This window comes from Beta vulgaris, chromosome 1 (genome assembly GCF_026745355.1).
Source record: "Beta vulgaris subsp. vulgaris cultivar EL10 chromosome 1, EL10.2, whole genome shotgun sequence".
NCBI classification, from domain to species: Eukaryota; Viridiplantae; Streptophyta; class Magnoliopsida; order Caryophyllales; family Amaranthaceae; genus Beta; species Beta vulgaris.
In genome coordinates this window covers 22,905,472-22,977,560 of record NC_079202.1, presented here as the reverse complement: position 1 = coordinate 22,977,560, position 72,089 = coordinate 22,905,472, and the positions used below count along the sequence as shown (strand labels likewise).

At 37.8% G+C, this 72,089-nt stretch overlaps 2 long non-coding RNA genes across 3 annotated transcripts; both read right to left on the bottom strand.

The window, feature by feature from the left end:
- Positions 1-34,623: 34,623 nt before the first annotated feature.
- On the bottom strand, positions 34,624-37,158 carry LOC130590411 (uncharacterized). 2 transcript variants are annotated; one of them, XR_008968324.1, is made up of 3 exons: positions 36,432-37,158; positions 35,445-35,509; positions 34,624-34,810 (listed from the first exon to the last, which is right to left on the bottom strand). It is a non-coding gene; the product is annotated as an uncharacterized LOC130590411 (long non-coding RNA). The 2 variants fall into 2 exon arrangements; XR_008968323.1 differs by lacking the exon at positions 35,445-35,509.
- Positions 37,159-46,615: 9,457 nt separating this feature from the next.
- Positions 46,616-47,870, bottom strand: LOC125491798 (uncharacterized). Its single transcript, XR_007268443.2, has 2 exons — positions 47,463-47,870; positions 46,616-47,278 (listed from the first exon to the last, which is right to left on the bottom strand). It is a non-coding gene; the product is annotated as an uncharacterized LOC125491798 (long non-coding RNA).
- Between the last annotated feature and the right edge of the window lie 24,219 nt (positions 47,871-72,089).

The following is a 72,089-nucleotide window of genomic DNA, read 5'->3' as shown; positions in this document are numbered from 1 at the left end:
TGTCATTATTGCTAAAAGAAGGGGCATAAAGAGTTTGAGTGCTTTACCAAGCAAAGGAAAGAGCAAAAGAGTAGTGGGAGTGTTAATCAGGGAAGGTCTGGGTTCAACCAATCAGTCAACCAAGGGTCAAAGCCTATAAGGTCGTAGACCAATTAAGGAAGCTACAATAAGCCTGCTAGTGAGAGCAGCAACAATAACCAAAATAAAGCTCCGGGTAAGCTGTTTCTGACGAGTCACAATCAAGCTGAGAGATCTGTCTACGTAGTTTCTGGTACTTTCTCTATTAACTCTGTTCTTGTTAAAGTGTTATTTTCATTCCGGGGCGACCAATTTGTTTATTTTGTCGTGTGTTATTAAGAGTTTGGGGTTGGTAGACTTTGAAGTAATTGACCTGCCTATAAGTTTACCTACTGGAGAAATCATAAGGAGTACCAAGTTGTATAGAGACTTAACTCTGAAGATAGGAGACTGTGTTTTCCCTTCTAATTTGATAGAGTTCAAGACCTAGACGTTATTCTTGGGATGAATTGGTTAGGTTTCTATAAGGCCAAGATAGACTGTGAGGCTCAGAAGGTAGTGTTGAGAAGCTTTTTAGGGAAGTTAGATTCATATCGACATTTTGGGAAGCCTAAGAACTTTGGGGACATTTCTACAATGCAAGTTAAGAAGTTGGTGAAGAAGGGATATGAGTTGTTTTTCTGTAACGTGAAGGATGTAAGTAAATACGTAGAATTGAAGATTGAGGATGTACCAATTGTGAATGAGTTTATGGATGTGTTTCCAAGCGAGATATTTGTTATGTCGCCTAAAAGAGCCGTTGATTTCACCATAAACTTAGTTACTGGTACTTCACTTATTTCTAAGGCAACATAAAGAATGGCACCTCCTGAGATGAGCGAGTTGAAGACGCAGTTGCAAGAACTGTTGGATAAAGGTTATATTAGGACTAGTGCGTCACCTTGGGGAGCTCCTGTGTTGTTTGTGAAGAAGAAAGATGGAAGTATGATGTTGTGCATTTACTATAGGGAGTTAAACAATGTGACCATTAAGAACAAGTATCCTTTGTCTAGGATAAATGGCATGTTCGACCAGTTGAATGGACGAGTATGTTCTCAAAGATTAATTTGCGTTCGGGGAAACATCAGTTAAAGGTAGTTGATAAGGATATACCTAAGACTGTGTTTAGGATAGATCATGGTCATTATGAATTTACTGTGATGAAGTTTGGAGTTTGGACTGACCCAATCTCCGGCTATATTTATGGACTTGATGAATAGGATATTCTATGACTTTATGTGGTGTTCATTAATGATGTATTGATTTATTCAAAGAGTGAAGAAAAGCATAATGAGCATTTGAGGATAATATTGGAGACGCTTAGTAAGATTCAATTGTATGCCAAGTTCTCTAAGTGTGAGTTTCGTTTGGAGAAAGTAGTATTTTTGGGTCGTTATGTGCCTAAAGGAGTTTTTGTGGATCCTTTAAAGATTCAAGCTGTTAGTGAGTGGCCTACTCCGAATAATGTGTCAAAAACTAGGAGTTTTCTAGGATTAACTAGCTATTATACGAGATTTATAAGAGATTTGTCTAAGATAGCAAGGCAATGACCAATTCGATGAATAATGAGTTAAAATTTGAGTGGAGTGAGAAGTGCGAGGAAGCTTTTCATATTTTGAAGGTGCGTTTGACGTTTGACCTTGTTTTAACCTTGCCTGACAAAAATGAAGGATTTGAGGTGTATAGTGATCCTTCAAAGAATAGTTTGGGATGTGTCCTACAGCAGAATGGGAAGGTGATCACGTATATCTCGCGTCAGTTGAAACCATATGAGTAACTCATCCTACCCATGACCTAGAGTTAGTTGCCATTGTGTTTGCCTCGAAATTTTGGAGACATTACCTATATGGGGCAACTTACAAGATCTTTAGTTCTTTACCGACTATAAGAGTTAAAAGTACATTTTCACCTAGAAGGATCTCAATATGAGGCAGAGAAGATGGCTAGAACTGATTAAAGCTTATGACCTAGATATCTAGTATCATGAAGGAAAGACAAATGTAGTTGCCGATGCTTTGAGTAGGAAATCGAGCCATAGCATGAATGCTTTGGTAGTTCTCGAGGAATTGTGCCGATATATGTAAAGGCTTAGCCTAGAAATTTTAAATCCTGGGAGATCGAGGCAAGAAGGAGTGCTTTGTCATTGCGGTTATCAGTTTTCGATGAGATTAAAGAGTGTCAAGTTGAAGACGAGCACCTAGATAATATTAAGGAGAAGATGAAGCAAGGCAAGGAAGTTGACTTTAAGATTCATGATGATGGAAGCTTGAGGTTCAAGGGAAGGTGGTGTGTACCGCAAAAGTGTGAAGAGATTAAGAGAAGGCTTATGGATGAGGGGCATGATACTCCATATTTTGTGCACTCTGGGGGTGACAAGTTGTATAAGGATCTCAATTAGATTTATTGGTGGCTGAATATGAAACGTGAAGTCGTCGAGTTCGTATCAAAGTGCCTGACCTTTCAGAAAGTAAAGATCGGCCATAAGAGACCAATGGGGAAGATTCAATCCTTAGAGGTTCCTGGATGGAAGTGGGATTCTATATCAATGGATTTTGTGACTGCTTTGCTGAAGACGAGAAACGACAATGATACTATTTGGGTTATCGTGGAGTGCATGGTGGTAGCCCATGACTTTTCTTGGGACCGTATTGATCACCATGTTCTATTTTATTTAATTAGTACCTTGATATTGTTGGTCATGGGTGTACAGAGTCGCGCTCGTACTTCGTCTTCTAAATTGAAGACTAGTTTGGTTGTGGAGTCAAGTTCAGTATAGTTAGTCTGTCATATTATTATATTATTTATCTCTGCTTTAATGTTTATTAGTATCATATTAGGTTTTATGTTATTTATTATGTAGTACTCAACTTTGCTGATTATGTGCTCTTTGTGTATATCAATCATGGTTGTGCCTTATTAATATTGTGAAGACCCATTTGGTGAGCAATCTCTTAGGATCAATAATGCATCTTCCATTCCAGGTTTGAAAATGATGCATCATGGGTCCAGGATTCGTTGAAAGCTTGTGTTTAGCTTAATAATTTTATAGTTGATTTTATTTATGGTTTGAGTATTTAAATTTTAAGTTGCTTTGACTTTTGATTTGAAGTTAACTTTGTGGTTGACTAAATAAATTATTTTTTCAAAGTTATTCATTATTCCGCTGCAAAATTATAAATAAGTCGATAAGTTAACACACGGGCGATAATACCTTGATAATTCTATAAGTTTTATATTAAAAAGGTATTTTTAGAAAATAGAGAATTTTCATGGTGTTACATTCTTTGTTGTCTAGCCTGCTTTTAGTCTAATTTGCTTATTGTAAGTTCAAAGTCTAATACTCGACAAAGTCCGATCATTCCGTCAAGTCTGCTTGCATAGTCCAGTCCATGTCTGCATTAGCATATAGTTAGCCACATGTCTCCATCACGGTCAAGCACATACTAGTCCAAAAACAATACCCATTTCTAATCATTTCTCATTTTCATTCTTCCATTTCCCATTCCCCTTTCTCATTTCCATTTCTCATTTCGAAAATATTACTTCTTAAAATTTATGAGGTCCATTCGATTTCCGTTCAGGACAAGTAGTGAGATTATAACTTGGGAACGTCCAACAGAGAGGTAATAACGCGACCTACTCCAGACTTGTCATACACATCCTCACCTTTTCTGACGAATCTTCCGAGACTTCTGAATAATCATCTGAAATTGGAGACACTAATGAATAACTCAGTGCCATCATGACTCACTTTAATTGATGAACTCTCCTCTTGAGGAACAAGACAAAGAGATCAAGGTACGGCGAGAGAAGCTGTCAACTAAGGGAAGTGAACAGGAATACACTTCACCAGCCCCACCCTCAATCAAGTCCAAGACAGATTTGAGGTTCGAAAAACTTGAGCAGTTAATCCAGTCAATTCCTGCACTTGACGGTCGGGCTCATGGCCATAATACCATTGAACCTGTACTTAGGGAAAAGCTCCCAAAAAAGTAGCATTGAGAGCCTTTTCCATCTCTATGACTCTCAAAGGCATGAGCGAAGCCCTATTTGCTTATATCTTTCCCTTGACCTTGGATGCACATCCATCCAAGTGGTTCTAATCACTGAACAAGAACAAGCTGAATGACTGGGACTACATCAAAGAAGAGTTTATCAAATAATACATATATAACACTCAGCTTCCCATTGGTCTTCGTGAGTTGGAGTCAACTAAACAAAACTCCAATGAAGACATCATCACCTTCCTTAACACATCGATGGAAAAGGCCTCACAAACAACGAATTAATAGGCCAACTAAAGAGAACCAAATCCGAATAGTGATCTGTAACTTGCAACCCAAGTATGGAGATCATATTAAATTCCAACCCATAGAGTCTTTCACGAAACTCTATAAGGTAGGCCTACTGATGAAAGAAAAGACAACTCAAGATGATTATATTTGTTGATCTATTTAATTATTGGATTTGGACCATCTTACAATTCAAAGTTGTAAGTAGTGTTTTAGAGTTGGATTCGGTGATCGTTCGATTCAAATGTATGATATTGTGGATTGGATTGAAGAAGAAGCTACATAGCATTTTAATTAAGTGTCATCGTCATTAGTTACAATGTTAGTTAAAGTAGACAATTTATTTTTAGTTGATATCTGTGATTAAGAGTCTAGTTGTCATGGCTTTCATGAGTTGTAAGTGGCGTGCAAGGAGGGAGCCTTGATGCCATGTGGTTTTTATGTATTTAAGGAAACATTGGCACATTTTTCCTTAAGCTAGTCTTTCCTTAAGTTTATGTTTCCTTAGTTCTAGCTAGATTCTAGGCTAGAATTAAGGGAAAAGCTTTCATAATTTACTAAGCGTAAACGGTAGCATATGATAGTGTTTGGAGGACAAGTCAGTTTTGTCATGAATAATATAAATAGTCATATAATGCTACCATAAAAGAGTATGCATGAATGATTAAGACAAAAACCTTTTGTGCTTTCAATTATTTTCGTCCATTAAGTTAATTTTCTGAAAAGGGAGGTTATCAAAAGTCTCAAAGAACCTTTATTCCCTTGGGCATGACTTTAGAAGAATCTTTCAATAGGCTTCATCAAAGAGAAGCAATACAACCTATCTGTCCTACTTTAGACCTTAGCCTGAAAACAGACCCAAGAAGTGGAACCCTAATACTTACTGCAAGTACCACCAAGGGAATGGACACCCAATATTTGTGTGTTGGGCCGTAAAGAATGCTCTAGAGGGTATGGTTGATAATGACAAATTTCTAATCCGCTTGCAGCAAAAGTCAACAACAACAACAACCCCTTAGGCATCGTCTCAACAGTTCAGGGGGATTAGTTAGTTAACGCCAGGTTTCTAGGTTGGGTAGGAGAGTCCCTCATGTAGCTCCTTTATTTCCTTTCTTGTCAACTTTGTTTTTAATAAGCCTTAATCTCTTTATTTATAAATAATAAAAATCTCATTTTCATTGGTCTTCCATCATTTTATTTATGTTTCTAATTCAATGATCAAACTTAAATCACCTAATGATATTGAGTAATAAAGAAAATCTAAAAATTGAAAATAAATAAAAATGAACATACTTTGGATTATGAGTTATTTCCCTCTTCCTCCATCATCCATAAGTCATCCTTCATGCAACCCAAAATAAAAAAAAATCCGTTGAAAATCAAAGCTCCATAAATATCCTGCAAACCTTGAAATACCCAATGACTTTTGTGCAAGCCTCACTACAAAAAATAAATAAATTTAATGCCAAGCAATAAAATGAAAAAAATTCAAAGTCCAAAAAAAAAGCAAAAGCAAAAAAAATGCACAAGGCAAAAAGAAATAAAAAAGCAAAAAAGATAAAGCCAAAGGCAAAGAGATAAAAAAATCAAGCTAGGGGCCATGCACACAAGTTCTAGCCCTAATTTAAATCATTCGACCTCTCCAAACCTTAACCCATATAACCCAAATTCATGACCCTACCTTAGCCTAACCAATTAAACCTTATCATAAACCTCAAGCCTTAAACCTTTCAACCTTTCATCAACCATAACTCCTTTTGCAAGAAATGTCCAAGCCCTCTAGGTTGAAAACCCAAAAGGACGACCTAGGCAAAAGTTAGGGCACAACAAAAAAGGATATAATATAAAATAAGAAATCAGATCCGGGACTACGAATGGTCAGATTTCGCAAGGATACGTAGAAATTCTCATCTTGAGGTCCGACCGCCTCAATAAATTAAATTAATCAAGTTCTAGTGATTTGAATTTCTAGAATACAACAATATACTCTTTCTAGATCTCGACATTGACTCGAGTTTGAAACTAGCCTCGTCAAAGCCTTTTACGACCTACATTTATTTAATTCATAAATCTAAACTTAACTTTTTTTAAATCCAAACTCCCCTTTTCCACTACTGACTCTTCGACAATTCCATGATCTCTGGTGATATTTGACTTTGCCTAAATAATCCCCAGTGAAAACTCTAAACCCTCAAGACAGATCAAACGCATTTCAATCGAGGCTCATAGCGCGTAATTCATGACAAGCTTACCCGAAGTGGGGCTTCATATATATGTGGTGGTTCCTCCAAATCAAATCAAACATCGAAAGGTTGTAATCTGCATACCTTGTTTACGAACCCCGATTATTTACTAAAAAAATAGTTTTCGAAAATTTTCAATCTATTTCTCATCATTCTATCATTTTATGTATCTAGATCTCCTAGCTTTGCAAAACCCTGGCCTTGCATTGCATACATCATAGTCTTGCATAACCATGATTTTGCATGACGTGTCATCTTCCTTAGTTTTGCATAACCTTAATCCTTGCACAACGTCTCATGCATCCTTAAAGAGTCTAAGCTTGCATTTTTACATCATTATGTGCTTTATCTGGGTTGTTTGCACTTATTTGCTAACATCTTATTCTACAGTTAATCAAATTGCTTGTAGTTATTGCTCTGCATACTAACTTTGTTTTGCAGCGACCGACGTATATAGATCAGTTATAAACTGCAGAGCATTTAGAATTGTTCTCCGTCCCGATACCGTATAATTTGACTTTCGGTTTCCTGAACCTCAATCAAAGTGGGGGCTTTTGTAAACACATAACCGTGTCTCCCCATTTAAGGATATAATGATAAAACATACCGCGATCTTAATTGGTCCGACCCAAGGGTAGAGTAGTCCGTAAATCCATCCCAAAACTATTTTTAAAGTGTTAAAATACTATTTTAAAGCCCAATTTATTACTCCCGCTAATTAATTGCATTTTGACCCCATAAATAAAGTTTTGAGCCTAATCCTCTGAAAAAGCCGAATAATTAATTATTCATGATAATTAATTATTTTAGTTTAATAAATAAATATTTTCAAATATCTTTTTATAATTCAAATCGGATATTCAGAGTTAAAAGATAAAACAAAATCGTTAAAACATATTTTATAAAAAGTGTACCAACGTGTAACAAGTGCACATGCCAAGCTAGCGCACCAATGTGCATCTGACACATGGCCATGTGTGTCACCTAGAGTCGTGCGCCTACCACACTCCTCTTTCCGCCATGTGGCTGTCAATTCTATCATTCCTAAAGCGCATGCCATGTGCGCGCAATTGATTGGGCATGTTGCATCAGGCGTACCTTGGGGCACCTGACACGTGAAATTGTGTGTTACATAGAGACGTGCGCCTGGCGTACTCTCTATATGAGCGCAAATTTTGTTTTCCTATAAATAGGCCTTGATTTCTTGAATCAAGGACAGTTTTTTTATACGGTTTTTCAATACACTTCAACCCTTTGACTTTTTACATTACAACTCTACACTTCGACATACCTACACAACTAATCCATATGAGAAACGATCAATTCCTATAAATCCTAGTTCTATTAGGATTTGTATCGTTTTCCTGATTCTAGTAGGAATAGGGCTCTTAAAATCCTAATCCTAGTAGGATTAGAACTTCTAGTTGTGTTAGGAGTCTAAAAGTTTTAGTTGGGTTATAATTTTAGTTGAGTTAGAAGTCCAAATCCTAGTTGAATTAGGATTCCTAATTGGAGTAAGATTATAGTAGCATTAGAAGTCTAATAATAATACGAGAATAAGCATAGTAGGCGTGTAGTAGTTTGCTTGCCGCCCAAGTTGGAGTTTGTTCCACTTAGGTTAGGAGTTTGTTATTTGATTGTTTTTAGTTTCCTATTTCTAGTATGATTGCGGTTTATATTTGTCACGCCTATACAAGGATTTTATGTTTTTTAATAAAACCGGTTTTGAATTTAAGAATTAAAGTGTTAAGCGTTGTGCTTGCATTGAATTGAGTATTCAACTACACAAATCGAGACTTTGTGTTATCTTGGAGTCGAGAGTCTCGAGACTTACAAGAGAACCTCTTAAACTGAGATTTAAGAACACTATCCTTTTATTTTAATTGTTTTTCGTTCTTAATATCATAAAACACAAAAAGAGTTTGAATTTGCCAACAAAAATCACATTAAGTGGTATCAGAGTGGGGTTCATCACGATGGCAGGTTAGGGGGTGTGCGGTGTCCAAATCATAACTTTTTTGGTTTTTCTGAAAAGTTAACATACAGGAATACGTTGTGTCAAAATTTCAGCTTAATCCAATTAGTAAAGAAGTCACAACCATCAAAAACTTTTGACAAAAATTTCTGGCAGATGTTATGGGATCAGATATGAAAAAGTTGGATGCTTTGCTTCAAAGGTTTGAAAAGAACGAGGCTAGGAGTGATAATTATGAAAAACACATGCAACAACTTCATAGGTAGATTGAGAAACTCAACTTGAGAGGGGGAACGCCCCGATAAGAGTGAATTGTTCAAGATTGGAGATGTTTTAGAGTTTAATAGATTGAAAGATCCCTAAGCCTATTTTGATTGGAAGAGGAGGATAGAAAGGATGTTTGATCATAAGGACATGGATGAGTTGCAGAGTTTTTCTCATGATATTCTAAGGCATACAAATTATGCCTCAGATTGGTACGATTCGTTCCAAATACATAGAGTGCGAGAGGGGAAAGAAAATATCAAAACTTGGGCTGAATTAAAACTGAAGATGAGGAAACAATTTGTTCCCAAATCTTATAAACAAAACTCTATCTTATCAGACTCAATTCCTTTCAGAGGACTACCATTCCATTGAAGAGTATGTGACTAGGTTTGAGAAGCTTTACTTGGCGCGTGGTTGCAAGAAGGAGGAAGAGAAAAAGATGGCGAAGCTACTTAGTGGTATGCTAAACCTATAGCTTTGCGTGTAACTACAAGCCTACAACACTTTTGATGAGTTATATCAGTTAGCTACTCCCTTCGTCCCATAATACTTTTGACACTTATCAAGGCACGTAGTTTTAGATGATGAGATGAAAAAAGACAAAGTGAGAGGAGAGAAGGCTTTGGTGGCAGTGATGATTTGTAAGCGCCATGGAAATGGAAGCAAGACAGAGGGATAAACAGAGAGGATGATGGTCTTGGGGGTTTCTAGTGGAGGGGTAGAATAGTAAATAAGGGTCCAAAGGTAACAAATTAATAAAGAAAAAATCATAATAACTAGCAATTCTAGTCAATCAACCTCCTATTATGGGTAAAACTTGAATTGGGTCTAAAATGAGAAGATAGTGTTAAAAGTGGGATTGTTTTGAAATAACTAAAACGTTGGATTATTTTGATTAGATTGTTTAAAGGTGGGATTTTTTTTTCCATTTTTCCTTTATTTCAAGGAGAGAGAATGTGGTCCATAGTTAGAGTTGATAGGTAATAAGAGTGGTATTATTTTATTTGGAGGAGAGAGAGAGAGTATGGGCCAATAGTTAAAAGGTAGAATGATTAAAATAGTAGACTCATATCCCAAAATAGAAATGTAAAGAGACAACTAAAAAAAAGTGTAAAGAGTATTCTAGGACGGAGGGAGTAAGAAGGAAGCAACAAAAGGAGGCTAAAGGAAAGTTTTTTTTTGTTTATAAAGCTGAAACTTCCTTTAGTTTCGTAAAACTGAAACTTTGGATAAGGCGAAACGAGGGGAAGAAGAATTTAGAACTCTCAAAATCTCACGGCTGATCAAAAGGGGATGAAGGAAAGGGTGTGTTTCAAGTGTCGAGGCCAAGGGCATATCGCAAAATAATGTCCTAATAGGATGTTGATCTTGGAGGAACGTTTTGCCTTGTTGACAAAACAGATGGAGGAGGCGTCAAGGGAGAAATCTAAGAAGGATTAGACGAGTCCTGAAGCGACGCTGCATGACATGTCACACCCATCTTTTTGGGCCAAGACTCCTATCTATGAACCGGAGGAAGAAAAGAGGGGATAGATTGTGTGAAGAACTTTAGTGGCAGCACAATGGGGGGAAGCAATACACGAGCAACGAGAGACAATATTCGAGTCTAGGTGTTTGATCAATGGTAAGACCTATCCTTTCATCATAGATTTGGGTTCTTGTACTAATGTTGTAGCTAGTTCCTTAGTGGATTCATTGAAGTTACCTACACAAGATCATACGAGGCCGTATAAGTTGAGTTGGTTGAGTGATGTGGGTTAAAACCTCTCTACAAAACACAGATTTTCTGACAACACACAAACAAACAAACACATTCAGACATTCCTATATACGTTTAGATTTGCAGGGTTCACGATTGCTCCTCCCGAAGGTTGTCAATCTCTCAAACCCAAGCCACCATATGATGTTGAGGGTCCTTGAATAAATTCTTTATATTTATATTGAAGTTACTAACGATTTCTTTTATGATTTAGATCTTTAATATAAAAATCATTCCTTTGTACATTCTAACCCTTTTATTTATTTTCAATTTATTTTACGTACATATATATGCATGCTACTAGAGGTGTCAAAAGCTGGGCCAACCCACAGGTGAACTCGCATGCGACCTAGACCCAACCTGTTATGAGCCGAGAGTGGTCGGTTGGAAAGTCGACCCATTCCGACCCAACGTTCACCCGTGCCTAGTTTAACCTATGGAATTGGTAACCCAACTTGAATTGGGCCAACCCAGGTTAACCCGTGCCTAGTTGCACCCATGAACAACAATCCAGACCCAACCTGTTTCCGACCCAAAACAACTCGCACCCAACTTCATCCGCCAATGACCCAGTTAAACCCACTCAATTATCACCCAACCCTATTGTGACCCAACCCAGTTATCACCCAATCCAGTTAGCGGCCGACCCAGTTGTGACCCAACCAGCTATCACCGACTCAGTTTTGACCCGACCCAGTTTTGACCCAACCCAATTATCACCCGACCCAACACCGTTCCGACCCAATACAATTCGATCCAACTTCACTAATGAGTAATTGAGTACTAGTTCAACATATATTGTTCAGTTGGTCAATTTTGTTTTTTGAACAGGAAATATTCGTCACTTTTTTTGGTCAAAGTAATTAACAAATATTATTTGTCAAGACATAATTAAGAACTCTATCATTTGTTCGGACGTAATTCATTCAACCACCTCATTTAAATTTGAAACCCCCAATGTTCAACCCCGCATGCGGTTGTTAAATTGTCCATTATACGGTATTGTAACAATAACAACTTTGTAACAATAAAAACCAAGTGATATTATTAAGTTTTGATGTTTTAGTATATATGACATAAAAAGTATGAAAGAATTTGCCAAAAAAAAGTAAGTTTTAATGTTAATAAAAGAAATATCAAATATGTAATAAGTATTGGACATGTACTATTTTTATCCTCCAAAACATCACTTGCTTACTTATACAACATAAATAAAATATAAATTGGACAAAAATAGATAAAATAAAATCAGAATTGGCAAAAGAAGATAAATTAAATCAGAATTGGACAAAAGAAATCTCGAAAAATTTCATTTCATTCCAAGTTTCCAACATTCATTACAAAGTTAAATAAAAAGTCAAACCCTTACTTAGATAGTTAGATTAGCATAAAAAAAAATTTCATAAGTTTACTGTTTACATAGTCTAGCAAGCAAAAAATTACGTCCTTCACTATTCACAACCATCAACAATAAGCTACTCGATTCCTTTGCGGATGATAAGAAAACAGTGCTTTTCAGGGTCCAACTCCCCACTGACGCAAGGACTCATGGGTATGTCATGGCCATTCTCAATCAGATTGTAATCCCATTCTTCTGCAAGCCCAAAATGAGTGAAGGCCCCATCACTAGTAGAATAATTGCTTATTGTTGCGGTGATATTGTTGCGGTGATATTGTTGCGGTTTTACCCATACGCATCAATATATCACGTAAAAGAAAAGGAAAAATATAAAAAGAACATATTGTTGCAGTTTCGGCCGAAAATCGCAGCAATATGGTTTCGATATATTGCAGCGGTTTCTGACAAGAACCGCATTAATATATTAAAATAATATAAAAAACATATTATTTGAACCTATTGCTGCGGTTCCTAATAAAAATCGCAACAATAGGCGTTTAAAATTAATAATAAAATGGTCCACCTCACTTTTCACGCCTAAACCACAAACCTCACTGTTCTCACACTCTCTCCTCCTCTATCAATTTCACGTCTCTCCTCCTCTCCATCATCTTCTCTTTATTCATCTCATCGTGCATATCCTCCCTCATCTCCTCTCTTTTTTCCCTCCTCGTTTCCGCCCAGATTCCGCCGAAAAACGCCCACTTCTCCACTTAACCTAACGTCTCGCTGTTCTTCGTTGGCCGTTCTTCGTCGGCTATTCTTCCTTCTTCGTCGGCTGTTCGTTTTGTCGAAGATCGAGTCTTGAAGATTAACTCGAAGATTGAAGATTTTGTTTGTTTTTCAGATTTTTTTTTCGTTTTTCAATTGTTACATATATGTTTATTTCGTTTTTCAATTGTTACATATATGTTTATTTCGTTTTTCAATTGAAGATTGACTCGAAGATTGAAGATTTTGTTTGTTTTTCGAACTCGAAGATCCGTTTTTTTTTTCTTTTTTTTTCAAATCTGTTTGTTTTCATTTTGTTCTGATGTAATATAAGTTGGTCTTTTATTTTATTTTTTGTTTATGTATTAGAATCAATGTTAAGCTTTTACGATGTAATGTTAAGTTTGTTTTCATTTTTTTTTCAATTTTTATGTTTTGTAGTCAGATTTTGATGAAAGTTTATGAATTTTTGCTATTTTTCTGAATTTCGTTCATCTTTCGAATTTAATGGCAAAATGCAAATTTTTTTTGACGTACACCTCTACCTATTGCTGCGGTTTTGGCTAGGAACCGCATCAATATGCTTATTATTTATTATAAAATAGAGTATATTGTTGCGGTTTTCCTGAGAAACCGCAGCAATATACTCAATTTTGCTGATATAAAATAAATATATTGCTGCGGTTTTACCTGAAACCCGCAACAATATGTTCAAATATTGATGCGGTTTAAAATCACAGCAATATATTAATTACCTATTGCTGCCCTTAATTGCTGTGCGGCCAAAACTGCCGCAATAGGCCACTTTATGACCGCAGCAATAAGCATTTATTCTACTAGTGCATCCTGACCCTCCACAAAAATCTCCTTAGTAATCCCATCATGTTGAACATCACCACAAGCCTTTATTTCACCACCACCAGCAGCAACCCAACCTTCCATTGACAGTTGACACCACCACCCTTCCATTGACTTTGGCCAGCACACGATAGCCCACACACAATCACCTTCTTAAACACACAAACATCCATCTTTCTACCCCCCTTCTTCACTAACTTTGTCAAGAATTTTAACACCACCTCCTCTACATCTAAGTGATCTCCTACTACCAACTCTCTCATAAATCACCTTACCCTTTCCTTTATCTATTTTTGCAGTTGATGAACCTGAAATTACCAACTCAAAAGATTCTAAATAAAGAGAAATATTAAAAACTAAAGAAATATTTTCAAATAAAATAAGACAACCAACAAATAAATTATCTAAAATAATCTATAAATTAGGGCAAATGGTAGCAAACACCAAAAGAAAAAACTCCCAAAAATAAAACATAAAGTAGTTTATAAGTGTCAAAATAAATTTTCTTTAAAAATCAATAATGGCTCTCAGTTTCACAAGTTAACCTCATCATTGAGCATTCGACTGTAATTCACAACACAACTTCACAACACAAAGTGACACGAGCATCCACAATTCTTTGTCTTTTAAACAATACCAAAACCAATTTTACCAATCAAGTGCATATCATGTCCAATACTCAAATAAAGACAAAATAAAGGTAGCTCCACATCGTGACACTTAAGGCTAAACATGTGTGTAAAGTAAAATGTAGCCAAAAATAGTCGCAAACAACCAATCACCTTTTGCACAAGGGACATTTTATACACCAAACTAAACAATCATAATTAGCCATCGATCCCACCATTTTCTTCCAACCTCTACTCTCAACCAAATTTCATTATTACAAAACATAATTAAATTAATTTAGTCAAGGGAAATGTGAAAGACAAGAGAAAGAACAACTACGACTCTCAGGTAAAAACTTCACCTCATCATTGAGCACTCGACTCCAATTGACAACACAACTTAACAACACAAGAAAGCCAACAAAAGTGACACAAGCATCAACAATACCAAAGCCAATCTTATCAATCAAGTACGTATCACGTTCAATCAAGCCAATAAAAGAAATGTAGAGATGCATCGTGACACTAAGGGCAAAACATGTGTGTGAAGTAAAATGTAGCCAAGAACAGTCGCAAAGAAGTCAAAACACAATGATTTTTGCGCAAGGGACATTCATTTATTAAGTAAAACGACATAGAACAACTAAACCGAGCCTAATAATTCTGTTTAGGGTTTATAATTTTAGGGTTAGGGCTAGAATTTGGGTTTATGGTTAGGGTTTTGGGTTATAAATTAGGGTTTAGGGTAAAACCCTTATCTCTGATGATTGATCCTAAACAGTAAACCCTAAACAAGTAACTTAAAACACAAACCCACAACAAATCAAACCCAACTCATAACACATCAAACTTAACCCAGAACATAAACAAACCCGAGAATACAACCAATCCACCAACAAACAGAAACCCAGAAATAAGCACAAACCCAAAACACAACACAAACCCATAACACAACCATCAACCATTTTCAATTGGCCAGAACAAAAACCATCAAACAACAACAACAACACAGTTTAAGGAATTACATCATAATCAATATTAGTAGGCTCAACGCCTTTAACAACTTCAAGAGACTCATCATCCTCAATCTTAGAATAACCAAAGATCCAATTTTGGCAAGTCACAAGAACCTCAATATTTTTGTGCAGCAAACGCGTGCGATACTTTGTTAAAATTCTGCCGCCATACTAAATGAAGACTCAGAAGCCACATATGTAATGGGGATAGGCAACACATCTCTAACCATCCAAGACAAAATAGATAAACGCCTACATGGGTTTTCCAATATCAAAGTGGTCATCTTGGTCAATAGAAGCATGAGGGGCATTGAAATATGATTCCATATCATTTTCAATACCCCTACTAGAGGCAACATTGGCACCAAAATTCTAAAAAATAGCAAATAAAAAAGTATCACTAAACTATTAACAAATAACAATCACTAACTGTAAATTAATCAAATGAATCAAATGTTACACATAGTAGCCAACCTTTCCAATGCTGGCCTTCTTAAACGGAGGGACAAGCGACCTTGCAAAACTTGGAGTGGAGGAATAAGAACTAGTAGTCATAGAAGATGTAATGGAACAAGGTTGGAATTGTAAGTGATAATAAACACTAGCATAGTACATATACAACTCAGTAAAGGCATCAACAACCCCTTTAACCTTACGATTAAGATCTTGGGCCAAATAAACAGTAGCATATAACTTATGAACAAAGATTTTTTTTGTAATGGGGATCAAGCATCTAGCAATAGTAAAAATCAAAGAATAATTATCCTAATACTTGTTAAATTTTGCATACATAGGAGCAGCCATAAGACGAATAAAATCAGTTGCGTTTTCTTTAGCATAAACAAAAGAATCAAAACAATGTTCTCGACATATAGGTTGGCGGTGGGGTAATCAGAACTAAAAAAAAGACAAGTGCTATCATAAAAAGGTTCGGAAAAATCACAAACATTTTGGACATTTTCCCATTCAGAATCAGTTAGAGAAACATCTAAACCATGCTCAAGTAAACAATACCTATCTACAACCTCCCTAGCTTCCAAACACCTACAGAGCATAAGAAAATTAGAATTTCAACGAGTACGAACATCACCAATCAATGAACCAGAAAAACCAGTATTCACATACTTAACACAATCATCAACCTCTCTTTCCTAGTGTTTGAATAAGAAACATATGAAACAACTTGTTGCAACTTCAAATCCATAACTTAAAACCAGCTTGGACAATCAGATTCAATATATGGGCAGAACATCTAATATGAAAAAACTTACCGGAACAAGGCAACAAATTAGTTCTATACAAGTCCCTAACCATCTCTTGAATCATAACATCATTGGTGGTAGCATTATCACAAGCCAAAGAAAACACTTTATCTCTAATATTCCACTCATCAAACAAATCAAGAGTAAACAAATTTCATAAGGCAACACCCATGAGTTATCAACATAATGAGCAGTCAAAACAGTAAAACTAACATTATTAAGTGAAGACCACAAATCACAAGTACACCACACTTTTCCTTCTAAATTACCTATAGTTTTCTTTAATTAAGCTTTAAGAGCAGCGAATTGATTAGTGCAATGATTAAGCATAGTTGTTGTAGCCTGAAAATCAACGGCTACCCTTATGACACGTGGCACTATTTCAGCCCTACATGTGGCATTCACTTATGCAAAGAAAAGTACAAAGGCCTGTAGGTTCTTTGGGCTAAAGTACACTTTTTTGAAGAAAAGGTGTACTGAAAAGCTCCCTTGTGGCCCTGAAATTCTACTTAGGCCCAATAAAGTAAGCCTGATCAGCTAAAAGGTAAAATGTGTTGGCCAATCAGCACTTGCCATGTGTCCTGATATTATTGCTCAGCTAATCAGATGCTCCCAAATTAGGGTGACATCAAGGTACATCAGTCATTTCAAACAATATAAATAGTCCTTGAAATCAGGGGACAGGTACATTTTTCAGAGCATAGTACTGTTATTCTGCCATAAATTCTCTCCCTCTCTCTCTACTTTCTCTCTCTAAATGTTCCTTCATATCCCTGATATCTGACTTAAGCATCGGAGGGGGAAATACCACCCAAACCTCCAGGGTGGGTCCCTTTTTGCAAGTTGTTGGTCAGAAGTTTGTACCGGGATTCGAGCCAATCATTGTTGCACAAGTCTCCAAATTAAGAATTCGAAGTTGGGAGTTGTTTTATTATTACATATTTCATACTACGTAACATTTGGCGCCGTCTGTGGGGAGACGCAACAATGACGGATTGTCATTCATCGAATGTCGCAAGGAACTGAAGTTTTAGAGTTCAAGTGGAAGACACAGTGGATGACGAGAGGCCATCCCGTGGACGGGACAGGGCCATGCTGCCGTCCATCTGAGGGTAGGACTGTGACTCCAGTCATCCAGGAAAACCTTGATCGTCCAGTGACAGCTGGTCACTTGGAGAATGTCTTAAATGATTTCCAGGCCAGAATGGCCGTGTCATGGAAAGCAGATTAAGAACAATATGTTGTTCTTTCAGATAAGTCCAGGAGGAGAGGCAGCAGAGCCACTCAAAGGGAGGTCCCAAGAGGGTCGTCCAGGGACTAGCGGCCACCTCGGCCAGAGTTGACAGGCCGCTTTCCAAGGGAAAGCAGCCAGCTGTTAGTGACTCCAGGAGGAAGATGGACTGGAGGCTGGTAGTCCGTCCAGGAGACAATATTCCCCTACTGGCCACAAATGGAAACTGATGCTAGGGAGTATCTGGAAGCCAGAGAGGCGGCAGCCCAGCAGCGTTCAGCCTCTGGTTCCACTCCTTATATGAAGGATCCGTCATTGAGGCTCCCGTCCAGAACAGTAGGACGAAGCCATGGACCTTCAGCTTTTCAGCCAAGGCAAGAGAAAACAGTTTTGCAGCCAATGGTGTATAGGCGTCAAGCCTTAGCTAACACCTCTTCTAATCCGGTACTAAAGGAGTATCGTCGGGAGCACATACCCATTGAGGGTCAGGTAGGGGCACTCCAGATCAATTGGCGAACTCCTTTCTCGGTCAGAATTATGGAGTCCCTCCTTTCCCAAAGGTTAAGCTCCCGACCATTAAGCCTTTCGATGGAACAACAGATCCAGACGATCATCTATCAGCCTATAAGCATCAGATGTATGTCCAAGGGGTGGACGATGCTACTTGGTGTAAGAATTTCCCAGCTACGTTGAAGGGAGTAGCTCAGAAATGGTTTAACAATTTGCCGCCTAACTCAGTGAACAATTTCACTGAGCTCAGTATCCTGTTCACTAGTCACTTTGTGGCTAATCGTCAAGAACAAAAAACAAGCATGCACTTGGGTAAGGTGGTCGGGTCCTAAAGAGGCCTTGAGAGGTTATGTGAAGAGATTCAACCTAGAAGCATGCAGATCCAGGATCTGAATGCGGAGTGGCGTTTGACGCCTTCATCAGAGGTTTAAGACCAGGAAGCTTTAAGTTTGATTTGGTCAAGAAGAAAATCACCACATTGACGAAGCTTTGAAGGAAGCTGAAGCATTCATTCATGCCACGGAGGTTTGTGCTGAGGCAAAACAGCCGGAGGTAAAGAAGGTAGAAGAGGCTATTCAGCCAAAAAAGAATTCGCCCAAAAAAGCTGAAACTTGGGCAATGACTTCTCTGACCACCTCGTCCAAGAGGAGTAGGCGGTCTGAGCCGGCGGCCTCAGTTGAACCTATAGAGTTCAACAAAGATCAGTATTCCATTCTGATGGAAATTAAGGATCAGCATGAGCTAAAGGCACCGGCTGAAATGAAGGCAAACAGACGGATGATGATGTTGTAATGGTCATTTCAGGAGGATTTACGGCCGGAGGTCCAACAAATCGCGGCCACAAAAACTATTTAAGGGAACTCAGTCAGGTTATGCTCACTAACCAGGCCGAGTCTGATCCTTTCCCTAAAATAGTAGTCAACGAGCTTGACCGAGGAAAGATAAGAACACCGCATAATGACCCCCTAGTAGTGGAAATGAAGATTGCCAACCTCAGGGTTAGGCGTATTATAATCAGTGCTGATTGTTTGTCTCGGTTGAAGTTTGATAAAAATGACTTGGTGCCTGTAAATCACCCTATAATCGGTTTCGGCGGAGGGATCATCCATCCCATGGGGACCGTCACTCTACCCGTGGGGAGAAAGATGCTGCCCGGACGCTTTTTGTGAAATTTTTGGTAGTACGAGACTTGACTGCTTATAATGTCATTCTCGGACGACCTACCTGATACATACGGGATATGGTCATTTTCTACAAATCCTAATCTGTTAGGATTTGTGTATTTCCTAGCTCTAGTAGGATTAGTTTTCCTAATTCTAGTAGGATTAGAACTCCTAGTTATAGTAGGAGTCTTTTTAATGTTTTATTTTGTTTGAAATTCTAGTTGAGTTAGAAATCCAAATCCTAGTTGGATTAGGATTCTAATTGGAGTAGAGTTATTTAATAGGATTAGAAGTCTAGTTAGTAGTATCCAAGTTGAGCTTGTTCTACTTGGATTAGGAGTGTGTTTATTTCTTATCTTGTTTAGTCTTTCTTATCTTAGTAGGATTAGGGTTATGTTTGCACGCCTATATAAGGCTATTTCGTTCATTAATAAAAATCAGTTTTTGGAGAGTTTTAAAAGATTGTCAAGTGCATGTTTGCATTGATTTTGGTCGTCGTACCAAGAACACATAGATCGTGGTTTATGTGAATCTCCTAATTGAGGTTAGGTAGAGATCTTCTAGTTCTTGAGGGAACATATAGAGTTATCCATTCAAAGTTTCGATCTTTTAGATTAGTCGCATTAGTTTGGTTCGAAGCATCCGTAGAATCACACCAGGTGGTATCAGAGCAAGGGTCACTGCGGTGGCGCGTGACGGCGCGTGTCACATCAGATTTTTGATTTTTTTAGTTCTGTAATTAGCTAACATACAGGGCTACATTGTGTCAAAATTTCATCCCATTCCGATTAGTAACGAAGTCGCAGTGAACGCAAACATTTGAAGCAGAATTCTGTTTTTCTGACGGATTACATACTGTGAGTAAAATAAAAACTGCATTCGATTGGCTTATTAGTTTTTGATGAAATTTGGGTCGAGTGTTCAGGAGACATAGGGGTATGTTGTGACAAAATTTCTTGAAATTTCGAGGTGTTTTACTTATGTTTAAGATCTCAAACTCTGAGTGAAATTTTAGGGTTATTTTACTAAAAAGATTTCAGTTGGTTGTTGTTGTTTGGTTCGTATGGATGAACTTGATTTACCATTGAGTGTCAAGCAAGCTCTTGTATGTATGCAAGAAGCCACTACAAGGGTTAATTCTTTGATGCAACAACAATACTTAACAAAAAAAGATGAAGATGTTCCTTGCAACGTAGAGGAAGTAATTTCAGATTCAATTTTTGTTGTGGAGGTTAAAGATGAATTAAAAACTAATCTTTGGATTGTGCAAGTGACAAAGATCTAATCTTGGACGTTAAATATGCAACACAATCTACATCCGAGCATTGGGTACAAGATGTTTGTACACTTTTTGAATATTATTTCTTTCAAGATTGAGGTTTTACACATCCAGAAAACACAAAGGTTAAACAACATGCTTGTGAAGGAAGTGTGGATGTTCATGGCAACCTTATTACTCTAGTTCGTGGGTTTCGCATATGGCTGGTTGCATGGTTACCTTGGAACTTGATACAAGTTGGATTCTAAGGGGGAGAGGATGATACATATGGGATATGGTCATTTTCTACAAATCCTAGTTCTGTTAGGATTTGTGTATTTCCTAGCTCTAGTAGGATTAGTTTTCCTAATTCTAGTAGGATTAGAACTCCTAGTTATATTAGGAGTCTTTTTAATGTTTTATTTTGTTTGAAATTCTAGTTGAGTTAGAAATCCAAATCCTAGTTGGATTAGGATTCTAATTGGAGTAGAGTTATTTAATAGGATTAGAAGTCTAGTTAGTAGTATCCAAGTTGAGCTTGTTCTACTTGGATTAGGAGTGTGTTTATTTCTTATCTTGTTTATTCTTTCTTATCTTAGTAGGATTAGGGTTATGTTTGCACGCCTATATAAGGCTATTTTGTTCATTAATAAAAATCAATTTTTGGAGAGTTTTAAAAGATTGTCAAGTGCATGTTTGCATTGATTTTGGTCGTCGTACCAAGAACACATAGATCGTGGTTTATGTGAATCTCCTAATTGAGGTTAGGTAGAGATCCTCTAGTTCTTGAGGGAACATATAGAGTTATCCATTCAAAGTTTCGATCTTTTAGATTAGTCGCATTAGTTTGGTTCGAAGCATTCGTAGAATCACATCACTACCTTAAATCACATCAAGGCTGTTATTGTGACCCATCTAATGCTAATGAAGTTTGAGTGTGATGGGGGGAAGATTGGATCTCTCTATGGAGATCAGCAAGCTGCGAGGAATGCTACCTTACCACTCTCAAACCATCATCATGGAAAGAAAAGGCAGAGCATCCAAAGGTCCGGGAAGATGACTCGGCCGAGAAGGTAAAGGGTCAGATTGTTGAGCTAAAGCAAGAGGTGGAGAAGGTTCAAGTGCTACCTCTTCCTGAGAGCAAGTCGTCAATGCTCTTGCCCAACAAAAAAAGAAAGTGTTTGGCTATTAAAGAAGAAAAGAATTCATCTGAGGAGGTTATGGCAATAATGAGTCTGGGACTAGAACGTCTGAGCCGGTAGAAAGTCCGGTAGAAATCTGTTTAAGACCAGATCGTCCAGAAAGGACATTGAAGATTGGGCCCGTCCTGAATTCTGAAATCAAGGACGCCTTGATCAAGCTGCTAAGAGAATTTGAAGATGTCTTCGCCTATACCGTAGAGGAAATGCCTGGGATAGATCCTGAGGTGGCGGTGCATAGGCTAAATATTGAGCCGGGGCAGAAGCCCATCCGGCAGAAGAAGAGGCATCTTGGGCCGGCCAGGAATCAGGCCGTTGACCAAGAGGTTCAAAAGCTGCTCAAATCTAAGTTTATACGTGAAACTTATTATCCAGATTGGGTAGCAAATGTTGTGATGGTTCCGAAGCCGAATGGCACATGGAGGATGTGCGTTGATTACACGGATTTAAACAAGGCTTGTCCTAAGGACAGCTTTCTGTTGCCCATGATTGATCGGCTGGTTGATTCTACAGCAGGTCATGCACTGCTGAGTTTCATGGACGCTTACTCAGGCTTCCACCAGATTCCCATGTGGCCAGACGACCAAGATAAAACCTCCTTCATCACAGAGAAAGGGCTGTATGGGTGGCTCCGGATGCACTTCGGCCTGAGAAATGTGCCGGCCGCCTTTCAAAGGCTTATCAACACTGTGTTTCAGCCACAACTTGGGAGAAATATGGAAGCTTATATCGACGATATGATCGTCAAGAGTCAGAGAAAAGAAAAGGATCATCTGGATGATTTAACAGAAACTTTCCTCACTTTGAGGAAGTACAAGTTAAAGCTCAATCCGCAGAAATGCGTATTCGGCGTAGTAGCTGGAAAATTTCTTGGGTTTTTGGTCGATCAGTGAGGGATTGAGGCCAACCCCGACAAAATTCAAGTAATCATGAATATGACCTCGCCGTCTAAAGTCAAAGAAGTTCAGCGTCTGACGGGATGTTTGGCTGCTCTTGGACGGTTTCTTTCAAAATCAGGGGACAAATGTCACCATTTCATTGCAACCATTAAAAAGAATGCCAAGTTTGAATGGACAGAAGAAGTTGAGGCTGCGTTTGAACAAGTTAAAGATCATCTTCGGCAGTTGCCTAGGCTGATCAGTCCGGCCGAGGGAGAAAAACTGTACGTTTACCTGTCCGTGTCTCCATTCGCGGTAAGTGCTGTTCTCTTGGCTGAGAGACTCAGTACAAATACCCGTCTATTTTGTTAGCCATGTCTTGAAAGACGCGGAGGGCAGGTATTCGTCCATTGAGAAGTTCGGCCTGGCGTTGTTGATGGCCAGCCGGAAGTTAAGGCCTTACTTTCTAGCACATAGCATTCTTGTTTATACACATCAGCCACTGAGGCAAGTGTTGCATAAGATGGACGCATCTGGCCGAATGTTGAAATGGGCCGTTGAGCTCAATATGTTTGACTTAACATTCGAGCCTCGAAAGACAATCAAGGGGCAAGCTTTAGCTGATTTTATTGTAGAGCTTACCCGACCTATAGTAGAAAGCGTCCAAGACCCAGCAGAGGGAAAGCGACATTGGACCCTAATGGTGGACGGATCCTCCACTGCGAATGGATGTGGGGCTGGGATCATTTTCCAATCACCAGAAGGGGATAAATTTGAGTATGCAATGAAGTTCCAATTCCAGGTTTCAAACAATGAGGCAAAGTATGAAGCTCTCTTAGCCGACATAAAAATGTGCAAAGCGGCTGGGGCCCTGGAGATTGAGGCTAAAACTGACTCTCTGCTGGTGGTTAGTCAAGTGAACGGGGATTTTGAGTGTAAAGAGGCATCCATGAGTAAATATATGAACTTGATCAAAGAAGAGATCAAGTCTTTGAAGCGATTCGTCCTAGATCAAGTGCCTAGATCTGAAAATCATCAGGCTGATGCTCTTTCTAAGCTAGCCAGTTCGGCTGAAGGGGATATCCCTAGAACAGTCTTCTGGGAGGTCAAGGCGGCCAAGAGCATTCAGGCCGACGAAGTTCTGATTCTCAGTCGGGAAGATGAGTGGATGAGCCCCATCATTGAGTTCAAGAAGACTGGCCGGTTGCCTCTTGATCCTTTAGAAGCTAAGTACGTGAAAGCTAGGGACAAGTGGTTCGAGTTGTGGAATGAGACTTTATACAAAAAATCCTTCAACCGGCCTCTTCTTAAGTGTATCAGCAGAAAGGAGGGATTGGACGTTTTAAAAGAACTGCATGAAGGAGCTTGTGCTTCCCACATTGGAGGGAGAGCGTTAGGAGAAAAGGCTATGAGGACTGGCTATTTTTGGCCAACCTTGAAAAAGGACGCATTGCTCTATGCCAAGAAATGTGATATGTGCAAAAAGCACGACAACATCTATCAGAAGCCGTCCAATTACTTAACTCCAATCCTCTTCCCTCTTCCCTTTGCTAAATGGGGAATGGACATTCTTGGCCCCTTTCCTATTGCTGCCGGCCAGAAAAAGTTTGTAATAGTAGCCGTTGACTACTTTACAAAATGGGTTAAAGCCGAAGCATTAAGAGACATTACCACTAATGACGTCAAAGGGTTCATCTGGAAGAATCTCATCACAAGGTTTGGTATGCCCCAGTCGATCGTCTTTGACAATGGACCGCAGTTTCAAACACCCAAGCTTCGCCAATGGTTGGCCGATCAAGGAATCAAAGCTCACTTTGCTGCAGTGGCTCATGCACAGGCCAATGGGCAAGTCGAGGCTTTTAACAAGATCTTGTCGGCCGGGATAAAAAAGAAGTTAGATAATGCAAGGGGACTTTGAGTAGAAGAATTGCAGCTGGTCTCATCGTCAATAAGGACAACAGCCAAGAACTCCATGGGAGAAACTCCATTCATGCTGGTATATGACTCTGAGGCCGTCCTTCCTATAGAGACTGAAGAACCAACTCTGAGGGTGATGATGTACTCAGAAGATGCTAACTGGACAGCTCTTCGGACGGCTTTGGGCTTAGTTCCCGAAGTCAGGGGCAATGCATTGCTGAGAATGCAACTATACAAGTTGAGAATGGCAAGGGAGTTTAACAAAAGAGTTGCAAGGCGTCCATTGAAGCTTGGAGACCTCGTCTTGAGGAAAATGGAAGTAGTCGGCCGAGCTAAGGAGCTAGGAAAGCTCACCCCTAATTGGGAAGGACCCTACAAAATAATCGAAGTAGTTCAGAATGGCACCTTTCGTTTGGAAGGCATGGACGAACGTTCTATTCCTAGGACGTGGAATTCTGATACTTTGAAGAAATACTTTGTTTAGGGCATCTTGACAAATTGTAATCTTCTCTCAATGCATTACAATGAAAAAAGTAGAATGTATACATGTACCTTGACTATCCCTCAAGCAAAATTCATATAATACAGCTCTACTTCTCTATGACTCTCTCTTTGATTTATTTGCCTAAGTTATATACTATCGTCCAAAGCTAACTAACACAACAGAGCAGCAAATAAACACACCTTCCATTAGGAGATCGGCTGAACATGTTATCATCCTAAAATGGATAATTACATAAAATTGACCGCTTGTTTACTTAAAGAGTTAAACATCTCCTAAACAAGGTCGGCTGGAATTAGGACGCCTTAGCAAAGGTATCCTACCTTCTGTCCCAAAAGCCAAAAACTTAGAAATAACAACCTTAGTAAAGGAACAAGTTATTTTATAATTTAACAAAGATGGACGGGTTGCAATCACCCCCATAAAAACGTCAAAGTTACTTAGAAATTATGGCCTTTTCTCCTTCTTGAACAAAGGAAGGTTATCAAAACCTCCTCGTCCAAGAAGGGGGGCATATAGGGGCATAATTTAAAGATGACTAAGTCTTTGTCCAATGACGAATGATTATCTAGCTTCAGGCCGAACTAGTTATTAACTTAGGATTTTTTAAACTCACAAGTTTTTGCACGTCCTGACTCCTACTCGTCCAGAAAAGAGCTATTGGTTCAGACGAAGTAGGTTATGACGGAGCTAATGGTTCAGTTGAAGTATGATAAGACGAATTGCTTTCATACTTGAACATAAAAGTTTAGGCAATTGATAAATATCTTGACTTACTCGGCCAAAAAGAGCTATTGGTTCAGACGAAGTAGATTATGACGAATTATTTTTCATACTTGAGCATTTAATGATTGGGCAACTGATATGTCTTGATACATTCGGCCAAAAGAACTGTTGGATCATACGAAGTCTTTTAAGACGAATTGCCCGCGTACTTAAGCATAAATGTTTGATTATGAAAAAGGCGTCCATTGCATGAGAAAGTAAAAGCATTGGAAATGAAGAAAGATAATTTTTATAGACGAAAAGAGAGATTACAAGCTAATCTAAAAGATACAAAACTAATCTAAAAAGCTACAAGTATAAAAAGGCCTGCGACCGAGAGAGGGGAATGGGAAAAGCTAGGCCTCGGGAGGAATGTCGTTCTCTTCGTCCTGGGCTTCAGTTTCATCCTCTTCCTCGTCTTCTGACGATTCTTGGAAGACGGGAGGTTCCTCCCCTTTGATGTTAGCCTTGTGCAGGCTCTCCTGAAATTCCAGCCGACGGACATACCTGGGGACGTCCTCCTCTTCGGCTAGCATTTTAAAGGCTTGCACAGCCCAGACCTTCGAAGTATTGATTACTTCGTTCATAGCTTCCTTGGCCGCCTCCTCAGTGGCCGAAAGCTCCAATTTCAGCATGTGACCCTTCCCTCGGAGAAAACGGTTCTCTCTCCTAAGTTCCGCCGCGGCCACCAAGGCCACATCCCTCTCCTGGCGAATAGCATCTTTCTCATCCAAAAGACTGGTCAGCCGGAGGAGATAATTCTTGATTTGGACCTCCATCTCAGCCGACCGTTTTTCCCAGGCCGTTTTTGACTGCTGGTGCAGTAATGCCTGCTCGGCCATGGAATACTGGGCATGGTTGGCAGCCTTAGTAACATCAGTTATAAGCTTCTTGTTCTCTTTCCTCAGCTGTCGTGCCCAGTCTTCTTGTAACGCCCCGACCTCTAATCATCGTTGTTAAGTTAATTAATCGATTATTAGCAGCGGAACCTAGATAGTCGGCGCGTTACCGCCGTACTTTCCATAAGGAAAATACAAGGCAACATAAAATCATAAACTTAAACATTTTATAACATGAAGCATAATATAGATCCAACATTAGTCTTAATTAATAGAAACTTAGTTACTAATCAGAGTTTTGACATAAACTTAAATTAAAACCATGAGAGTCTAGATAATCTAGATGTTAAGTAAATCCTTACTGCTACGCCATCCCGTTATCACCATCGGTACCTAAAACATAAAACAAAACGTCGTGAGCCGAGGCTCAGTAACATACTACTCTAACATCGTAAATTCATTTCACATCATTTTAGTTAAAAACAGGGAGAATAGAATAAGTAAAACATTTCACAAACATATCATGTTACTTTATCTTCTTTATCATGTTCATCATCATATATATATATATTTTACTTTGGTAACTTGGCTAGTACAACGGAAGGGACGTCTCCCCAAAACATCATAACATCATAAACGGAAGGCAGCCACCCGAGGACAAAAGCCCTCACTAAACGGAAGGTGGCGTTATTTGCCCAAAATGCGCGGTGCCACCCGAGGACAAAAGCCCTCACTAAACAGAAGGTGGTTAACCGGCCGGAAGGTACGTGCACGACCCGGGATAACAGAATACTTGCCAAGAACCGTCTTTCACTTGAATTTATCATGTTTCATTACTTTTAAGCATATCATAATCATCGTGAATAATTATATTCTTTTCATTTCATCATAACATCATCATCATCATTTCATAGCATCGTATCATCATAACCATCATAAAACATTTCATTTCCCGCAATCCATATATAAAACATAATATTAATCATGATCATAAAACATACTTCGAAGGGGAATGCGGGTGTTAGCAGTAGACGTTACCTGGATTCCTGCTTAATAACCTTGTTAGCCGGGGGAGGCTTGTAATATCCTTTATCTTCCTTAATCTATTCAAGAATAATTTTATTAATGAACGTTTCATTATTTAGCTTTTAAGCCTAAATATTGGTTAGCGCTTATTAAGGTCATAACGGTTATTATAACGTTGTCAGGGTCTCCTTAAAGGTCATTATTTCTTAATTGTTAATAACTTTTAATTAAGGTGACTTTTTAACAACTAATTAATGAAATGACTCATTTAGCTATATTTTTAGAAATTATCGAAACATTAAAGTTATACTATTACATATTATAAAACCTTTCGAAAACATAACATTATTCTAGTTCACAGTTAATAATTAATTAGTCGTCCAATAATTAGTTAAGTTTAAAGTTATAATAGATCCCATAACATTATTTTAATATTATTTAGTCATTTAAAACTAACAAGTCGATTAACTAATTATTATAAGTGAACTTAAGAATTAGTGAAGTACTCATAACTTAAACTCAATTATAACAACAAGCTTAATGAATTATTTTTAATTAGTTTTAAACAATTCAACTAGTTTAGAAATCATAAATTATAACCCAATAATAGATTTTAGTAAATAAATTAGGTGGTTTAGTACCACTAACTAAATCAGTCCACTAAAGCTCAATATATTAAAGCAACAAGATTAACTGGAATGATTTAACTAAGTGAATCAGATTATAAGCCCAATATTATACTTAACTTAAAAAATTAAATCAGTATAACTTAATCTAATACTAAATCAGTTTTAGTTTAACTCAATTTGTCCATCTAATACTAATAGCTTAGCTAATACAATTAAAAGTCAGATTTGAGCCCAACTAAAGAACATGCAACACATGCATTGAGTTGGTTTACTAAAGCAAATCAGTTTTTAGGCCCAATTACACTAATTAACAAGGGTACAAGTGAACTATCATTATAGTACTTAAAATCAGTTTTAAGAGGGAAAATAAAAGAGGTGGTATACCTCTGCTCTCTTGAGCAGGGACGAAAACACGGGCTGGGCGAACTCCGGCGAGCGGCGCAGTGACGGGCGGGATGTCGGCGGTGGAAACAGAACCAGCGACGACCGTAGATCTCCGGAGCTCCGGTGGGGGCGGAACGACAGCAGCAGCAACAGCCCGCGAAACAGAGGAGTGTGCGAGCGAGAGTGAGAGAGAGAGGAAGCAGCGACGGGCTGTGACGTGGGTCGCCGGCAAGACGGTGTCGCGAACGACAGCGGGGTAGACGCGACTGAGCGCGGCGAGTGGCGCGCGGTGGCGACGGTGCGGTTGGTGGGGGTCGAAAGAGGAGGAAGAGAGAGAAGAATTTCTTTGTGATTTCTTGTGGTTTTAAGTTTGTAATTGAAACTCATTTCTTCTGTGTATTTATGGACAGATTTTTGGAGACAAAGGTTGAAGGTGGAAGGATGGTGATTGGTGGTTTTGTTGATAGGAAGCTAGGAGAGGGGACAAGTAGGAGATAGGGGGAGATGGTAGGTGATTAATGGTGGTTCAATTAAGGGAAATTAGTGTAGGGGGAAAGAGGTGGGTGTTGACCGTGGGTTTGGGGGGGGTTTCTTTTTTTTTTTTTTTTTTATTTTTATTAATTTGCTTAAACTTGGTTGGTTTCCTTTGTTGTAATAAAAGTGACTAACTTAGGTGTTATTAGTAATCTTACTCTTCAATTACAATATTTTATAGAATTAGTTAGTTTGTTTAAAAGCTCAAAAATAAAATATTCATAATTAGACTTACTTAACTAAAACAATTATTAAGTGAACGATTTAACTTTCTTAATTATTTATTTAAACATGTTTAAAATTTTGCGATATTACATCCTTACCCCCTTAGAAAAAGTTTCGTCCTCGAAACTTACATAGCATTGTCAAAAGGATAAAATCATGCATTCATAAACTCGAACATTCATACATAAGATTTCAGAAGCACATAACAAACACATCAAAGTCATCTATTCAAACAAGTGAGGGTATTTTGTTCTCATCTGATCTTCTACTTCCCAAGTGGCTTCGGATGACGTGTGATTAGCCCATAAAATCTTAACCATAGGAATTACTTTGCTTCTAAGTCGCTTTTCCTACGATCAAGAATTTCAATCGGTTTCTCTTCATAAGTCAAATCTTCCTTACTGCAAAGGCTCGTGTCTGATCACATGACTAGGGTCTGGTATATACTTTCGCAACATCGACACGTGGAAAACATTATGAACTTTATCCAAGTCTGTCGGCAACCAAGCGATAGCTACTTCGTTGACTCGATCCAAAATCTCATATGGACCAATGTACCTCGGACTTAGCTTACCAGTTTGACCAAATCTCATAATACCCTTGGTAGGCGAAATTTTCAAGAAGACATGATCACCTACTTCGAACTCCAATGGTCTCCTTCGACGGTCCGCATAACTCTTTTGTCTGTTTGTGCAGCCTTCATCCTGGCTTGAATTAATCGTACTTTTTCCGTTGTTTCTTGTATCAAGTCAGGTCCAATCATTCGAGCTTCATCGATGTCACTCCAACACAGGGGTGTTCTACATCTTCTTCCATACAGTGCTTCATATGGTGCCATTTGGATGCTAGCTTGATAGCTGTTGTTGTAAGAAAACTCAACCAATGGCAAGTATTTCTCCCAACTTCCTTGAAAATCCAGAATACATGCTCTCAGCATATCTTCAGAGTCTGAATGGTCCTTTCTGTTTGACCATCTGTTGCTGGATGGAAAGCGGTACTAAAATCCAGTCTCGTACCAAGTGCCTTTTGTAATTCCTTCCAAAACTTTGCTTGGAATCTCGAATCACGATCTGACACAATAGAACTTGGTACTCCATGCAATCTGACAATTGTGCTCATATATAACTCAGCTAGCTTATCCAAACTCCAATTATTTCTAATGGCTAAGAAATGTGCGGATTTTGTCAGTCTATCCACAATGACCCATATAGAGTTCATTCCTCGAAATGATGGTGGCAACCCCATGATAAAATCCATAGAAATTGAATCCCATTTCCATGCAGGAACATCTAATGGTTGCAACAATCCTGCAGGTCTCTGATGTTCGATTTTATCCTTTGACAAGTCAGACATCTTGACACAAATTCTGCAACTTCTTGCTTCATATTGCTCCACCAGAAGGTCTGCTTTAAATCCTTGTACAACTTGTTTCCTCCAGGGTGAACAGAAAAAGGACTGTTTGAGCTTCTTCCAGAATTCTCTTTTTCAATGCCTCCTTATCTGGAACACATGTTCTACCCTGAAATCTCAACGTGCCATCATCTTGGATCACAAATCCCGGTGATTTTCCCTTCTTCACATCACTCTTTATCTTTTGCAACTCCAAGTCTCCATCTTGCGCCTCTTTTATTTCTTCCAACAAAGTCGGCCTCAACTCCAATGCGTACAACTGTGCTTCTATTTTGGTTGCATGATCTCCACTTTCATCTTCATCAAATCATCATTGATTTCTTTCGGCAAGGTTAAGGTTGTGTTTAGGTAGGATTTGCGGCTTAGAGCATCAGCTACGACATTAGCTTTGCCTGGGTGATATAGGATCTCGACATCATAATCCTTTAGGAGTTCAAGCCATCTACGTGCCTCAAGTTCAATTCCTTTTGGGTAAAAATGTATTTAAGGCTTTTGTGGTCGGTGAAGATCTTACACGGAACACCATAGAGATAGTGTCTCCATATTTTGAGAGCAAACACAACTGCGGCTAGTTCAAGGTCATGAGTTGGGTAGTTTTGTTCATGAGGCTTGAGTTGACGGGAAGCATATGCTATAACTTTATCATTCTGCATCAACACACACCCTAATCCATGCTTAGAGGCATCGCTATACACAACAAATCCATCAGTTCCAGAAGGGAGAGTAAGAACAGGAGCAGTAGTGAGACGCTTCTTCAACTCTTGAAAAGCTGCTTCACATTCATCACTCCATACAAACTTAACCGTCTTCTTCACCAATGGGTTATAGGCATGGCTATCTTGGAGAAATCTTGGACAAATCTTCTATAATATCCAGCTAAACCCATAAAACTCCGAACTTCAGGAACATTAGTGGGTCTAGGCCATTCCATGATAGCTCTTATCTTTTGTGGATCAACCGAGACTCCAGTATCTGAAATGATGTGCCCTAGAAAGGCAACTTCTTTCAACCAAACTCACATTTCTTCAACTTCGCATACAACTTCCTTTCTCTCAACACTTCTAACACCTTCCTCAAATGTTCTTCATGCTCGATCAAGTTTCTTGAAAACACCAAGATATCATCGATGAATACAACCACAAACTTATCGAGGTATGATTTAAATACTCGGTTCATCAGATCCATGAAGACAGCAGGGGCATTGGTTAACCCAAATGGCATTACTGTGAATTCATAATGACCATATCGGGTCCTGAAAGCAGTTTTTGAAATATCTTCTGGCTTTATGCGGAGTTGATGATATCCGGATCTTAAATCAATCTTGGAGAAGATAGTTGCACCTCGAAGTTGGTCAAAAAGATCATCAATACGAGGCAATGGATATTTATTCTTGATGGTGATCTTGTTCAACTCTCGATAATCAATGCATAACCTCATGCTTCCATCTTTCTTCTTGACAAATAGAACTGGTGCACCCCATGGCGACACACTAGGTCGAATATACCCCTTCTCGAGTAATTCATCTAGTTGCTTTTTCAGTTCTTGTAACTCAGCAGGTGCCATTCGATAAGGTGCCTTGGAGATAGGAGCAGATCCAGGAACAAGGTCAATGCTGAAATCTATTTCTCTTTCTGGTGGCATGCCAGGTATCTCTTCCGGAAATACATGGGTACTCACAAACTATGGAATATCGGATAAGAGGGTTCGGTTTGGTTAGGTCTACCACACTACATAGGTATCCATAATGACCTTTGAAAGTAACTTGAAGGCTTTAAGGATGAGATGATTTCAGGTTTGGCTTGGACTTTTCTTCTTCGATAAGAAACCTTACACCCATCTGGCTTCCTGAGGGTTATTTCATGGTTAAGGCAATTTATGTCCGCTTTGTACTTCGACAACCAATTCATTCCCAATATCACATCAAAGTCGGTTAATTCAAATTGAATGAGGTCTACTTGAAATTCACATCCTCCTATAAGAATAGGACAATTTCTATACATGACATCACATAAGATGGATTCACCATTAGGGATGGTGACAGACATGGCAGAGAATTCAGAGCATGGTTTTGCATTCAAGCTTCTAGAAAAGCACAGATATAAACGAATGGGAAGCTCCAGAATCGAAAAGGACATAAGCAGGTACAGAGTTGACAGGAAAAGTACCAGTAATGACAGTATCATCTGCCTCTGCTTCATCACGCTGCATCATAAAGACTCTTCCAGCCTGCGGGGGTCCACGTGGAGGGTTCTTATTTGCGTTGCCTGCATTTCCACCATAACCAAACATCTGGCCGTTTCTTTGACCACGATTCACAACATTTCCACTTCGCCAATCTGGAATTGGACAATTTTTAATCATATGACCTGGTTTACCACATCGATAACACTGATCACTTCCCCTACGACATTCATTCGTCATGTGGCCTTGTCTTCCGCATTTGTTGCATCGAGGAATTGCTTCTGATCTTTCCCGAATATCCCGTGTTCGGCTTTTTGTTGAAGTTGTTGGAGTGGCTTTCATGAGATTTAGCCTTTCTTTTTCCACCCTCATACACTTCCTTTCGCAGCTTCATTTTCCTTTCAACATTGATAGCTCGGTCATAAAGCTCTTGATAGGACTTACTCATGTTTGCAGCAAGCCTTTCTTGAAGGTCCAGATTCAAACCTCCTTCAAATCGATTCATCCTTTGACGATCCGTAGACACCAGATCAGGAGCAAATCGAGCTAACTCATTGAATTTCACAGCATATTCCAGAACTGACATACCCCTTTGCCTCAGATGGATAAACTCAGATTCCATCTGGAGTTGCAGAGACTGAGGGTAAAACTGGTTTCTCATAGCCTCCTTTAAACCTTCCCATCCAAATCCAGGTTGATTCTGCATCTCTCTAGCAGTCTTCCACCACAATCAGCTTGCCCTTTTAAGTAGAATACAGCAAAGTTAACTTTCCACTTGTCTGGACACTGGGTGGCATCAAAGAGTTTCTCCATGCCATTCAACCATTCCTCGAACTCGGTGGGGTCAGGTTTTCCATCATAAGTAGGCGGCTTGTGAGCAGAAAACCTTTTGAACATATTGGAGCATTCTTCCTGCTCCGTCTTGGCCCTTGGTCGGTTTCCTTGCAAGAATTCCATCATCAGCTTCATTATATCCACCTGATTTCCGTTAGCATTTTCAGTCGTTTCTTCGAAAACAGGGTCACTTCGCAAGGTATCTAGCCTTTGCCTCATTTCTTCAAGTGTGACTTCAGGCCCATGGGTTCCACTTCCTCCATTAGTAGGTCCACTTCCACTTGTTGCCATGTTCTAAAACATCACATATTCCATGTGCATAACATGTTAAGCGAGGCATGACTATCATCGTAAAAATAATATAAAAATATTCCCTTCCCCGATCCTAACACTCACACTCATTTTCATTTTCAAACACTTATTAACTACACCATTTAGTATTCATATTATTATATGACCCTATACTTATGGTGATGACTCTCGTTTTACTAGATTACTTTACCATTATTTACTAATTTAAGTAAAACCTTTGAGATTTTACTTGAGGCATCGAGAACTCGTTCTCTGATACCAACCTGTAACGCCCCGACCTCTAATCATCGTTGTTAAGTTAATTAATCGATTATTAGCAGCGGAACCTAGATAGTCGGCGCGTTACCCCGTACTTTCCATAAGGAAAAACAAGGCAACATAAATCATAAACTTAAACATTTTATAACATGAAGCATAATATAGATCCAACATTAGTCTTGATTAATAGAAACTTAGTTACTAATCAGAGTTTTGACATAAACTTAAATTAAAACCATGAGAGTCTAGATAATCTAGATATTAATTAAATCCTCACTGCTACGCCATCCCGTTATCACCATCGGTACCTAAAACATAAAACAAAACGTCGTGAGCCGAGGCTCAGTAACATACTACTCTAACATCGTAAATTCATTTCACATCATTTTAGTTAAAAACAGGGAGAATAGAATAAGTAAAACATTTCACAAACATATATCATGTTACATTTATCTTCTTTATCATGTTCATCATCATATATATTTTTACTTTGGTAACTTGGCTAGTACAACGGAAGGGACGTCTCCCCAAAACATCATAACATCATAAACGGAAGGCAGCCACCCGAGGACAAAAGCCCTCACTAAACGGAAGGTGGCGTTATTTGCCCAAATGCGCGGTGCCACCCGAGGACAAAGCCCTCACTAAACGGAAGGTGGTTAACCGGCCGGAAGGTACGTGCACGACCCGGGATAACAGAATACTTGCCAAGAACCGTCTTTCACTTGAATTTATCATGTTTCATTCTTTTAAGCATATCATATCATCGTGAATAATTATATTCTTTCATTTCATCATAACATCATCATCTCATTTCATAGCATCATCATCATAACCATCATAAAACATTTCATTTCCCGCAATCCATATATAAAACATAATATTAATCATGATCATAAAACATACTTGAAGGGGAATGCGGGTGTTAGCAGTAGACGTTACCTGAATTCCTGCTTAATAACCTTGATAGCCGGGGGAGGCTTGTAATATCCTTTATCTTCCTTAATCTATTCAAGAATAATTTTATTAATGAACGTTTCGTTATTTAGCTTTTAAGCCTAAATATTGTTAGCGCTTATTAAGGTCATAACGGTTATTATAACGTCGTAAGGTCTCCTTAAAGGTCATTATTTCTTAATTGTTAATAACTTTTTAATTAAGGTGACTCTTTAACAACTAATTAATGAAATACTCATTTAGCTATATTTTTAGAATTATCGAAACATTAAAGTTACTATTACATATTAAAACCTTTCGAAAACATAACATTATTCTAGTTCATAGTTAATAATTAATTAGTCGTCCAATAATTAGTTAAGTTTAAAGTTATAATAGATCCATAACATTATTTTAATAATTTAGTCATTTAAAACTAACAAGTCGATTAACTAATTATTATAAGTGAACTTAAGGATTAGTGAAGTACTCATAACTTAAACTCAATTATAACAACAAGCTTAATGAATTATTTTTAATTAGTTTTAAACAATCAACTAGTTTAGAAATCATAATTATAACCCAATAATAGATTTTAGTAAATAAATTAGGTGGTTTAGTAAACTAACTAAATCAGTCCACTAAAGCTCAATATATTAAAGCAACAAGATTAACTTGAATGATTTAACTAAGTAATCAGATTATAAGCCCAATATATCTTAACTTAATAAATTAAATCAGTATAACTTAATCTAATACTAAATCAGTTTTAGTTTAACTCAATTTGTCCATCTAATACTAAATAGCTTAGCTAATACAATTAAAAGTCAGATTTGAGCCCAACTAAAGAACATGCAACACATGCATTGAGTTGGTTTACTAAAGCAAATCAGTTTTTAGGCCCAATTACACTAATTAACAAGGGTACAAGTGAACTATCATTATAGTACTTAAAAATCAGTTTTAAGAGGGAAAATAAAAGAGGTGGTATACCTCTGCTCTCTTGAGCAGGGACGAAAACGCAGGTCGGGCGAACTCCGGCGAGCGGCGCAGATGACGGCGCGGGATGTCGGCGGTGGAAACAGAACAGCGACGACCGTAGATCTCCGGAGCTCCGACGGCGGCGGAACGACAGGAGCAGCAACAGCACGCGAAACAGAGGAGCGTGCGAGCGAGAGTGAGAGAGAGAGGAAGCAGCGACGGGCTGCGACGTGGGTCGCCGGCGAGCTGCACGGTGGTCGGCGAACGACAGCGGGGTGAAGACGCGACAGAGCGCGGCGCAGGTGGCGCGCGCGGTGGCCGACGGTGGTCGGTTGTGGGGGGTCGAAACAGAGGAGAGAGAGAGAAGAATTTTTTTGTGAATTCTTGTGGTTTTAAGTTTGTAATTGAAACTCATTTCTTCTGTGTATTTATGGACAGATTTTTGGAACAAAGGTTGAAGGTGGAAGGATGGTGATTGGTGGTTTTGTTGATAGGAAGCTAGGAGAGGGGACAAGTAGGAGATAAGGGGAGATGGTAGGTGATTAATGGTGGTTCAATTAAGGGAAATTAGTGTAGGGGGAAAGAGGTGGGTGTTGACCGTGGGTTTGGGGAGGGTTTTTTTTTTTTTTAATTAATTTATTTATTTATTAATTAATTTGCTTAAACTTGGTTGGTTTCCTTTGTTGTAATATAAGTGACTAACTTAGGTGTTATTAGTAATCTTACTCTTCAATTACAATATTTTATAGAATTAGTTAGTTTGTTTAAAAGCTCAAAAATAAAATAATTCATAATTAGACTTACTTAACTAAAACAATTATTAAGTGAACGATTTAACTTTCTTAATTATTTATTTAAACATGTTTAAAATTTTGCGATATTACACTTCTGCCATAAAACTGCGAGCAAAGAGCTGTCAAAGGAAAAATGGGAAGTGTTAGGACGGATGCAAAATTGAGGAAATATATCTAAGTATGAAATTTCAAAGCGTCTAAAGGAAACTTACCTCTGCAGCCAGTTGAGACATGCAGCCGACATGTCCTGATGAAGCTCCCCTCAAACCCTTGGTGTAGGTTTCAGGGATGCATTTGAAAAGCTCCAGCTTGAGCTTCTCTCTGTCTACCGAGCTCATCTTCGAAAAAGCAGCCGAAGATTCGTCGTCAGAAAGAATTGGAGAGCCGGCCGGAGCTTCATCAGCTTTGCCCTTCCCCTTATCTGAAAGAGGTGACTCGTTAGTATTTCTGACGGGTATAACGACAGTCTGACGGTTGGAGGGACTCATTGGTCGCCCGCCAACCCGAAGGGTTCTAATGACATTTGAGTACTAAGACTCACCAGAAGAACGGGAGGCCGTCCTATATGCCTCCGGCATTTGGCCTACCAGTTTGGCCACCGGACCTGAGAAGGCTGACCCGTCCACAGCCGCATCCAGATCAATGATCGGCTGATCGGTGGCAGAAGGGCCGGAAGGACCGGTGTAGGTCACCATGGCCAAGTCGTCAACCATGGGAAGCTCTTCTTTGGCCAGAACTTCTTCCTTGGTTGGAATCTCTATCTCGACCTTGGGTATTGGCCGAGATGTCTTCTTCTTCTTGGCCGTAAACCCGTTTGCCTTTTTAGGAGGAGGGGCTCGCTGGTATTGGCCGGTCTCTTCTTGGCAGCCAGCTTCTCCGCCAACGCCTTAGATGTTGGGGCATTTTTCTGAAAAAACAAATGATAAAGGAATCAGAAGAAGATGGAGCTCGTCCTGAAGTTATCTCAAAATGCTCTATTTCTCAAAGAAGCAAGGAGTCCAAAAATTATCAGGACGATCTGCTCTTCGGGGAAGCAAGGTGTCCAAAAATTATCAAGACGATCTGCTCTTCGAGGAAGCAAGGCGTCCGAAAATTATCAGGACGATCTGCTCTTCGAGGAAGCAAGGCGTCCAGAACAATGTCAGGACGATTTGCTCTTCGAAGAAGCAAGGCGTCCAAAATAAAATTAGGACGATCTGCTCCTTGAAGAAGCAAGGCGTCCAAAATAAAATTAGGACGATCTGCTCCTTGAAGAAGCAAGGCGTCTAGAATGGAGTTAGGACGACCTGCTTCAGGGAGAACGAGTTCGTCCAGCCATCAATCAAGGACGATCTGCCCTTTGACGAAGGAAAACGTCCAGGAAAATTTATGACGCTTTGCTCCATAAAGAGCGAACTCGTCCAGAGTCAGCACTAGACGTTTCAAAAAAAAAAAAAAAAAAGATGAAAAAAGTTGTACTAGCGTGTCTGCTCTTTTTTCAGCACCGGTCTTGCTGAACTCCTTCCAGAGGGAGTTTGTGAACTTGGACGCACTCATATCTCCCTTCCAAGACTTTCGTAGTTTCGCCTTGGCGGAATCTGCATAAGAAAAGAAAGCATGGTAAATTCTCAAACTTAGGACGAAGGGTTTACTTAGAGTTTTGAAGGGTATACCTCTATCCCGCCGGCCTCAAACCGGCCGCGACCAAGAAATCATCGCTGTAAAACATCTCCTTGAAAGGGATCCAGTTGGACGGACCCTTAAAGGAGATGTCATTGATGGAATACTCTGAGATCTTAAAATATTCCATCAATTCCTTAGCCGAGCTGCTCTCCAGCTCCAGAAAGGACGCTGTTCGTCAGTGTTGGTAGCGCTCCGGCTAGTAAAGCGATACCGTCTGGCTACCGCCTCGTTCGGAGCTTGGACGAACAAGAACTCGCCTTCCAAGTATGCATCTTGGACGTCTTGTCCCAAGACGTTCATGTAGCCTTACCGATTGTAAACGCTAACCCGAGCCCCATTAAAAGTTTTCGGGACCTTGGAGACATAGTGCATTTGTGAGAAAGCCGCCATGGACGGGTCGACGCCCTTAAACTCACAGACGGCTATAAAAGCTAGAATGTTCTGCCATGAATTTGGGACAAGTTGATTGAGTCCTATGTTGTAGTAATAAAGAAGTCGAGTGATAAAGGGATGAAGAGGAAAACGCAGTCCGGCATCTAAGGCCAGACGATAAACAACAAAATGGCCAGCAGGAGCACTAAGTATAGTGTCCTCCCGGCCAAGTAGAACAAACCTATACCCCGGCATGGGTATGGCTGAAGAAAGGTGGTCAAGATGGCGACCTACTCGTCCAAGCCAGCCACTTTCGGCCAGGATGTATCTAGGGTCAGATAAGGGGCTAAGGCGCTGCCTTATCTCGAAGAGGTGGTAGATGGCTCGTCTGAGTCGCTAGCAGCAGTAGAAGAGGTTTCAGCCTCATTCGACTCATCTGAGGCCGCCCTTGGATTTGACGAGTTAGGCTTTGGAGAGCCCTGAACTTCAGATTCCTCCTGGACGAGTTCAAGAGACGGGCTTGGGTTGGCAGGACGAACGCTCTGGACTTTTCGCTCTCCGTCAGCGGGAATCCGTCCAGTTGATGCCTCCCTTTCTGAGCTAGAGGCCGGCATGTTAACCCCTCTTCTGATACGTGTCGTCTGCTTGACGCGCGCCAGATTACCCTGCACAGGTAAAGACTGGGTCGTCTGACTATGCCGTCCATGGCTAAAGAAAAAGAATGCATGTCCGGCCGAGATAGGTCCAACTCTAGAAGATGCCGAGGAAGTCAGGCCCTTGTTCTAGGGTTAGCACCAACCCTTGAGCGGCCGGGATTGTTCGATGAAGAGGACGAATCCATTTTCTTAAAATATGCTTGAAAATATAAAGGAAATGAATGAAGAAATACCTGTAGATGAAAGCTCGGACGAATGTCAAAGACGAGTTGAAATCTCGGACGAGCGGAGTAGCAGTTTGCAAGAGCTTGGACGGAAGTAAATTCTCTCTCTAAAGCTCAGTAAAAATTGCAGAGTCTCTCTCTCTAGAAAATTTCTCAGCAATGTTAAAATGATTCCAGAAACGACAAGGTCACATATTTATAGAGGGGTGAAAATGACCCCCTCATCCGGTAAAAATAACCGTTGCCCTTAAGGGTTGACCTGTGGAGACCGGCAAAATGGCGCCTCTTTTTTGAAAAAGAAGATGGCAGTTCCAGGTCGGTTAAAAGAGGAAGATCAACCGTCTTGGCGCCTAATAAGTAACTCCCTCTTTTAAGGGGCAAATGTTGTAGCCTGAAAATCAACGGCTACCCTTATGACACGTGGCACTATTTCAGCCCTACATGTGGCATTGCTTATGCAAAGAAAGTACAAAGGCCTGCAGGTTCTTTGGGCTAAAGTACACTTTTCTGAAGAAAAGGTGTACTGAAAAGCTCCCTTGTGCCCTGAAATTGTACTTAGGCCCAATAAAGTAAAGCCTGATTCAGCTAAAAGGTAAAATGTTTGGCCAATCAGCACTTGCCACGTGTCCTGATATTATTGCTCAGCGAATCAGATGCTCCCAAATTAGGGTGACATCAAGGTACATCAGTCATTTCAAACAGTATAAATAGTCCTTGAAATCAGGGGAAAGGTACGTTTTTTAGAGCATAGTACTGTTATTCTGCCATAAATTCTCTCTCTCTCTACTTTCTCTCTCTAAAAGTTCCTTCATATCCCTGATATCTGACTTAAGCATCGGAGGGGAAAATACCACCCAAACCTCCAGGGTGGGTCCCTTTCTGCAGGTTGCTGGTCAGAAGTTTGTACCGGGATTCGAGCCAATCATTGTTGCACAAGTCTCTAAATTAAGAATCCGAAGTTGGGAGTTGTTGTAATTAGTTTAGTAGTTTCATACTACGTAACAATAGTATTCCTAGAAATATGCTTCAATTTAGGATTCAAGTAAGAAAGAAATTCCTTATGCTTAGAATGCTCAATCATCAACAGTGGATATCCATGACACATAATAGCTTCAGCAAATATACGACAAAGTTTTTTTTAATCATAATTCCCCCCAAGTTGAGCAACTTTTACTTTTAGGTAAGCTTCACACTTCTCTAAATGATTGTTTTGGTTATTAGTACCTTGTGTTCCCTTAGCACAATATGTCTTGGCATTACAATGCTTACATGTAAAAAATATCATACCATCTTTCATTTTAAACAAGGTAAAGTGCTGCTAAACCTTGGCCGTTCGCCTCCTAAACAAGACAGATTCATGGGTTTGGGGAGAAATGGTTTCCTCCTCAACAGAAAGTGAATTGGACCTAGAGATGGAAATATCCAGTGGACCATCCGCCCACCCGATCCACCCGCTTTAATGGACGGGTGAAAAACCCGACTTAAACGGATGGTAGGCGGGTGACGGGTTAACGGATGCGGGTGACGGATCGGATACGGGTGGACAATTTTCATCCACCACCCGATCCGTTAACCCGACCCATAACCCGTTTATTTAAAAAAAAAACCCCCTTTTTAGGTCCAACCTAAAAGCCTAACTAAATGGTGCAACATAAGCCCACTACGGCACTACCTAACCTAATTTTCCTAAACCTAACATTCTCACTCTGATACTCTCAGTGTCTCACTCTCATTCTCCCAACCTCCCTGTCTCCCTCTCTCTCATTCACTCACGGGCCTCACGGCGGCAGTAAGGCACGACGCCTCTCAACTCTAGGCTTTTAGAGGCTATTTTTATCCAACTTTAAGGTATTCTAAACTCAAAACCCTTTTTACTTGTTTAATTCTTTTAGTTTGTTAAACTCAAACTCATATCTGTTGTAGTTTGTTTAAAACTCAGATCTGTTGTAGTTTATTTAAAACTCACGTCTGCTGCTCAAACTCCTTTTTTTACTTGTTCATACAAATTTGCTGCTATAATTTTTGTTCATACAAGTAATTTTTTTCTGTAATTTGTTTCTACAGGAAGTTGTTTGCTGCTGTTGCTGTTTTCATCGTTTTGTGTTGCAAAGTCACACTACTACACTAGTGCTGCTGCTATTCTGCTACTTGCTTGTTAGTTGTTGCCACTAATTTCAATTTTCCCACTTTTTTAATGTTGCCATGTGTTGGCAAACTTAGACTTGATTTAACTCTAACTAGTTGTTTTTATTGAATATGTATGTACCGATTATTAATCAAAATTTGGAAGTTCTCTGTATAAATTGTGCATTTACCCAATCACCCGATTATCACCCGATCCATCCGTTTCACCCGTGGGTGATGGATGGATGGATTCGGGTGGATGTTTGACCGGGTGATGGATGGATCGGGTGGGGTGGATGGAGGCGGGTGATGGTCCACCTGCCCCGAACCCGATCCATTTCCATCTCTAATTGGACCTAATAATGGAGTCCAGTGTCAATTGATCAACTCAAAAATAAATTAAACACATTTACTGTTTAAACAAGGCAGAGTCTAGGCATCTAGGGTTAGGGTTAGGGCAAGGTAAGGGTAAGGTTTAAGGTCAGGTTTAGGGTTAGGGTTTACGTTTAGGATTAGGGTTAAGGTCAGGTTTAGGGTTAGGGTTTACGTTTAGGATTAGGGTTAAGGTTAGAGTTAGGTTTTAGAGTTAGAGTTTAGGGTTAGGGTTTAGGTTAGGCGTAAGGTTTAGGGTTTAGAGTTAAGGTTAGGATTTAAGATTGAACCCCAACACTAACCCTAAATAGTAACCTTTAAACATAAAAACCAAAAAAACAAACCAAAAACACAAACCTAAAAAACGAACCCAGAAACACAAACCCTAAACACAAACCCAGAAACACAAACCCTAAACACAAACCTGAAACACAAACCCAAAACACAAACCCAGAAAACAAACTTAGAAAAACAAAACCCAAAAACTAAACTCAAAAAACAAAACCAAAAAAACAAACCCAGAATACAAAACTCAGATTACAAATCCTGAAAACACGAACCCGGAAACACAAACCCTAAATACAAGCTCATAAATAAAACCCTAACACGAACCGAGCCACAAAACCCTAACAAAACGGCAAACCTACATACTTAAAGATAAATCACAAACATATAAGCAAATAACAAAATGAACCTAAATAATTAAGAATTTAAGATACATGCCAAAAGTATAAAACTAATATAATACATTATAATATTATACTAATATTTTATACATGATAATTATATACAAGTCACACGATAATAACAAACGAACACAAACAACATATAATTAATTTAATTTGAGTCTTCAAATCGTAAAATAAAGATAATTACATAATTTCAGTCTTCATATCGAAAAATAAACTTATTAACATATATTAAATCAGAAACCCTAAAAAATTCCATATCTCACAATCACATATGACACAAAAATAAATAAAAAAACATGATATTCCAGTAGATATGCAAATCTGGACTAGCACATATCCCACAATCACATGCAAGCAGATCTTCACCTAATTCTAAAAAAATAAATAAAAAGTATAACACTTACTTGGTTGTGACATAACATTTTTAAATATTAAATTTAGGATTTTTTTGCTTCCTCCCCTAAGATCTTCAATTTTTTACCTTATTTCTTCAAATCAACAACTTTTTTCTTCAGAACCTTGTCTTTTTCCTCAGATCTTCACCATAAACCTCAACTTTAGCAAATTCTAACACAACCCGTAAATAAGAGAAATATGAAAAAATAGCATTTTCTTTAGATCGGAGGTAAATAAGATAGAGAGTGAGAAGTTGGAAGTTCATATAATCCCCTGTAAATTTATGGATTTTATAAATATATTTCAGTATATATATAATTTAGTTTAAAATAATTTATCTATTTAAAAGGCTGACTATTTTAAAAGCCAAAGGAATTATTTTAAAGATTTGAGGAAGTTAAAATATTTTGTTAAGGCATGCATATTAAGGGGGCAACAATAGGTAATTAATATATTGCTGCGGTTTCTGGGTAAAATCGCAGCAATATATATATTTTATATCAGATTTATAAAGTATATTGCTGCGGTTTTCAGGAAAAATCGCAGCAATATGCTGTATTTAATAATAAAAAATAGGCTTATTGTTGTGGTTTCTTGGGAAAACCGCAGCAATAGATACAGGGTATACAATTTTATTTTATTATTGCATTTTGCCATTAAATTCAAAAGATTAAAAATTTTTAGAAAATAGCAAAAAATTAGAACTTCCACCAGAAAATGAAATGAAACTAACAAAGAAAAAAATAACAATAAGAAAACTGAACAAAGTAAAAAAACAATAATAATAAAATGAACCAAAAAAAATCGAAAATGAAACTAATGAAGAAAAAAACTATACTTCAATTCTACAAGCCTTGCATGAGAAGACATGACTTTCATTCAACACAAATACATATACTTTCAAGAAATTTAGATCATTCTACAATCTTACAGTTCATTTAATCTTTTTACTGCTTTTTAGTTTATTCTCATACAAATAGTTTCCCATGTTTTTAGTAAAAGCACATAAGCTTGAATCTATTTAATCATTAATGCGAGACCTGCATTTGCTTCCTTCAACCCATACATATTCTGACACATACTTGTATGTCAGACCTCTATTATATTCCTTGTTCAGTATATAAAAGCTTGAATTTGTAATTAAGTAGAAGCAAGAACAAACATAACTAGTATTGCTTTTTCTTCTTTTGTCTACGCTTTCTTCGCCGCTTGGGAGCATCAGAATTGGAACTCATGTTGCTACTCTGGCCCGTCTGTGAATTTGAGAATCCTCTGTGATAAGAACTAGTATCCATAAGGTTTACCGTCTTCCAGGACGTGCCAAAATACCTGCGTGCTAATGATTTCTGAGGAAGAGGCGGCAGTATTAATGATCAAGCCGACTTATAGTGGGCATTCGACTACCTACAGAAGAAGTGTACGTACCAGGAGTGAACTCACTCAGTTTTCTAAGTTCTTGGTCACCCATTGAATTATAATCAATCTCAGTATCAGAAGTAGAGTTATTCACTTGATGTAAAGCCCTTACGGCCCGTTTGGTAGACGTTAATAAATTGCGGTAATGGGAATGAATTTTAAGTGTAATTTTATTAGGGAATCACCCTTAAAATCTCCATGGGGAGACATTTTTTCTCCATGAGCAAGCAATCTCACTCCTAAACTTGTGTTTTTGTCTCCAAGGGGAAGCAATTTTCATTACCACTCATTACCACCTTACAAGGTGGTATTGGATGGAATGAAAATTCAAGAAGGAAAGTGGACACTTTAGGATAAATTAGCATTACCATGGGAATGAACAATGATATTTTTCACAAATTTACACACAAATTCATTCCCATTACCACCATTTATGACCAACTACCAAACGGGCCGTTAGTTCTCTAAGTATGCATTCAATTTCGGGATTATAAGGGTTTAAATCAAAAGATAATGACCTACGACCTAACTTTAAATAAAAACAAGCACAAAATAGAAGTAGAGAGTGGAAAGAAAGCACCTGATCTTTGAGATATTAATTCAACAACTTCTCTCCAACCATCAATATTTGTAAAATGCGAAAATATCTAAGAAACTAATAAAGAAAAGTAATTAAGAAAAACAGAAAATTAAGATCATAATAAGAAATGAACTAGAAGACACTAAATTAAATTAACCAAACACCGTTCCCCGGCAACGACGCCAAAACCTTGATAGCGATTTTAAACAAGTTATAAAACCCTATTCTTGCAAGTGTACAAGACTTAGTAGTAAGTGATAAATAATAGGGTATCGTATCCACAGGGAACAGTTGAGTAATATCAAATCTAATGTCTACTAATTTTATTCTAAATAGTGATATAATGATTTGTTTGTAAATTAATTAAACTAATCTAAAATACATAATAAACTATATAAACTTGGCAATAAAAAGTTAATCGGAAAAATGAAATCTAGGACAGTCGAATCCACCACTACTAATATGACTAATAGATAAATCGGAATGAGAATTAATAGGTTTATCAAGTACCCTAAACTACAAGCCGGAATACTTATAAAAATAGTATTGCGATTAATTAGGTGACATAACTTATCTAACCAAAGCATAAATTTATTCCACTTTTTAACCACAAATCATCAAACACCGTTGTATAACATCACACTTTGAACCACAAGAACAAAGTACTTCCTCCGTTTTTTTTACTTGCAACATTTTTTTTTCATCAACTCTAGTGCAAAATTTGGGTAGTAGAGGGGTAGAGAGGAAAAAAAGAGAAGGCCCATGTGATTGGAGAGAGATAGAGAGAAAGGAAAAACAAAAGTAGAAAGTGTTGCAAGTAATTAATTATTTCCTTTTTAGGAAAGTGTTGCAAGTAATTAATTATTTCCTTTTTAGGAAAGTGTTGCAAGTAAAAAAAACGGAGGAAGTATGTAAATTTGATAACAATAAAACCAATAATCAATTCTACAAGACCAATTATCAACCCAATAATAATCTCAATAGTTATGCAATCATAAACCAAATATCAATTCTCAAACACTATTAAACTATCAATTCATATTAATAGGGTTTCATCTAAGCCCTAGAAAAATAGAATTAGCCACTCATAATTGAAGAGATCATCACCCAATTATAAGAAACCATGGCGGAAACTCAGACGAAAAGCCTCGTGTTCCGTCGTCTACTTCCTGCTCTGCCGTCATCTGCTGCTTCGTCCAATTCCCTGTTGGTCTGCTGCGTGCTACTGCTACTGTTCCTTTGTTTGCTGCCCAATAGGTTTTTATTTTATTCCTCCAAAACCCACGTCAAACTCCAAGCCCCAAATACAATCAGGGCCCTCTTATTGTTGCGTGTGATGTTAGCCCAAAGAAAACAATCAAATCCTTCCTTTCTTCTTTTTATTTGATGTGTGCCTTCTCTTGGCCTTTTGTTCACATTGGGACCACCTTCCCCAATTCTTGTGCATTAACATTAAAGGAAATCCAGCTTCCTTCATACTTCTTGTTGTATGCTTTTGAGTCGAATGGATTTGATCCATTTAAATTGCAATAGCCAAATTGCATTTCTTTGACTCCAACATTGTAATGTACCTGTCAATGTTAGATATATTATTAATAGTATAAAATATAGTATAGATCAAACTAATAGATAATCATATCAGCATAATTACTAAGCTAACCTCTAAAAATCATTAACACCCACAACTTGTAGTTTATAATACTAATATGAATTTAGTAAGAGTAAATAAGAAGGTTATAATATATAATAATTTACCCTTATCAATGACCTTTGGGTTCTCATCCATGGTGGTGTTGCGATTCACGAGCGACGAAGGCTAGCGAGCGACGAAGGACGGTGAGCCACGAGAGGAGAGAGGATAGTGACGAGAGAGAGGGGGGAACCGCAATGCGAAGAGGAGAGAGAGGAGAGAGAGGAGAGAGAATAGTGAGAAGATAGAGGAGAGCGAACAGAAACGACTTATGAGAGAGTGAGCAGGGGGAACAAAACCCTAGTTGGGCCGCAAATTTTTTAATACTTAAAACAACCTATTGCTGCGGTTTTTTTAAGAACGACAACAATAGGTTAATATTTTATCTTTTTTCACGTGATTTATTTTGACTATTTGACCAAACATATTGCTGCAATTTTTTCGAGAAACCGCAGTAATATTTTAAAATAATATTTTTTCATACTATTTTAATATATTGCTGCGGTTTTTTCGAGAATCTGCAGCAATATGTTTGCTCAACTAGTCAAAAAATTTCCGTTGAAACCATAATGCTGCGGTTTTCGGCCGAAACCGCAGCAATATGATTATTTTATATTTTTCCTTTTCTTTTTACGTGATATATTGTTGCGCATGGGTAAAACCACAATAATAAGCAATTATTCTACTAGTGATGCTTTGAAAAATATTTGAAATACTAATTGGATTTAAAAAGGATTTTAAATGGGTTTGAAGAATTCAAACACTAATTGGACTAGGAAAAGGAACTTCTAGTAATGTTAGGAGTTTATTCATCAATCCTATTCATTATTCTATCCTACTTAGGATTCAATTTCCTTCTCCTAAGCCCCAAAGAAAAGCTTGCCTATAAATATCATTAAGTCCAAATATTTTACCCACAAAAAGAATATTCACTCTCTCTCCTCTCCTTTCACAAGATATTTAATTTTTCTTTCTTTCTTTCATTCTTTCTTTCTTTCTTTTTCTTCAAGAAACACTTTCTTCTTAACCAAGAAACACCACAACTCCGCAAACACAACCACCACCGCCGACCCTGTGGCGCCGCTGCTGCTGGTGCTCGCCGGCGTCCTCCCTCTTCTTCTCCTTTCTTGAATTGGTTTGATTACTTTTGTTCTTCCTCAAGTTTTGATTAAAGATTATGTTTTTATGTTTTGTTTAAGTACTAATTATGATTTTTTTTTTTTTGATAAGGAAAGGAAAAACTTAGGAGGGCCCACTTAATCCGGAGGCCAACCTTAAACATCCTTACGGATGATAAGGGAAAAATTCACATCAAACGGAGGATAAGAAATAATCAGAGAAGAGCAGAAATGACCCTTGCTTGCCAAATAATCTGCCTCACGATTAGCCTCCCTAAAAATGTGCACAATTTGAGCAGAAGAAAACTGATCAAGATCCCGAGCTACATCCCCAAGAATATTCGCAATTTCCCACGGAACACTCCAAGACTTCTTAATTGAGTTAATAACAGCCAAGTTATCACCTTCTATGATAATCTTAGACACCCCAATGCCGAGCGCAGCTGTAACAGCCCAAACCTCTACTAATCTTAATCAACATCATTTAGTCACAACGGAAGCGTTATTAAACTAAGATTTGGAGTATTACCATGACATTCTCAAATTATAAGGAAGAGAATATCGAATTACCTCAAAAACATACTTTATACATTACTTAATGCATACAAAGATGTCCTCATAAGAGCTCTTAGGTTACATACACCAAAAACTGACTAAAGTTCAGTAGCCTATCTCTTGCTTAACTATGTAAACATATGTATATAGATGTCATTACTTAATTTACATTATTGAAAGTCTATTATAAAAGTAAACACCTTCATCACATATCCTCGTACCAACCTGCATCAAAATCAGACTCTGCCACCCACCGAGTGACAGGCCACAGAAATGACAAAACAATCAGCAAAGCTGAGTACACACTGTATAAGAGAAAATACAGGTTTAGGTGTATTTTGGAAACTAACACATAGTTATAATAACAGATAATCACCCTTAACTTAGTTACTATGGTTTCAACTCAAAATTCTTATCAACTCATGCTTAATACTCAGAACTCTTATCAACTCCTTTCAATTACCCTTACTTTGATACTTGAGAAGATTTAGGGTTTTCATACTTAAAATTAGTTTTTAACATAATAACTCTGATAGAACTTAACCAATTATGTCTTAGAGATTTAATAATACTCAAACATATATTTCATCAAGAGATTACCAATTATCAATTACTACATAAGTTCATGTACTAAGCACATCCCATTTAGAAGCATAATCGTATTGACTTAGTGTATAAGTGTTGTTTAGGTCAAATGAAACATCTCTCATGAACCTTAGCATGTTATACTCATGTAATATACTCAATATACACATAATAAAACACATATCATAAGTAAATTCATTTCATAAACATGCTTTACACTAGAAAGAAACAATCACCTAGCTATAGGTATGGAAATCTCTAGGTTAAAACCAAACTAAGTGTGTACCTTGACTAAGGATGCTTAAAGCCCCGAAATTCCTTAATCCAATTGGTTAACTACTCCTACAGCTTCCCCTGAATGTATAAAGTGCTAAAGATTAGTTTCAACAAGCTTATAGATATGAAAAACTAAGCTTAAATACAAGAGGTGTAAACTGTTGAACTTACAGCAACTTATGTGATATTTCAGCAAGGTTTTCTATATGATTTTATGGTCTAAAGGTTGGAACCAAAGCTTGTACAACTCTGTATGGATGTTTATAAGAGTTCTATGTAGAGAAAAGTGGGTGTCCAAGAGGAGAAAATATGAGAAAGGAGACGAAAACCCAGAACAACCTTTTATAGCTTGTTCTGGCGGTATCGACGTTTCTGGGTGATTCTTGCTTGAGGTGTTAGCCTTTGGTGTTGGCTATCATTCATACAAAGGGCATTAAGAGATCGACACTTGAGTAGCTGCTAAGCAGCTTTCTTTGAGGATAGGTCGGAGCTGTAATTTCAGCTGGCCAGGTTTTACTATGTATGCAATTTACCTTATTAAGCCACGTAATTCTTGGGCATAAATGACCATTTTAACCTTAAGACATCTCAAGCATGTCATATATCAAGTTTGGTTAGGTTTCGAGCTCGGATTCAATCCCGAAAGGCTCTTTAACTGGAAGGTCATCGTTACCCGATAAAACAATCTCCATACGATTTTCACAATCTTAATGTTTAAGGCTCTCAAGGACTTTCCAACTTATCTATTGGTTTCCTAAGCCTTCTTAGCCAATAAGAATGGTAGATATTACCTACTTTTGTCCTCGTATGGTGTTGGAGAGTATTTTAATCTACTTTAAGCACTACAACCAAATGAAACTTAGCATAACTGACAATTCAAGTAACTATCTTCCACCTAGAACCTTAAAATCCTATAACACTATATGAAGTAGTCAAATAACTCACGTAAAACATATAAGTTAACTAATTAAACATAATATCATAGGAAATACACAGTTAGACTGCTCTGTAGTTACTTTAACATGATCTCATGCTTTAACACATAATCAGGCTTTTGAGTTGGGGCTTCTTAGGGCTATTACAGTCTACCCCTCTTAAAAGAAGTTTCGTCCTCGAAACTTGAAATATTTACCTTATTGGAATAATTGTGGATATCGATCTCGCATATCATATTCTTTTTCCCAAGTAGCCTCTTCTTCTCCATGATTAGACCACAACACCTTTACAAGCAGAATCGTTTTCTGTCTTAATACTTTTTCTCGATGGTCTAATATTTGTAACGGTTTTTCTTCATATGTTAATGTTAGAGGTGATCATTTTGGCCCGGCCCGCTGGCCCGGCCCGCTTTTGGGCCGGGTTTTGGGCCGAATTTTAATGCCCGCGGGTCGGGCCCGGCCCGGTCGTTTTTTTTTTTTTTTTGGGCGGGCTTTGGGCAAGCTAAAAACGACTTTTTAGTCTATTTTTTGGCCCGGCCCGTTTTGGCCCGCAAAAGCCCGCAAAGCCCGGCCCGAAATAGCGGGCTTTGGACACAAAAATTCGGCCCGAATTTAGGCCCGGCCCGGCCCGGCCAATGGGCAAATTTTTTTGGCCGCGGCCCGGCCCGAACCCGGCCCGGCCCGGCCCATGATCACCTCTAGTTAATGTCTCATCTATCTTCGGTGGTTCATAGGATAGCACGTAGGATGGGTCATGAATATATTTCCTCAATTGAGACACATGAAATACATTATGTACTTTGGACAGTTCCACGGGTAGAGCAAGTTCATATGCTACCTCTCCAACTCTACTCAGAATGTCATATGGACCGACATACTTTGGACTTAGTTTCCCCTTTGCTCCAAATCTTTTCATTCCCCGTGTAGGTGAAATCTTGAGAAATACTTTATCTCCAACTTCAAATTCTAACTTCCTCCTTCTTAAGTCAGCATACTTCTTCTGACGATCTTGTACCGCTTTCATCTTTTTCTGAATCATTTTAATATGCTCCATTGTCTCCTGAATTAATTCACGTCCACACTACTACAAAAAAGGACAAAGATAACTGTTAAATAAGACTGTACATAACAGTTTTGAGGTGTTATCCAAGTCAATGTAATGTAAAGTAAACATAACACCTGATCAAAGTGTTATGTTTGCCAGAGAAAACATAACAGTTATTTATAATGTAGGTTATGCCACTAGATAACACATTTTGTATTAAGTGTTATGTTTGCTATTTATATGACAAATTGAAAGAAGGAAAATTTAACACTTATCTTGAATAACTGTTATGTTTTCCTATAATATATATAACATATATTACCTATAACTGTTATCTATGATATTTTTTAAAAAATAATCAAATTATTATTTCACGTGCATATATTATTGACGGTAGGCAGCACGCAGATATTGATGGTACAATACATGTATCTGTTGTATAATTAAATTGATATTCCAAACTTCCAAAATTCTTTATGTTACAAAATAATTCAACTAATATTCATAAATCTAAACTTCTAAAAAAAACTACTATATATACATATTAATATTAATCTAAATCATAACAAGATCAAATCTATTCTATAGCCACATCCACATGATATCAATATCCAAATCCAAAAATATAATGTATGTCCAAAAGTGGATTAAGGTAAAAAAAAAAAAAATAGGCGAAAAGTTAGAACTCATTCATCATTTGTGCTTCGTGTTGATCTCCGACATATGTAATCCACAACTCTTTGAGTTCATCAATTTTCTCCTGAGAATATGTTGGACCAATGCCTTGATAGTACTACGATAAAGTTAACTACAAAATAATTATTCATATATAAAAACTTGAAAAGTAATTAAACTTTATAATTAATCATGCACAAATTAATTTATCATAGTTAGTAGTAAGATCATTCAGATATAAAATAATAACCAAGTATTCTCAACCAATTTATCCAAAATACTCTTCATCTCTCTAATATAATATAGATACAAATATCAACTTGAAAAGTAATTAGACAGTATGAAAGATTGGTAATCATATAGAAATTTTTAAAAGCCAAATTATAACTAATGTTCAAGTACCTTATCAGGAATAACTAGTCGTCTCAATTGTACCATCTCAAACATGTAGCGACACACATAATAGCAACTGTTGCATTTACTTGAGTCTTTTCATCCATTTAGTTTGGTGGAGGCTGAATTCTTGGTGGTACTGCACCAGTGGTAACTGGTAATTCAAGGGGAAATGTGATAACCATTAAACAAAGAATAAATTAATACACAGAGAGGTTTATATATACTAATTTATTTATGCAGTCACACTGTATGGTGGACACTAGACACCAAATGTTTTCTTGATTATGTATGCCTTAGTGATTGATTCCAAATTAATGCGTGAATGGCAGCTGAGAAAAATTAGTAACATGTATGCTAAATGTCAACTCATGGTTGATGAGTTGAACCTATATACAAACAAGTGATCTCACTAGCCAGCAGAAACTATGAAATGCATGTCTCTGTGACAAATAGTAAAAGTGACAATCTAAATGCAGATTTTCCACCTCATTATGATTTCCCTGAATCAACAAGTATAACAATAGAATTTGCACCATAAACCTTCAATGTATGACTAATTGACAATTTCACATTAAAATCTAGCTTCCGCTCACTAAATGTCAACTCCTGATTGATGAGTTGAACCTATATAATTAGCTTCCTCCCAAAATGTGGTAGATAATATGCAGAGGAACCTTCATCAGAAAAAACTGTCCATTGAAATATTTGTCCATTCAAGGGGAAATGTGATAACCATTAAACAAAGAATAAATTAATTAAGGAAATTCTGTCTGCAAGTACCTACTATAACATATTGAAAACAAGCTTGCATTTCTTTTCCAAAGAGCTAAACAAAAATCTGATGATTGCTACTCTTCACAGGCAGTAAATAATTCTATGGTGATCATTCAAGGGGTAAATAGGCTCATTTTTTTTTTCTTTCACACAAAAGACCATACTTTTATCAAGTATTTTTAAATGAGTCTGTTTTTGCATATATTTGGACCCTTTTGAATTGTTGGTTGATTTCATACAACCAAAATCCATATTGAAGTCTAATGGACCTAAAGTCCAGTGAGGAGTGTTAAAGAGGAAAATCCACATGCATATTGACTGTTATAATTTTAAGAAGGAACACACTACACTTGTACATAGTCAGACCCTATTCTTGCAAAGGTACTCCACTTCCTCTTTCCATCAGATAGTTATAAGTTAGGTCTCATCAATTCCTATAAATGAGTTCAGCTAAACTCAGTAAGGGTATAATAAGATGTTTGAACTTTCGTATTCAAAAACCTACATAGCCAGGCCTAAAGTCTTCAGCACCTAATTGAACCCTTTCAAAGCTGCACCAAATTACATTAAAAGTGAAACTGCCAGTCTGCCAGTTCATCTAAAACTAAAAGAGTAAGAGCTACTCGGCAAACAAACTCTATATCTAACAAAAATTTGAGGAACCTACATGTTTCTGAGATTTCCCCACAGAAATTCAGTGAGGTGGAAGATATGAGGCTTTTGAGTTGAGGGGTTTGCATGGCATGTTTATATTATCTAAATAGAGGTGGAAGATATGAGGCATTCTGCTAATCTTTTTTTGGCAGAGACATATTTTCGCGAATCATCTATACTGTTCTTGGTGATAATTGTAGAATAAGTGTGCTGCATAGATCCTAATGTTTCTCAACACAAGCATGTACACATGCACAAAAAGACTCAGACGCATATAATTAGCTTGACGATTCCAAATCATAAAGTTGCACAGGTTAATAGTACGGAAAAAAAACTATGGACTTGGGTACGAATTATGATGTACACAGCCTTGCCCTGAACCTCCGCAGGAGGAGCAGAGTTAATCAGAAATAAATGAGATACCTCTTGTTTTTTAGTTTCAGACTGCATATATTGGATTATTCCATCTATAATCCAGTCAGGAACAAATGGAAATGGTGTGGTCAAGGGCAGTAGTATCTCAACTACACCTCTATTCCCTCTTGTAGCAGCAACCTCTACTGCCTTCTGACCATCCTGTTTGTTGAATAAAAATTAATTTCAGAATGAGGCACAAGGGTTATGGATGAAATAGAGTAATTAAATACAGTAGTACACAAAAAGATGCACATCACCCATAGTGCTGGAGACAAAAAGGACTCCTCTCCTGCGAACTTATGTTTTTCTATACTATTGCAAAGCTATGGCTCCTCTTGTAAATGTCAATTTATAGGGTACGCTGGATCGAGGTAGGAATTGTCTCTACCCTGTCTCCAATAATTCAGTCCCTTATGGGTCTTAGTTAAACCATCATCCTTAAATCATCATCAAAGCTTTACCTACTTTAACAATCATAATGGATACCTGAGTGGCCAAATTTAGACTAAAGGTATTAAGAGGTCGTATTGATTGATTAATAATGGGTATCTGAGATGTTAAATACACACATCCAGCCATATATGTTATACCAATACTAACTGCTACATTCACAAGCAATTATGCAGTTTAAGGGTGCATTCTCTTCACTTGAATATTGTTGAATGTCGTTAAACATATTGGAATTATCTGAACTAACTTCCTATTGGAGAGTTTATTGTTATAGCTTTTTAGAACTTATATAAACTAGTCTAAACTTATGTCAGCTTATTAAAACTTATTGCAACTTATTTTTCTGAAACTTCTTTTTTTAAGGGTGAAGAGAACACATACTTAATAACAGCAATTCTTATGATCAAGCTGGGATGGTCAGCATTAACGTATTGACAAGTGAAACTGAGAGCGATTGTAGGATTGACAAAGGACGGGGTCATATTTACTTTCATGACGCTCAAAACGAAGTAGAAATCTAAGACATAAAAAGTCCTAGTAAAATTGTAACAGAACTTTTTGTCATTACTTCACTCAAACTGCTCTTAAACCTATTACAAATACAAATTCTTCCAGGAAGGTGGAAACATACTGCAAAAAATGAGAATATTTAGCACATACCTTTTCTCAGATTGTTAGGTTCTTTTTACGAGAACAGTGGATGCTGCACCGACGACTGCAGTTGCTATTGTCAGAAACAAAACTGTTTCCGGCAACGCAGAAGATATTCTTAAGATAAATCATTTCTAAACTCATCAATTCAATTTTTTTAAATAAATTAATTAGCTCTCTTCATTAGCATTAACTAACCCATTAGAAATTCAAACTAATTCTTGGTTATACAACTCAATATTCAGAAAATTAGGAAATATATATAGATAAAACAAAACAGTCATTCCTCTGTAAAACTCAGTCTTTAACATGACATGAAAAGTGAGGAAAACAAACAAAAGAGAAAACAAAAATGGAGTTCTGATAACTCCAAAGCTTCATACCAAGATTAATGTTGTCCTCAATTGAAAATAACACTAAATTCTGCCTCTGTATTCAGATTAATGCTGTCCTCAATTCAAAATAATAGTAAATTCTATGTCTTTAATTTAGGTTTATGCCTTGAAAAATTATGCACTCGAAAACTTGACCAATTTAATCATTCACTTGTTCATAAACCTAAATTCCAAATCCAAGACACACTGATTCACCATTCATATACAAGAATTTCAAATTACACTTTATTATCTGTCATGTGAAATTCCCATTATTGGCATTATGTCTTTAGTCTGTGTCTCCTGGCTCTCCTCACTCTGCCGCCATCTCATACACCATTAAAAGACCTCATCCGGCATTAACAAATCTCAAAAGCTTCATGAAATTTCTTCTTCTCACAAACTAATAGAAGTAATCAGAATTATGTTTAAAACTTGCTATTACTTTTTCTCACAAATAAATTTTTGATATGCTCATAGAGATGTGTGATTAAATACAGAGACTTACATTACCCAATACTTCATGAAATCATTGTAACACTACACTAGCAGCAGAAAATGAAGTTTAATTACCAAATTTGATTAAATTACCGAAAATTGAACAAAGGGATAGAAAATTAACAATATTAACACTACACTAACCCACGAAAATCAGATTTTTTTATGTATTAGGAATAGAAAGGGGTAGAAAATTAAGAATTACCTTCAATTGCCGGTAACAATGGCGATTATTGTTGTCGGTATCTCCCAAAACGACTTGCTCGGTTGAATGAACTTGCGAATTCCACGAAGTTTGCTGGAATCAACCAAAGATGAGAGCCGGAGGTGAGAATCGGAGGTGAGAACCGGAGGTGAGAACCAGAGGTGGGAACCAAAGATGAGTGCTGGAGGTGAGAACCAGAGGTGAAGGCGAGAACGAAGGTAGAAACCGGAGTTGAGCGAGTGGTTATTCTTGGTTCAGTCGTGCTTGTTTAGGGAAATTGCAAAAGGGTTTAGCAAGGGTAATTTGGTTCCTAATTTCTAGCAAGTAAATCGTTATTTTGAATATAATAATTTTTACAGAATTTTTTTATTATTAATAATAAATTGAAGCTCCACGTTTCCATAAAAAAATTTAAAAAATTAAACACCACATAATAATTCTATGGCAAAGATAACACACATTAAGATAAGTGTTCACTGATATATTTTCAATACAAGGTAAGATAACAGTTCTTATGTCAACATGTTAAATTTAGACTTTACATAACAGTTGCTAAGATAAGAGTTAATTTAGTCGTGTTATCTTTGCCCTTTTTTGTAGTAGTGCCAGTTGATACTTGATAATTTAAGTCATCCCAACATATCGGCATACGACACGTCCGACCGTACAATGCTTCATAAGGAGCCATTCCAATGCTTGAATGATGGCTATTATTATATGAAAATCAATTAGTGTAAATGATCCTCCCATGATCCTTGGAGTTCCATTACACAAGCTCGTAGCATGTCTTCTAGTGTTTGAATTGTTCTTTCTGTCTGTCCATCAGTAGACGGATGAAATGCTGTACTCATATTTAGTCGTGTTCCAAATGCTTCTTGTAACTTCTCCCAAAAATGGGATAGAAAACGAGTATCTCTATCGGAGATGATAGTCCGTGGGGTACCATGCAATCGTATGATCTCTTGAATATATGCATCTGCCATCTGCTTCATTGTCCAAGTAGTCTTCATGGCAATAAATCTACCCGTCTTTGTCAGTCTGTCCACAATCACCCATATAGAATCTTTTGACTTTCTTGAGCGAGGCAATCCTATGATAAAATCCATAGATACAGAGTCCCACTTCCAATCAGGTATTGGTAAAGGTTGTAGCATCCCTGGCATCTTCCCTCGATCGAATTTAATCTTTTGACATGTCAAACACTTTGCCACAAATCTCGAAGCATCTCGTTTAAGTCCCTTCCACCAAAATGTTTTCTTGAGGTCCTTCACAAGTTTATCTCTTCCTGGGTGAATGGAATAAGGGCTATTATGGGATTCCCTTAAAATTTTATCCTTCAATTCACGGTCATCTGGAATACACCATCGATTATGAATCATAATACCTCCATTCTCATGAAGGTGAAAATCAGTAGATTCCCCATTTTCTATCTTACATCTTATGTCTTCAGGAATGGGTCATGTTGTTGTTTCTGAATAATTTCATCGAATAAAGTTGGTTGAATAGTCATTGCATTAAGGATACCTTGAGCTTCTCCTTTTTGTACAATGACTAGGTCTAATCTCCTCATCTCCTCATAAATTTCTTGTGGTACAGAAATGAGTCCATTCACCATTCTTCTAGGTATTCGACTTAGAGCATCAGCCACTCGATTGGCTTTTCCTGGATGATATTGGATGTCTATCTCATAGTCCTTGATCAATTCCAACCACCTTCGCTGTCGCATATTCAATTCCTTCTGTGTGAAGATATACTTTAAACTTTTATGATCAGTAAAGATTTTACATGGAACACCATATAGATAGTGTCTCCACAACTTCAAAGCAAATACAACAGCAGCTAACTCCAAGTCGTGCACAGGATAATTTCCCTCATGAGGTCTCAATTGTCTAGAGGCATAAGCTATAACTTTCCCTTTCTGCATCAATACACATCCCAACCCTTCTTTTGATGCATCACTGTATATCTCATATTCCTCCTTATCAGTCGGCAGGGTTAACACGGGTGCGCTAGTTAGCTTTCGCTTCAATTCTTGAAAAGCCTTCTCACATTTTTCCGACCATTGGAATTTCACATTTTCCGTATCAGTGATGTAATAGGTAGGGAAATCCTTGAAAAGTTATCCACAAACTTCCTATAATACCCTGCTAAACCCATAAAACTCCGTACTTCTGAGATATTTGTTGGTACTGGCCATTCCACAATCGCCTTTATCTTCTCAGGATCAACCATCACTCCCTCTTTTGAAATTACATGCCCTAAGAATGATACTTCAGATAACCAAAAATTACACTTACTTAACTTAGCATATAACTTCTTTTCTCTCAGTACATTTAATACTATCCGTAAATGATCCTCGTGGTCTCTTTTATTCTTCGAATACACTAGTATATCATCAATAAAGACCACTACGAATTGATCTAAATAAGCCTTAAAATATCTCTGCATTAAATCCATAAATGCAGCTGGAGCATTCGTCAACCCAAAAGGCATTACCACAAACTCATAATGACCATATCTTGTTCTAAACGCTGTTTTAGAAATATCTTCATCAGCAATCCTCATTTGATGGTATCCTGATCTCAAATCTATCTTGGAGAAAACCTCAACACCTTTTAACTGGTCAAATAAATCATCTATTCTAGGAAGAGGATATCTATTCTTGACTGTAATTTTATTAATCTCCCTGTAATCTATACACAGTCTCATTGTTCCATCTTTCTTCTTAACGAATAACACAGGGGCTCCCCATGGAGATACACTTGGTCTAATGTATCCCTTCTGCAACAACTCCTCTAATTGTTTCTTTAATTCAACCATCTCTGCAGGGGCCATACGGTATGGACTTCTGGAAATAGGCGTAGCTCCTGGCACTAAATCGATGTGAAAGTTCACTACACGTCTAGGGGGTAATCCAGGTAATTCTTCCGGAAATACATCTGGGAATTCCTTCACTATCGGAATTTCTTCTACTTTTAAGGGACTTGTGGTTGTGTCAATTACATGGCACAAATAAGCATTTCTCCCTCTTCTTACCTCCTTAGCAATCTTCATCATGGAAACAATTTTCACTCTCGATTTCTTCATAACTCCTTGATATACGATTTTACCACCTTGTGGAGTTTTTAACTGGATCGTCTGTGCTTCACATTCAATTACAGCTTCATATTTACTAAGCCAGTCCATTCCCAAAATTACATCATAATACCCTAATTCAAATTGTACCAAATCGGCCATCAACTCAGTACCCGCTATACTTATACAACATTCTTTACATAAATTCTCACACTTAACTCGTAAACCATCAGGAAGGTCTATTGCTAAGTCAATTTTTGACTGTTTTGGGGTTGGATTCAATCTTTTAAGCAACGAATGGGATATAAAGGAGTTGGATGCTCCAGAATCAAAAAGAACATATGCAGGTACATAATTCACAAGGAAAGTTCCGGAGATTACATTACCTCCATCTTTAACAAGTTCAGCCTCCCCGCTTCCATTGGCATCCAGATTATCATTTTCGACAAACTCGGGTTGTGCCTCTTCTTCAGTGCCCATGGCATACATTCTTCCAGCTACCTTCCCTGGATTGGCATACGATCCTCTTTGATTATTGCGATTAAAAGTCGATGCACCTTGGTTCCCTTTTGCATTACTCATTCCGAATCTGCTAGGTCCAGTTTGTGTTCTTACATATCCAGCTTCCTTCACATTCTTCTTAGTCGTTTCGGGGCAGTCTTTAGCAATGTGCCCAGGTTTCTTCACTCAAAACATATAGACTTTCCTTCACAATTCCTTCCAAAATGCATCCTTCCACATCGAAAACATCCTCGATTTTTGGTTGAGTAGGTTGTTGAAAGTTTGGCGTACGTACAATCGGTTGAACAACTCGAGGCTTCTTACTTTTCTCTTCTTCCTCGCTACCAAAATTCCTTCTTTTGTTTATTTCGTTCTCTTTTTCACTAATCCTTTCTTGCGCCAATGCTCTATCATATAATTCTTGAAAATTGATACAATGTCCAACTCTCTTCTGATAAGTGAAATTCAATCCTTCGAAATACCGTGTCACCTTGAACTTTTCCGACTTCACTAAGTCAGGTGCGAATCGGGATAGCTCGACAAACTTCGCCGTATATTCTACTATCGACATCTTACCCTGACGTAAGGTAAGGAATTCACACTCCTTCTTAGTCTGAAGTGCTGGAGGATAAAACCTTTCCCGTAATTTCTCAAGGAACTTATCCCAAGTAAAATCAGGTCGTTGAGCAATATTTTTCACAGTCTTCCACCACATATCTGCTTGTCCATCTAAATAGAATGATGCTAACTTCACTCTTAGATTGGTTGGACAATTCACCATATCCAGGAGTTTTTCCATATAAGCGATCCAATCCTCGAACTTTACTGGATCAGGTTCCCCATCATAAGTCCTAGGATTGTGTGATGCTAACCTTTTATAAAACTTTCCCTCATCATCTGTATCCTTATTTGCCTGGTTATTCTCCAACAGATTCAACAATCGGGTATTCATATTTTCTAACTGGTTAATTCTAGCCTCCATTTGGTGAGTTGAGTCACCAGATCCTGATGATGAAGCACCAGCTCTAGTTCCTACCATCCTAATTAAAGAAAATGAAATACTATTACCTTCCCACTTATTAAATTAAGCACATAACATAAAAGTAAAGTAAAGAACAATCACATATGCACACCAAAATTTGCTCTTATATAGAAGCATATAGTTTCAACTTATACAACCATATCCGAGTAATCAATAATACTAGCTACATATGTATATACTATTTACATTAGTTAATACTACTATATTCTAATACATATACACGGCTCATAGGCCCAAAAGTTAGTATACTTATATATATCCTAACATCATATACCCAAAAAAGATCATTTTCACTTTAAGTTCCTTCCAACAATCTAATCTAGTCGAAAAGTATCTCGTACGTAACCGCTGTCACTACTACTCCCTGAATCTATCTGTCCTGGTTTGAAATCCGAATCGTAACTTGAGCTACCCTCATAAGAGTAACTGATTTCATCTTCGATATCTTCATCTCCTTCTATGTTCTATGTCTTCTATTCCGTCATCTTCTATCTCAACCTCTTCTATTTCCATTTCCGGATCCTCCTCTTCATTTCTTCACTATCAGAACTAATATTTATATACTCAATTTCCTTATGTTTTTCTCGGCTGATTAACTTCTTCAACCCTGCTTTTAGTTATCCTACTAGGACCTGCTTATCCTCAAACTTCCTCTTTTTAGGAGGCACTTCCTATTCTTGTTACCACCACCCATTCTAGCATTTTCCCAATCTATTTGAGCCTCTACTTCCTTCATTTTCCTGTCTTATACTCTTCATATGTATGATAGTACCCTCTTTTCTCCCCTTACGATCCACTTCTTGGATCCTCCTATAAACTTCCTCAACCGTGACTTCCATTGTATCAACTTCTTGTCTATCGTAACATAGTCGATTTCTGACCCCCTTAATTCTCTGTCAGGAATATAATAGTCTAATATCTTCCAGTATTCTTCCATAAGATCTCTCCATGGATCATTCAAAGGCAAAGTCTTTACTAATGCATAAGCTTGAACTTCCGGACGAGCATATGGGTTTTCTTCTCCCCGGCCCATTACTTGATTATATTCCACAATTGCCTTCATTACTTGTCTTGCACAAGCAGGTGCATCAGTATAACATAAGCTAGCAGAGAATAGAGTGTCTGGTTCACGAACCCCTGGAATATCTTCACCTATGCTTTCAAAAGGGTCTTCCATGTATCCTCAGAATCAGAAGTTTCAATCACTATTGGCTCCCTTTACTTCCTGGATTCATCTACATCATCAAAACATAACATCAATTAACAACTAGTCCAACTCAAACTTCATAGTAATCACCTTATAATAACATAGAATAGTCATACTTATACATTCTAATGTCTTAATTTAGCTCGGATACCACTTGTAACAGCCCAAACCTCCACTAATCTTAATCAACATCGTTTAATCACAACGGAAGCGTTATCAAACTAAGATTTGGACTATTACCATGACATTCTCAAATTATAAGGAAGAGAATATCGAATTACCTCAAAAACATACTTTATACATTACTTAATGCATACAAAGCTGTCCTCATAAGAGCTCTTAGGTTACATACACCAAAAACTAACTAAAGTTCAGTAGTCTATCACTTGCTTAACTATGTAAACATATGTATATAGATGTCATTACTTAATTTACATTATTGAAAGTCTATTACAAAAGTAAACACCTTCATCACATATCCTCGTACCAACCTGCATCAAAATCAAACTCTGCCACCCACCGAGTGACAGGCCACAGAAATGACAAAACAATCAGCAAAGCTGAGTACACACTGTATAATAGAAAATACAAGTTTAGGTGTATTTTGAAAACTAACACATAGTTATAATAACAGATAATCACCCTTAACTTAGTTACTATGGTTTCACAAAATCAATCGTTTGGCATGAACGCGAGTGGAGAGGGGTACCACGCAGTACCAGCTGTCTCCAAACTAGTGAGGGTCGTCACCCAGCCTTTTATTGTTATGCTTGCAAGACTTACCCGGACATGTCCTATAACGCCAGGATTAGCCCCTCCTGGAAGGCAACAGCTAGGGACTCTACCCGCCCTAACTCGGGGTGCCTATTCATGCCTCACTTTCATATTTATAAAAAAGATATTTAATGGTTTATACTTTAAACCTCAATACTCAAAATCCTTATCAACTCATCCTTAATACTCATAACTCTTATCAACTCCTTTCAATTACCCTTACTTTGATAGTTGAGAAGATTTAGGGTTTTCATACTTAAAACTAGTTTTTAACATAATAACTTTGATAGAACTTAACCAATTATGTCTTAGGGACTTAAATAATACTCCAAACATTATTTCATCAAGAGATTACCAATTATCAATTACTATATAAGTTCATGTACTAAGCACATCCCATTTAGAAGCATAATCGTAATTTAGTGTATAAGTGTTGTTTTAGGTCAATTGAAACATCTCTAATGAACCTTAGCATGTTATACTTATGTAATATACTCAATATACACATAATAATACACATATCATACATAAATTCATTTCATAAACATGCTTTACACAAGAAAGAAACAATCACTTAACTATAAGAGTGGAAAATCTCTAGGTTAAACCAAACTAAGTGTGTACCTTGATAAGGATGCTTAAAGCTCACGAAATTCCTTAATCCACTTGGTTAACTACTCCTACAGCTTCCCCTGAATGTATAAAATGCTAAAGATTAGTTTCAACAAGCTTATAGATATGAAAAACTAAGCTTAAATACAAGAGATGTAAACTGTTGAACTTACAGCAACTTATGTGATCTTTGAACAAGGTTTTCTATATGATTTTATGGTCTAAAGGTTGGAACCAAAGTTGTACAACTCTGTATGGATGTTTAGAAGAGTTCTATGTAGAGAAAAGTGGGTGTCAAAGAGGAGAAAATATGAGAAAGGAGACGAAAACCCAGAACAGCCTTTTATAGCCTGTTCTGGCGGTACCCAAGGAGGAGGGAAAGTGATCTGGGCAACGTCGGTTTCTTGGAGTTTCTGGGTGATTCTTGCTTGAGGTGTTAGCCTTTGGTGTTGGCTATCATGCATCAAAGGGCTTTGAGAGATCGACACTTGAGTAGCTGCTAAGCAGCTTTCTTTGAGGATAGGTCTGAGCTGTAATTTCAGCTGGCCAGGTTTTACTATGTAAGCAATTTACCTTATTAAGCCACGTAATTCTTGGGCTTAAATGACCATTTTAACCTTAAGACATCTAAGCATGTCATATATCAAGTTTGGTTAGGTTCTGAGCTCGGATTCAATCCCGAAAGGCTCTTTAACTGGAAGGTCATCGTTACCCGATAAAACAATCTCTATACGATTTTCACAATCTTAATGTTTAAGGCTCTCAAGGACTTTTCAACTTATCTATTGGTTTCCAAAGTCTTCTTACCAATAAGAATGGTAGATCTTACCTACTTTTGCCTCGTATGGTGTTGGAGAGTATTCTAATCTACTTTAAGCACTACAACCAAATGAAACTTAGCATAACTGATAGTTTCAAGTAACTATCTTCCACCTAGAACCTTAAAATCCTATAACTCTATATGAAGTAGTCAATTAACTTACGTAAAACATATAAGTTAACTAATTAAACATAATATCATAGGAAATACACAGTTAGACTGCTCTGTAGTTACTTTAAAATGATCTCATGCTTTAACACATAATCAGGCTTTTGAGTTAGGGCTTCTTAGGGCTATTACAGCAGCTCTCACACCTTCCCTAAGACCCCAGGCCTCCGCTTGAAGAATGGAAACAGAGCAACTAAGAGCCAAGGCTCCCACAAGCAAAGCCTCCCCACGATCATCTCGGATCACAAAACCACACGACGCTTGACCATCCTTCAGTTTAGATCCATCGAAATTAATCTTGTGAAAACCCGGAGGGGGGAGGGACCAGGAGATAACATCACCTTGACGACACCGCTTAGGCTGCCTGGGGCTAGACCGAGCTGTGGTCGGAAGGAAGAGAGGGAGAGAGGACTCCACTCTCAACCAGTTAAGAGAGAAATTACTAATAGTAGCTGCTGCAGAGATAGCCGAGGAAGCCGAATCCCGAAACACCACTTGGTTGCAGAGAAACCAAATAAACCACCAACCAATGGCGAAAAGATTGAAATCATCAGAAGGGATAGAGGTGAACAGATGATTAATGACCTTAGCAAAAGGCTGATGAAAGAGAAGAGACACATCAGGAAACTTAGGCCACTTATAATCCTGATGAAGAATACCAAAAGTATCCATAGTGAAGGGACATTGGAAACACAAATGATTGATAGTTTCTAAGTGGAAATTACAAAAAGGACACTCCTGAGGGAGGAATATATGACTGCGCTCCAGACGTGCTTTAGATGGAAGACCATCATTACAAGCTTTCCACAAGAAATTCTTAATTTTCGGAGTAATCGACATATTCCAAATCCACTCATAATCCACCTTAGGTAGAGACTTAGAAGCTAGCCCCTGAGCCAGGAGAGCACCAGATTTAACAGAAAATTCGCCGTTAAGCCCCAAAAAAGAGTCTTTTTGGGGGTACAACGGAATGAAGAGGGAAATAATTTGGTCGACTATTTGCAGGGGAAGAAGAGACGCCAGTTTGGGTCTATCCCACGACCTATTAGGCAAGATGAAATCACTAACCATGACATACGAGCATTCCTCAGGGGGAACTATCAAAGAGGAAAGAGGGCTTTGAAAGACCCAGTTGTCATGCCAGAATTTAATGTCAGACCCATTCCCAATTTGCCATCGAAGACCTTGACAAAATTGATCCCTGAGCCGCATGAGATTCTTCCATTGCCAGGAAGCCACTCCCGAAAATTTATGCGATAAGAGGGAGTCATTCTTAATATATTTTTTCTTCACTAATTTCACCCAGAGGCTATTAGAATCCGTTAACAATTTCCAAAGCAATTTAAATTGCATAGCAACATTATTAACCTCTGCTTTCCGCAGACCCAGACCTCCAAAACACTTTGGCTGGCAAATTCTACCCCAGCCTATTAAGTTAGCTGAGGAATTCGAAGCCTCCTTATTGCTGAAGAAATTTCTATAAGTCTTATCTAAAGAGGAGAGGATGGATTTAGGAAGCAGAAAGCTTTGCATCTGGTAGTTAGCTTTTGTAGCCATGTTTGATTGGATTAAAACTTGGTGCCCAGCTTGAGAGAGAGAATTCGCATTCCACTTAGGCAGCTGGTTAGTGCCCCTAGAGGCCACCTTACCAAAGGTTTCTTTATTAACACCAGAGGTGATAATTGGACAGCCTAGATGTTGACCCAATATGGTTTTGATGATGACAAACTAAAGTAATTTAACTAACAAAGTTTATGAGTTTTATGTGTGCAAGAATCATTGTAAAAGGTTGTGCCTATATCATTGAGAATGCTTGTTATGAAAGATGTGCGAGGTGCATTGTTCCTATGGATAAAGAGAATACTACAATCGAGGTTGAAGTGAAGAGGCTTGACTTGAAGATTGAAGTGAAGATATTCAAAGGAACAACTATCCTAACATGAAGGAAGCTTAGAATGCATGATTTGTATTTAAGTTTCTAAATGTAAAAAGGGAACAAGATCCGGAAAGGTAAGGAAACTTGAGTTATAAAGTTGGAATGATGGTTTAGAGTCTCTAGTTAAGTTCCTAGGTTTAATGAGTCTAAATGGTAACAAGGTTGTGTCAATTTCTATTAATCAAGTCTAGGAGTTCCTGTTTTGTTCCTATGTTGGGAACAGACGTTGGTACATTTTGGGAGCACGGGTTGGGAACAGACCTAAAAGCGTCCTATGTTGTGCGCCTAACATATATGAAGTGTTTAACTGATTTATTAGGAGTCCTAGCTTAGTTTGACTAGATCCACTAATTTAGGGATTAGTTAGGAGTTTGTTAGGAAAAGATTTTAAAATGATTTTCTGTTTTGAAAAGAATAATATCTTATTTTAAAATCTTATCTTTTTATTCTAAGTAAAATCTTATCTTTTGAAAAGATTTTCTTTTTAAATAAAATCTGATTTTCAGCTTTTATTTAAATATAAAAAGATTTTTTTTTCTTAAATCATTTATTTTTAAATAGTTTAATTATTCCCCAAGTATCTAAAACCACGTAATGTTTACTGTTAAACGTTTTAGTGGGTTTAGTGGGCTTGTGATATGATTACTAAACTATGAAGTCTAATAACCAATTTATGAACTCCAAGATTTTCGAACTAACAAGTAAAACTCGAACCAAGATATGAATTTAATCAAGAACACTCCTGAACCTTGATTAAAGACTCTTAAACACCCTTAAAATCACTCCTGAAATTAAGTTGTTTAACACTAAGTATTCAACACTCCTGAAGAATAATTAATGGTTTTCAATTGCAAGCATACAAGCACACAATTAAAGAAGAAGGAAAATAACTCAAAATACTCTAAGTTTATTGAAGGAATTCGTCCCCTTTATATAGGGTACAAGCTAGGCTAATTCAACTAGGAAAATATAACTTGATCCTACTCCTACTTTACTTTGGACTCCTAATTAGACTCCTAAAGATAACATGTACAAGTCACATGTTTATCTTTTTAACAACTCTATCTTTTTAACTACTTAATCATAAAACAATAAAGATAAGCATAGCAATCCTAATTCTACTAGGATTCTATGTAGCAAGCTAGGAGTAATCCTAATCAGAGTAGGACTCCTCTTTACTTCCTTTCCCCACGCCATGAGTAATCCTAAATGGATTAGGATTCCTCTTCCTCTAGCTTCCATGTTAGCACACAAGCCAAGACTTGGTTCTTGTTCTTGTTTTGGAACCCTAAAGTCTCCATGGTCAAGTCAATAGGCTCATGGTTAACCAATGCCTTTGCATCCATATCAGCTTGTTTATTATTTCCCAAGTATTAATTAATTTATATGGTTTAATTACTCCCCAAGCAAACTAATATTACGTTTAAGCACGTTTACTGCTTGTGGAGTAATGGGTTATTATTTTATTAAAGCCTTAATTTATTTTAATTAGTTTAATTGGCTTCAAGTTTTATAAACCACGTTATACTTTACTGCTTCTCTATTAAGTTAAGTAGTGGGTTAGTGGTTATTTAATTCTCAAGTAAAGTTAAATAAAAACTAATAAATTAATTAAAGTCATGGAGATCATGGGATAGTGGATTAATTAGTGGTAAGTTATTTCATGACTACTTATGTTATAAATAGGCGCTTAATCTAAAGTTAAATGTGTCGGACTTTAAGTTATTTTTACATAAAGTGTCAAAACTTTAGTAGTCCTTCCATAGTGTGTGTGACTTCGGTTTTAATTGGGTTTAACTAAGATAAAGTCAGTACCGTCATTCCTTCAATATACTCTTATGTTCCTTACGTATTTCCTACTTATTCTCTTATTATTTTTATCGTTTGTAATTTGGTTTTTGGGGTAAGGGGATTTTCAGTGAAATCCTGTATTGAGAAAAGTTTGAGTAAAGCAAGAGAAGGGAAGAACTGAGTGAGTTATTGTAGATAGAGCTTTGAGTGAAGCAAGAGAAAGAGAAGAGAAAGGAACTTCGAGTGCAGTTTGAGAGGAACGTCAGTTGTGGGAACTGTCGTTGGGAACTTGAGTTTAGTAACTTAAGTTGTGGCTCAAGAGAAAAGTAATAGGATTGTAAACAGAGTTGTTTTGGCCTATTATAGTGGAAAGTATTGAGTCAAAATCCCTTGTGGTCGAGGTTGTTTCTTCCTATTAGGCCTAGGAAGTTTTTCCTCGCTAAAATCTCTCGTGTATTTCTCTTGTTCCTTTCGTTGTTTTATAATTCCGCAAAAATAACGTATATTAGTCACACTATAATTCACCCCTCCTCTTATAGTGTTCCCTTAGAAGTCAACACTAGATAATCCCCAAGATCTTGAGATTCAACCATACCGAGAATAGAAGCAAAATTTGCCTGTCTAGCTTCTGAAATATTTGAGGTAACTTGGAAAGAAGACTTGTGATAGTTAACTAAATGCCCTAAGAGGGAGCAATACTTATCCAGTATTTCGCGAATGGCAAGGCAGCTAGCATCAGTTGCTTTGGCAAAAATCATAGTATCATCCGCAAAGGTCAAAAATGGGATACGCACTCTGGAATGCCCCATCGAAACCCCAACAAGTTTTTCACAATTTAAGCTAGCAGAAGCTAAGTTTCGGGCAAGAAGTTCTGCACAAAGAATAAAAAGATACGGGGATAGATGATCACCCTGACGGATACCCCGGGAGGGAGAGAAGGAAAAACCAGGGATACCATTGACTAGCACCGAAAGGGATGTAGTCGTGATACACTCCCTAATCCAACCAATCCACCGAGCATCAAAACCCAACTGAGCAAGCATCTCAAAAATAAAGGGCCAATCTTATCTATCATAAGCCTTCTCCATGTCAAGTTTAATAGCTATCCAACCGGAGGTGCCCCCTTTCTTCCTGAAAGAATGAAAAACCTCATGGGCTAGCAAAATATTATCTTGGATTATCCGATCTGGGACAAAAGCTCCTTGCAGAGGGTGAATCAGCTTGCCCATAACAATTTTTAGCCGACTCGTCAGAACCTTAGAGATTATCTTATATATGGTAGAGCAAAGTCTAATAGGAAGAAAGTGATTTGCTGTCAAAGGATTGTCAATTTTAGGAATCAAAGCTAAAAAAGTATGATTCACTTCTTTTAAGAGCTTACCAGAGTGAAAAAAAGCTTTAACAGCTCTGATTACAGAGTTCCCGACTAGGGACCAATATTTCTGGAAGAGAAAAGGGGGGAAACCATCCGGTCCCGGGGACTTATCCGGAGCTAAATCAAAAGTAGCTCTTTTAATTTCCTCACCAGAAACCTCACTGACCAAATATGCATTGTCCTCAAGAGATATGACTGGGGGAAATATGCTCAAAATCTAAACTACTATCAAAACAACATGCAGGATTAGAGACAAAATGGGCCTGAAATTCCCTAGAAATAGTATCCGAAATCTCAAGAGGAAATGTAATTCTCTTATTATCAACTGATATAAATTCCCTTATTTGATTCCGACTTCGGCGAATAGAGGCATGAGCATGGTAGTAGCTTGTGTTATGGTCACCTTGAGACAAATACAAAGTTTTACTTTTTTGTTTCCAATACTCATGGGAAAAAGAAAGCAGTTTTTGTCTTTTCAAAAGGAGACGCTCTTGTTTTTCCTGTAAAGTTTGATCATTTTGATTTTGCAATAGAGACGATTAAATTATTGATAAATTTTGATCGACTTTCCTAAGCTAGCGAAACACATCGCTAAATTGAGATTGGTTCCACACTTTTGACTTAGCTTTTAAAAGTTTACATTTTTGAACAAGACAAAACATATAGGATCCCTTGAATCTAAAGCACCAAGTTTTCTTAATCAGGTTAACGTAATCTTTGCGGGCACACCACATTTTCTCAAAACGAAATGGCGGAGCTTTAAGAGGTTTGACAAGGAGATAGTCTAGAGAAATAATGCAATGATCAGATGAAGTAAAAGGATGGTGGACAGTTTTCGCTTAGAGGAATTAAGATAACCACGAGATATTAGTAACAACCTTATCTAATCTTTCCAGAATATTGTTAACACCACTCTTCTTTTTTCTCCAAGTGAATCGGGACCCAGAGAAAGGAACTTCTACACATTCAACTTGAGTAAAAAATTGGTTCATTTGATGCAATATATTACTATTGAAGTCAGCTCCGCCCATTTTATCCATCTCCGACCCAATTTCATTAAAATCGCCTAATATAATGAAAGGCGCATCCAAAGAGTTAGCATAAGAAATCAAATCCAACCAGAATTCTTGTTTGAACTCAGGCCTAGCAGGGGCATAAATAAAAATAGCAATAAAAGAAAAGCTTAAGTTAAGAAGCGAAATAGAACAAGCAATAAACCTACTAGATTTATATATTACAGACAAACTAAAAGGATTTGAATTACATGACTTCCAAAATAACCAGATTCCCCTAGAGTACCCAATGGTGGAAATGAAATCATGATATTCAAATCCTGCTTGATGAACAATTAAACTAGAGGGAGGGGACTGAGATTTTACTTCACATAACATCATGATTTTTACATTACAACTTTGACAAAAATCTTTAACTTCCAATAAAGCATTCTTCCTTGCAACCCCTCGAATATTCCATGCAGCAATCGACATTTAATAAGAATTCAGCTCACGATCATGTTGGCAAAAAATTGGCTTGAACCCAGATTAGTTTCTCTTCCTCTTCAAGACAGAAGAGGCATCATCACTTTCCATGTCTTCATCTCTCCTTCTCACTGAGCCTGACTGGGAAGAGAGAGTAACTGGGAAAGTAGGATCAACCCCCAAGTGCTCAATGTGGCGAACAATCGAGCTGTCAGAATGAAGAGAGTGGAAAGAGTGCTCAGCAAGAGAGTTAAACTCACCAAGGCTACCAGAGGCACCATTTTCAACCAGCAGTGTAGTATCAT